The following is a 72,089-nucleotide window of genomic DNA, read 5'->3' as shown; positions in this document are numbered from 1 at the left end:
AGTTAATTTGACCTGCAATTGACAAGGAGAGAAAGTTTATGTAACACCCCAGGTGTTTGGCTTCCACATTTGCACTTGCATATCATGAACATGAGCATCATTCATCCATTCATGAGTTTATATTGCATGAAACATATTTTTGAAACATTGCAACATATTGTTATATTTCATGTGTGTTGTTTTTATGAAATGAATAGTGTGCAACACCCAAGTGCAACATGTGCAACTCACTTTAGTGAAACATGGTTAGTTAGTACTATGCAACAAAATCATGAAACATGTGAAACATGACTATGAAACAAAGGTAACATTTCATTGGTTTTTCCTTATTTCAGTACATGCAATGCTTGATTTTTGTGTGACCAATGTGTGGTGTGGCTAACAATCCTCTTAAGTAACTTAGTTATACTTAGAATGTCATTTGGAACATTGTTCATGTTGACCATATTGTCTAATTATGAATTCAAATAGTGGTTTGACTTGTTTTGACCCCTGAACTCTTTTGTTTGACTGTTTAAAAAGTACAACTTAGAGTGTTTGCATGTCTGAGCAACCTAAAGCAAAATTGTAGCAAATTTTATAAGGAACAAACTTTGTTTATAAGCCAAGTCATAAAAATGTGCACAACATGCTAAAAAAGGGCCCATAAGTCAGTGTTGAGGGCTGATTCAACACTTAGAAAATTTTCTAAGTCTGGATTGCAATTTCAGTTTGATTGAGCTGACTTTGGCTTGATGTAACTCATGATCCTTTGAGAATTAGCTGATGATTTCTAAAACATTGTTGTAGCCCTATCATAGCTCTACAACTTTCATGTATAGTGTTTCCATTGATTCTTCATGGTTTAGGAGATCAAGCTATGTCAATCCTTGCTGTCACGCTCGACCGGCAACGCTGAAACACAGCTATAGTGACTGGCCGGTTTCAGAAAACGAACGCCGCGTGGAGGCTACCCGTCGCCGGTCGCCTGACCGCGCAGGCCACGCACCGCGGCCGTCTTGGTGCCGCTGTCCACTACTTGAACCCGCGCCCATCTGCCCGACTTGCTCGCAAGTCCATTTCTCATTTTCCTTCGCTTCCCACCGCAGCCGAAGCGCAGCACTGCCCGCCATTGCTACCGAGCAAGCTCCGCCATCGCCTAGCTCACACGCCGCCATGAAATCGATGCCTCTAGCTAGCCCATAGCTCCGCCATGTCCTCCTCTACCTCGTCGACCTTCTAGCCGAGCCAGCCGAACCGTAGGTGAGGGCCATTGGCCATTTTTCCGACGCTGTCTCCATGGCCGTACCTCGCTAGAGCGGAGCTCACCGCGGCCAACCACCACTAGAGCCCTCTCGTCCTCCCTTTTCTTCTTGGTTAGCTTCATGGTGACTTCGTGAAGCTCGTACCGAGATCGAAAGAGGCATTGGGGGCTCGCCATCGTCACTAACCCGCAAACCCACACCGAAGCTCCGCTGTGTCGCCTTAGCCGTCGATGAGCTATCTCTGGTTAGCTCTAGGTCTGGCCGGTAGCATCATTCGACGCGGCTCATCACGTAGATCATGTAGGTGCCCTCGGTGTCATCGGAATCCCCGCCGTCGGTGAGCTATGCCACTGCCGCACCGTCGCAAGCGTCTCCCCTGTTCTAGTGTCGATGACAAGTGGGGTCGGCTGACACACGGGTCCCACGCGTCAGTGACTGTTTAGCTGTAGGATAGTTCAAATTTGCAGATTTGAATGCTGTTTTGTGAATTTTGTATCTCCAAATTGGTAGATCCAAATGGTGTGATTCCAATTTTGTTAGGATCATAGGGAAGTCTAGTATTTAGGAAAAATATGACATGAACACTTGAAGTGGAAATTTTGGATGAATTAAATAGGAACTTGAAATGTGTTTTTAAATGCATGCAAACTTGTTTAAATTATATCTTGAGTTTCTTTGCTCCAAAAATTATGAAATTTTGTGGGTAAGCTATTCTTGCTTAGTAGAATGTCTGATAAAAATTTTAGAGTCATTGCATGTATGGTTTTTGAGTTATAGATTTTCCTTTAATCGTTGATTGATAATTGTGTGGATTTTTGTAAATTATCTAGGAATCCTATGACGATGAAATTTTGTGGGGAGTATCCTAGTACCTAAGGGATGCTAGGAAAAATATAAAATTTGTTGCTTGACACTTTTCACTAAGGTTTCCTAATTATGTCATTTTAAGCCATTATGTCTTATCATTTTTGTATAGGCTGTTATACTTGCTCAAATAGTGTGAAATTTTTATAGTAGCCTACTTAGAGCATTTAGTACCTACTGTAATGTTTGTAGATTTAATGGTGTAGTTTTCATATATGTTTACCATTTCCCCTAATTAATTAAATAAATTAAGAAAGGTATTAAAAGAAATGATTTGGTGATGAACACCTTACTTCCTGGTGTTCTTGTGATATGTGTAATGAGTGAGCAAAGTTAGTTTTGTCCAATTATGTGTTTGCAACATAAGTTAATAATTATTTTGCTTACATTATGTCCTTCTGGATAGTTCTGGGGACTTTACAAAGTTCCCCATGATAGTTTGGTTTGCTGTGCATGTGGTGAATACAAAAGTTGAAGATAACTTATGTATCTATCTCCTATCAAAATTTGGTGGCATTTGGCCAAGTAGTTTAGGAACTATAGCTGTTCAAAGTTAGATTCCAGAGTTGCTTGTTCTCTGTCTTGTGAAGACAGGTTTCTGTTGATTAAAGAATTTGACCTAGTAAAGGTTGGAATCATGCTTTGAGGTCTGAAAATGAATTGTAGACAATTGCATAAGCTTTCCAAATTGGCTTGTTTCATGTCATTTGGAATTATAGATCTTCATTTATGGTCAATTTACCGTACCGCTATATAGTCTCTATTTTGCTGAAATACAAATGCTTGTGTGTATGCTTTGTTGCAATGTTCTCGTTAATTGTTTAGGGGCTAGCCTAACTTGAGAACATGCTTAGGTGCAGGTGCTAGGTCCTTAACTGAAGATGAGCAATTATACATTAGGTTGTATAAACTTGGTAAGTTAAAGTGATTTGAATAGAGCTTAAGTTGGAATATGCGGACTGCAGTGAGCATGTGCATTCCCCGAGCATCCCTGACTTCGTTCATGTGCATCCATGATAATTATCTTGCGCATTCATGCAATAGGTGTGCCAGAGGGAGTGACGCTACTGGAGTTCGAGGGAGCCAACCAGGAGGAGCCCGAGGTGCAGGAAATCAATGAAGCAGCAGCCGAGGAGGAGTTGCTCGAGTGCCCTGACCACCGTCCTTCCTCTTTCGTGAAAGGCAAGCCCCGGAGCATATTAAGCCTCCCATGTTTTTATAAATACATTGAGTATCTTTTATTCATTGATGATGCATTAAGTATAGGAATTGGTTGGAACCAATTGCTGCATTATATATCCATCCTTGTCCAGATATCGCACTAGAATCCTATTTAAGTTCAGGAACGGGTTAAATGCTTAGCCATGCTTAGTGCGGTAGAAGTTAGGTGATTTCCTGTCACCTGCGAGCTTAGGGATGAGGTGGATCACGGTTGGCTATATTTTCTATCGTGGAAAAGAACCATGTTAATAATGAATTAAGACCGGGCGGGGTCTTGTGTAGGTTTGAACATAGTGACTCCGTCTGTGTCATTTAAGGACCGATACACTATACATCCTCATGTCATGTTGAACGCAGCCTAACACTTAGCTGGCCGGATAAGTCATTCCGACCGTGAAGCCGAGTAGCTCAACTCAGGCCGAGATCCGTGGGGGTTGGATGCATTTTGGAGGTAGTAAGGATGTGCGGAGAGCCATTGGCTTAAGTTCAAGGGGAGTTAGGTGCTTAAAATCCTGCACTTCTTGGCAGAGTGGTTCTCTGAGAATGCAGGGCAGCCCGGACCCGTGTCTTTTCTTTTATTTTTCTCCTAAGTTGTACCAAAGGTGACTCGTTGCGACCCTAACGGGGGAAGCAGGGTTTGTGTTTAGGAATACCCCTCTAGCTGGATAGGAATCGATTCAAATCGCCGTCTCTCCCGGATAGTGAGAACTTGACTGAGCAGCGATAACGTAGATTCAATTAATTTAACGATATGGTTAAATGGATGATGATGATAATGTTGCCACAATTTATACCTGATATGGTTATTAATGTTTGCATCTTAATCAAATGATTGCTTAGCTCAGGTGCTAATCTAGATGACAGGTTAATGGCTAAAAGTCACTGCTAGTTCAGATTAAGAGTTGATCATTATTACTTATGCTTTTCCGCAAAAAGAAAGTGTCAGCCAGATCCACTAAATTAAGCTATGCATGATCCTTGGTGTCATTATTTTGGTTTCTGACATGTAAGTCTAGCTGAGTACATTCTCGTACTTAGGGTTTATTCCCTCTTGTTGCAGATGACCTTCTATATCAGGTATTCTGTAAGTATTGTCTCCACCCGATGGGTGACGAAGGCTAGATCGTGGGCATGATCTCTGTTTCTCTCATCTGAATGCTTTTGTGGGTTGTGATCAGCGAACCAGTATTTGTATTTGAACTCAGGTGTGTAAGTCAAACTATTTGTTTCCGCGTACTTTACAAGACTTGTTTTGTAATAACGATGACTCTGAGGTGTTGTAACCTATTTGCAAACCGTCTGTGAAATGTTGTAACGTACGATATGCTATGTTGAATTACTATGACCTTGGCTGTATGCAAGTTGGTTTGAAATCCTTCGAGGTTTTAGTTGACTACCAGGTTTATATGGGCTCAAGTGCGAGAATTTAATCGTTTCGGCGATTGTTTTTATACTTGTGCTTTTATAAATTGGTCGGTTCTATGACAGTTTATCAGTAATTTAAGGTGGAATATACCGGTTTTACCTAGACAGTTTCAAGTGTGCCACTACGGGAGCAGCCAGATGGGAGAATCGACTAAATTGCCGATACACGAAGAAATCGGCTGTTACAGACTATAAAGCTCGTGGGTCACGATTGATTTTATGTTGATAAGTACAATGCACACAGATATAAGTAAATTTGTTAGCTAGGTGGATATTACCAATGTAAAGCATTGAGATGATGAATCTAACGAGAAAGGATATAACATGCGAACAAATCGACTATCTAGTATAAATGGATCTACAAATGCTCTGAATCTAATATGTTACCATCAATAGTGAGGTTCGATTGAATCGATGGCAGCTATCATGATAATAACAAACTAAAATCAAAGAATCCATAAAACCGTTTATACATTGACAGGTTTTTTGAAAGACATGCTATATGTGTGAAAGCACAAATGAATCGGCTAAAAGAGCCGATTCAGGTAAAAAAAGGATCATAGCATGTGAACAATCGACTATTCGATACGAGCAGACCTATAAACTCCTCAAATCTAACCTATCATCTTTAACAGTGGGGTTCGACCGGATCGATGGCAGCCATAATAAAGATAATAGATTAAACCTTAAAAAAACAGATCTATTCATATTTAACAGGATCATAAAAACATACTATGAGCATTAAAGTGCAGGCGATCGGCTATTTAGCCGATGCAGGCATAGCAAACAACCAAGGTCATGCTTTGTTGAAAGCAAGTCTACCAACTAGCATCCTTCAATCTAGAGTGTCATCAGTGGGAATCGACCGGATCGTTACAGCCATAATAGCGATATGTAGACCAGATTTAACTAGCCAGTAAACGTCCTCAAGATCAGACATGCCTTAAACGCATACTATGCATGATCAAGATCAAAGTAGGACAGCTAATGAAACATAATTCATCATTTAAAGTAAGAACCATCATAATATGGCAAAATAAATGAGGGACTAAAAGGATGTGAGGCCGATCTAGTTCGATCTTGATCTGGCAGGTTGATGTTGCTGAAACTAATGACAATAAGAATATCAGCAAGATCGGTAACTTGATGAATCTACCCGAAGGATGCCACCCTTAGGTAGAGCCGATAACTTGACCTTAATCTAATTCGAGCAGTGGAGGTCGAACTTAACAGATGTAGGCATACTTGAACTAGATAAGAGTCAATAACTAGCTTATACTAGAGCTCGCAGTGGAGGTCGAACTTAACCGATGCAGCCTTACAAACAGAAGTATAAGCCATGACGGTACTTATAGACAAGCCAGAGGTCGGCCGGACCGATACAGCCCTGCTTGTTGAAGAATTTGCCAAGATCTACACTACTCCTACTCCTAAGGGTTGGCGTAAAGCCAAAAAAAGTAATTGGTATTGATTGATTGGATGTTCTTTTACAATAGCCGGGGTCCAATATTTATATCTGGAACCTAAGCATGAATCATACTCAAGTATGACTTATTACAACCTTTGGTAAAACATTCCTAACTTGAGATAACTTGGACCCTAATCTTTTCCTTTTTGCAGAGTCCGATATGTCTTTTTTGATGCCAACCGTAGCTCATCATCGTTATTTGCTGACATCATTCGAAGAGAGCCGATTCTAGTGCCACATCTAAATCAGCTGATGTTGATCCTTATGCAATGGATTCCTTGATGACACAATCTTGGAAGCTTCGAGTTCTCGTGTTCTTCTTCCCAAATTTTGGTGTAAACAGATGGAGATGGTCGGATCATGTCCCAAAGATGGAGGATTACTAACGTGATATAATACAAGTTACCCAGGCAAGCCCCGATGCATAACCCCTATTTTTCGAGCACTTATTATTCTGTTGTTTATGCATTAAGTTGCAGGAGTTGCTTGAAACCCACCTCCATAAATGTTCTATCCTATGAGTCCTACTAGTATGACATGAATTGTGTAGTATGCCATGCTATAGGACCTACGGTAGAAGTCGAGTGATGGACTGTCACTCGTGAGAGATAGGTCATGGCTATTCTGCTACTACTATCACATGGACTTGAGGCGCTGGATAATAATTGGAGACCGGGTGGGACCGTGGACTTTGGTTTGGATGTTGTTAGTTATAGCAATAGAACAAGGCTCTAGTTGCTTTAGTTCCGCCTATGTCGATTAAGGACCATACCATTGGTAGCGTTGTGGCAAGTTTGAAGGTACCAAACACATAATAGGGGCCTGAGTTATAGTTGACCATGAAGCTAAGTACTGTCTTACAACTAAGTTGCGCAAAACGTTCACCGAAGTGTTTCTCTGGCCATTCTAGCGGCTATTTTTGGGATGGGGAATGTCCATGGTAAAACTTATGAGGGGGAAACCCGTCATCGGTTTGCAGGGCAGGCCTCATAGGGTGGATTCCCCAGGGGTGGTCAGGTCATTTTGGGCCTTGGTTGTATAATGGGAACGACAGACTTGCACTTGCTCCTTCAAGAAGTACGGGCATGGGTTTGGGATTGCCTAGCTGGATGTACATCGATTGCAATCACCGCCCTCCTCGGGTATGGATACCACTTGTTGTATCACTGCCATCATAGTTAATGCAACTGGAACCTGGAGATGATGATATGGTTATTGCTGGATCATGAAATATGCTTTGGTTGCTTACCACATGCTTGAAAGCGGTTAAGGCACTTACCTAGAATGGCTAAGTAATAAACTTGATGTGACTGCTAAAACTTTGAATATAAGGATGCACTATTAGTAACACTTCTGTGCAAAACAACTAAACAGCTAGCCAAATAGCCCCGCATATACTTGAGAGTCGGGAGACTACTCCCACCTAGTCGGGTAAGTCTTGCGGAGTACATCGTGTACTCAGGGTTTTATTTCCCCCTATTGCAGGTAACAGGTGGCTGTTGGAGCTGAATGTTATGTGTGGATACCTCCTGGTGGGCTCAGCGAGGCTTCCTTTGTTGCCACGATTGTAGAAGTTTTACTCTTCCATTTCTACTTCTGCTTCAATATTCAAAATTGTTAACTTCTGCTGCTTTTGTAAAATGATCTTTTTCCGCTGCTTTCATGAAATCTATTTTAACTCTAATTTTATGTAATGTTGTGATGTATGAAATGGTTAATAAATGATGTAAGCTTTATTCACTTGTTTATGGTCCTGATGAAAACGTGGATTTTCGAGTCTTCCCGTAGGGTGTACTCAACAGACTACCGGGTTTAACTTGATCTCTGGTGTACTTAGTGTCAAATGGTTGACAAGTATACTTGGGATTAGGTTAAATTGAGCGGTTCTGCCACAGTTGCCGTTGGCTGAGCCTATCCCATTGGCCAAGCGTCTCTGGCCAGTGGAGGACACCACAGGCGCGTCTCCGGCGAGCAACGTAACCAATGCTGTAGTGGAGTAGGTGGGGCGAACGATGGAGATAGGGTGGTGCCGAGGACATCTTATGGGGAAGATGTGGTGGTCTGGTGAAGGAGAGGAAAGAAATAATAGGTGGGACTCACATGTTAGTGAGTAAGGAGTTGGAGAGTTGTAGAGCCATTTTGGGTCCATACGAAAATATGATGGTTTCCAGATGGGTCCATATAGTTTACGGGCATAGAAAGTGGTATATTTCAAGTTTGGGATTATAATTGTAATGGGACTAGCGATATTAGATGAAAAATAATAATATTTCTTAGAAACACTAAATTTATAATGGCATTGATTCTAATCTCTTCTCTACACCTAAAAAGACTCTAAAGTCATCATGTATCTGGTGATACCGAATTTTGATCCCTGCTCACACATCCGTGTCCGATACGAATCATGCCACTCAACGATCACATGTCCGTGTTCTATCCGGTTCCGATACGAAGACCAAATCCACATGTCCATGTCCAATAGGAAGTCCTTGTAACTCGTGCATCCGCGTCTGAACACTAAGATTCAATTCAAAAAACTATAACTCTGGTGCAATGCACGGGCATATATCTAGTTAACTCAAAAATTTAAAAGGGTCTACGTCCTCTACGGGAGATGAAAGTACATAGTTTGATGGAAACCAATTCTGTACAATAAGCGGGAGACGAAAGTACATAGTTTGATGGAAACCTATGATGTACAGCAAGCAGAAAAATCATCGAAAACAAATAAAAAATGTTGTGTATTCCAAGCAGAAAAAATCGTCCCAAGAACGAAAAGAAATTGCGAGGCGCACCTGTCATGCGCCTGATGCATTAACCATGTAGGTCCTGGTGGCTGCCAAATCTTTCTTGAACAATGTTTAGGTTCGCTGTGTGCACATACCATGCACCGTGCCTCCAGCACAAGAGCAACGGATAACTCGTGCTCTGAGTGTACCTTCATTTGCGGCACGCCTGGCATCGGCTCGGTCGCCCATTTCAGCTCGGTCGCGCATGCCTAGCCCTCCTGTGTGGGACTGAAGCGTATAGATGGGCAACGGCCCGGCCCGGCCTGGCTCGGCACGGTAACGGCCTGGCATAGCCTGATGGGGTTTGGGCCGATTAGGCACGTCGTGCCCTGTGGGCCGTGCCTAACAGGCATGCGGGCCTGATCTCCGGCCCAGGCATGGCCCTATGAGCCTTTTTTCGTGTTGGGTCAGTCTATCAGGCACGCCAGAATTTGTGGGCCGTGCCAGCCCATAGCCCGGTTCACATGAAACACCTCAAAGAACACATCTCCTCAAAGGCTCAAACATTTTCACACTTTGGCAACCAAGTAAGAAAAGATCACAGTAACTTTTGAACTCACAGTTTCACTTCCATACTTATGAACTTACAAGAACGACAGAACGACATCGATAATTCAACATAGATAACAAGTATCAACTCACAAGAACGACAGAACAATATAGATAACAGAAATTTAGATAACAGAATGAGCTGTTTATGCAATGCTGCCTCATTAAAAACATTTTTAGATAAAACTCACTCTTGTGAGAAACCCTAGAAAGGAAAAAAGAGTGCAGCCAGCTCTAAAGATTATATTAAGTTATTACAGACCATTGTTCAAATGCAAATGTTACACAAGTGAGTGAGTGACAAGTCCACTCTCAACTCACACAAAAGCATAGCAGCAGCAACTCCACCTTCATCTTCATCTTCATCAAGTACTCAAGTCTACTCTCAGTCACCAGCAGCAGCAGCTCCATCTTCATCTTCATCTAGTCCACTCTTAGTCTCACTCTCAGTCACCAGCAACAGCAGCTCCACCTTCATCTTCATCATGATACAAATTCTTGAATGCTTCTTCAAGCTCTTTCAGTCTGTTCGCTTGGTCATAAATGATCGTAAATTTTCAGCCAGAACAGTATTTTTCTCACACCAAACCAGCCAACAGTAATAATCCACGATCGTATACGATCATATCAGCACCAGCCGAACAAGCTATTTGTTATCAGCAGTTGCATGTTGTTCCCTCTTTTCTCCTAACTACTAGTCCTTCAAGCAGGTCAGCATCTCAACAGTTTCAGGTAACAAGCGCCAGCACCATTCTTCAATGGTCCTTACTAATAAGCTGAAACAAGATTCTGAAGAATAAGTATACATAGGAACTAACATAATATCTTTTGCCATTATAGATAGGATTGGATAGGTTAGTTTGTGATCATGCCACCAAAGAAATATGTTAAAATCATCCACATAAGAAGTGACATTGTCATTGTCTAAATAGACTAAGAGTTTAGAAGCAGCAGAGGTAGAAGAAGATAAAGTGATGGTAGGGGAAGGACCAACAACACTTGCACCTCCAAAGATTCTTCCCCAAGCCTATTTTCTCTTAACTGTATGGTTTGAAGGCTGTGTAACCCTTTGAGATCTAGCTACACCAAACTTCCTCTCATATTTGTTAAATAATTTATATAATTCAGTTTTCACATCAGCATAGTATGAAATGTACTGAGTACTAGTGCTTTCAGCAAGTAATTGGAGAACCCTATGGAAACCTCTCATCTTAGCTCTATAATCAAGAATGAATGCATATAAGTATACTAGAGGCATGTCCTGCCAGTATTGAAGGAATTTAAGCTTCATAGGATACACAATTTATCTAAGATTCTGGTCTCTTTCAGCAGCATGCAAATGTGATGCAATCTCCAAAACATGGTATAGTACAAGTGGACTGGTGGGATAATAAACATCAGATAAAACAACAATGTAGTCATAAAAGAGTACCAGGAACTCCAATATCTTCTCAGCAACATACCAGTGATTTGGAGACAACAATGTAGATCTATAATTTGAATTAATGAACACAGAAAAAACTACACTATATGGAACCAAGTGTTTCAGCATAAGATAAGTAGCATTCCATCTAACATCCATATCCAAGCCAAACTTTCTAGGTCTAACACCCTTAGTATTACAGTAGTTCTTGAACATAGCAATTATTTGATTAGAGGAATTCAAGAAATTAATTGTAGTTCTAAAATCTTCTAGGTAAGGTTTCAACCTCTTTAGTCTAGATTTAACAATCAGATTAATTATATGACAAGCACATCATTGATGCACAAGAGTATACTTACGTTTATTAGTATGTAAAGGCTCAAGTGAAGGATCAAAACCCAAATAACCAGCAAACATGGGTGTCAAAGTTTCCATAGCATTAACATTAGAAGAAGCATTATCTAAAGTGATAGCAAAAATCTTATCAATCAGACCAAACTCCTCAACCACAGTAGCAACTCTTTCAGTAATGTTTTCACCAAAATGTTTTAATTAATCAACCTAAGACCAATAACCTTTTTTTTGTAACTCCCAATCAACATTCACATAGTGAGCAACAACACTAATATAGTCCTCCTTAGCATTACCAGACCAAATGTCTGAAGTCAAAGCAATAGATGAAGCAGCAGACAACATAGAATTCTTAAGTACATCACGGCGTTCATTAAACAACTTACCAAGATCTCTAGTGGTGGTCCTTCTAGAAGACTTAACAAACCTAGGGTTATGAGCATGAACAATATAGTCCTCAAAGGCCTCTGTCTCGCCTATACTTAATGGAAGGTCAAGCCTAGCAATCAACCAGCACAACTCAGATCGAGCCACAACAGGATTAGAGTTCTAGTTATGCATAGAACCATCAGGATTAAAAGCAAGCCAAGGCTGAACCCTAGCAGCATGATCAACCTTTTTCCTACAAGATTTTTGGTGCCTAATCAAATGACTAGTACCAGCAGCAGATCTAGCACTCAAAACAGCCTTACACATTCTATAGATAGCAGTAGTTTGAATCTTGTTACCATTCACCTCCTCATAGATCTCCTCAAAATTAGCCCAGACAGCAGACTTGAGCTTACCCATAGAAGAAGAGGTTGGAGTACCGTTACCGTCTGTGCTGTTGGTGTTGGAGGCCACTGCCATCCCTGTCACCATCGCCGACGCCCCTGCATCACCACCATCTAGATTGATCAGAGTAGGGCCGCTACCGACATTGACACCGAACAACGCTGCAGCAGCGTCATGAACGTCGTTGTCGCACTCGGGGGACAGCCCTGCCACGATCAGGTCCTCATTGCCGATGACAGGATAGACAATATCATCATTCGCCATCTGGCCCTCGACCACGGACGACAGCTCTCTGGCCCCATTCCTCAACGGTGCGCATGGCCGCCTTACCCACTCTATGCCGTAGCTAGAGGACGAGGCATCAACAACCGACCTACAAAAGGAGAAGGTCAGAACTCAGAAGGATGAAAGGGTTAGGGTTAGGGTTAGGGTTAGCTCTTACCTATGCAACCGGAGCCCGGCGCCGGAGAAGACGAGGGCCACATAGAGGCAACGAGATAGGGAATGGATTAGTAAGGACGGTGAGTGCCGACGGAGGGAGTGACGGGGGTAGAAACTCACATGGTCACCGAGAGGACAAAGGAGAGAGAGGGAAAAGGGAGGGGATCAGCGAACTCAGGGTGAGGTGGAGGAGCGGCAGGGACGGTCGGAGATGAGCGAGAGCGAGAGTGTGAGCGACGGAGCGAGCGAGAGAGAGAGAGAGAGCGATGTGGCGGGGGAGGGGAGGGGATTTCTGAGTCAGGGTTTAGGGAGTGAGGGGTGCAGCCGCGGCGCCTGCATTTTATATGGAGCGGGGGGTGCAGCGGGGAGGGGAGGTGGGCTAGGCCAAATGCAGCTAGGAGCCGGGGGAGGGGAGGTGGGCAGTGGTGCGGCAGGGAGGGGAGGCGGGCCAGCACCGGGCGACGTTTCAGCGGCACGGTCCCCCACGTAAGGCACGTGAAACGAAGTGCTGACGTGTGTGTCTGTCCGGACGTCCGGGCACTGGCACTGCTGTTGATTTATATTCTTCTAACAGTAGACGGCGACATGCCACATGTTGTGTCCGATTATCTTCTGCAAGAATTGTGTACAAACAGTGGAAGCAAAGAACCGGTACAATCTTAGGCACAACACGTCGTGGATTGCGGATGCAACATGCTTCCTTTCCCCAGATGATTCCCGTCACGTCAGCCAGCCATGCGCAGGAAGTGTAGTTCTGACGCCGGCGAAGTTACTTGCGCGTGCACAGGTGCACGAACGCGGCGACGAGCAAAGCAGCCTTGAGCCTGACGCTCCTGGGGATACCGTAGCTTCCCCTGCCGACGGCGACGAGCCCCCTCATGAACGGCCAGAAGCAGAGCACCAGCCAGCCGCAGCACACGAGTTCCCCGACGCCCGGGCCGACGACACCGCCAGGCACGCCTTCCGCCGCACCGGCGGCGACCGCCCTCCACGCCCCGACGACGACGGCGACGACGCTCAGCATCGCGAGCGCCGTCGGCGGGACGAACACCGGCGACGAGTCGAAGGTGAACCGCCCCGGGTCGGCGTCCGCGCCGGTGTCGCCGCCATCGGACGAGCTCTGCTCCTTGCGTGTCACCTCGAACACCGTCTCCGAGAGGCCGAGCGTCTTGAGGACCACGGTGAGGAACGCGAGCAGCCAGGCGGAGGACGACACGATCCGCTGCATCCTGTGGTTGTTCCACCAGGCGCGCGTCGAGAGCCGGCAGTCCATGTACTCGCCCAGGTTATACATGTTGTAGGCCAGGAACAGCGCCAGCGGTATGACGAAACCTGGTTCTGACGCCTGCATCAGTGCATCCCATCACAAGAAGATAAATTTTCAGAAATTTGGATGAAGGTTTCACCTAAAATGATTCATGTACTGATGATAAAACATAGAAGGATTACCTTTGGCAAGAAGGAGCGATTTGCAATGAGGCAGTAAGGTGGTAGCAATGCATAGCACAGCTCAAAAGGTGCTCTGACAGGCCACACGTCGATGACTAGGTAGGCGACGCATTGCCGGAAATCGAGGCGCTTGAATGCGGCGAGAAGGAACGGGTTATGGCGGCTGAGGAGTATCTCCAGCCAGCCCGTCGCCCATCTCTTATACTGGGTGAGGCTGGCCGGCCCGCCGGTCGGTGCGCCCCCGAGGAACGCCGGCGGGTCGGGGTTCAGGATCGTCGACCTCCAGCCGGCGGCGTGGATGCGCTGCCCGGTCAGGATGTCCTCCGTCATGGACCCGTAGACCCATCCAACCTCCTGACCCCAGCTCGTGTCGGTCTCGTAGTTGCAGGCAGAAACTTGTTTCGCTGCTTCGATGCGACTCGTTAGATCATCTGCCACCACCACAGTTGACGCCTTGAACATGTCCCCAGAAATGGTGGTCCTCGCCGACTCGATCAGTTCATTCGATCTGCCAAACCTGTTCTGTAGCTCCTTGTAAGATGGTGAATCTGCATGCCAGAGTTTGTATTGTACAACCAGTCAAGGGCTTGGACTGAATCAGAATTCATCCGACACAGCCCAAAGTAGTTTTCCAAAGATCTCACCTTTGATGCCGGTGGTGCTGGAGTCTGGTGGCACGCCGTAGATGACTTTCCTACGGTGAAAGCAACCCGTCCCACAGTAAAATATGCCTTGAAGTCCGGCAACTCCGTGTACAACTTTCTACATAAACTCATCAGCACAGACGTCAAAGTTGTCGATATATTTATATCTATATCTATCTGTACTAACATAATAATAAAGAGGTAAAGTTTCAGTCTATTTTTTTGTCCGCCCATTCTTTTGATCTGTCTCCATCAAAGTACAGGACAATGGAGGGTTTTTATTCCGATCGGTCAAACAATAAACGTGCATAGGACACCACGATTCATTTGCATACTCATAAATACTTCTTCAACGTCGACTAAATCGACTAAGCGTGTCTCACCGAGTCTTCCACTGCGCCGCGCGTCGGGAAGATATAATTTTTGATCATCTACGTGCAAGAGATCCTGTTTTTATGCGGTTATTAATATGTGCTAGCGTATAGCCACCTACGTAACCCTACAATGGTATCAGAGCTGTGCTTGTGCTGTTTTTGTTCTAGATTATTTTAACACAATTGGCTGTAAAATAGATCATTTTAACGGATAGCATTATGTGTGTATCGGATTGCTTTACTCCATTTTGGTTCCAAATTATGTGACTGGCTAATTGGCCGTCTTTCCGACGGTGCGCAAGCGTCGCATGGCTGACCACGAGATTGTGAATTCGTGTAGCGAAGTGGTTGATATACAACATGTATGGCTAGAACTCCGTGTTTGTTAATTTGTTAGCAGCATGCGAAAATCCATTCTATCCGTCATCGGTTGGCGTAGCCAATTGCGTAGTTTTAAAAAATATATACCCATGACGTCGTTCTCGTAGAAACGTCTAACTCGTTTTGCGAAGAATGGCGTGATGGTATGGCCTCAAAATTATATCTGATGATTTGTGTGTAATATTTTGGTGCGGTCTGTGTGTTACCATTTTTTACAGCTGGGTTGAGGTTGTTCGTTTAATTTGGCTTGCGTGCCGTCCCGTGGAGTGCCCATGTGATGTAATTTATATTTTATTTTGCTATTAGCATGTAATAGACAAATTAAATTATGTAATCTGTCGACATGAGGCAAGATGACTCGGCGACTATACCACCTAGAAAAGGGCGTTGAAATTGGGATGCCTAGGAGTAGGCACCCTTACCCATTGCTGGCGATCGTCTGGAAGTGCTAATATTCGTTGGACGAAGAGAGGCCATACTAGCTATACAATAATCTGATTATCTGTGACGTTCATATTTATACATTGCCAGTGATGGGTACGAAAAATCCCTCATAAAAATTAAGTTTTTATGCCCTTCCAACAGCTGCACCTTTTGGGTCTTGTTAGTAGGTGATGGGTCTGCCAAAGCAGGGCATCATCTTCTACCTTGATCTATTGGGTGGTGTCAGACACCGTAGCATAGTGTTGGTTTACTCGACGAAACTATCAAGCCAGACTTAGGTTTTGGGGCACAACGTTGAAAGCCGAGATATATGATATCAATCAACGAACGAGAGTCGCATTGGATGCAATTGGCAAGTGTTCCATACTTAGTTCACTATGATGCTAGCGGTGATGCCAAAGCTCACTAGTTCCATAGGGAACGTGGGATCTTGTCCCACTATACAATATCGGTGGACGTTCGCAAAAAATATTGGGGTTTCTTTTATTAAAAATGTTTTAATGAAAGTAGTGCCAACCGTTGTATATCTTTGTTGTTGTAGAAAATGTCAAGCAACTCGAGCTTCAATTTGCGATTAATCCTAGATAAAGAAAAGCCAAATGGAGCTATTTTTTTATTGGAACCAGAACCTGAGAATTGTTCTCAGGCAGAAAAAAAAGAGTACATTCTTGTTATGCCCTACCCGGATGAGCCTCAAAATGCCGCGCACAATTCTAATGTGTATCGTGCTTATGTGAAGCACACTGATGACACTGTGGATGTGCAGTGCCTGATGCTTGTTTGTATGAACTCTGTGCTGCAGAAGCAATATGAGAGCACCAATCCGCACGATATGATCGTGGGGCTACGTGGCATGTTCGAAAATCCAACAATGTTTGATAGGTTTAACACCTCGAAAACCCTATTTGGTAGCAAGTTTGTTGAAGGCGCTCTGGTCAGCCCTCATGTAATCAACATGATTGGTTACATCGGGAGCTTACAGAGACTGGGTTTTCCCCTCTATGACGATCTCACTACCGATGTGATACTGCAGTCTACCAATTACTCCCTCCATTCTAAATTATAAGTCGCTTTGACTTTTTCGGTACATCCATTTTATTATGCATCTAGATATAATAATATGTCTAGATACATTGCAAAATGGATGAACCAAAAAAGTCAAAGCGACTTATAATTTGGAATGGAGGGAGTAGTTTTGAGCCATTTATTACGAACTTTCACATGAATGGCTTGAAGAAGATGCTGACCGAGTTACAAAGGATGCTGAACACGGCATGTGAGCCTTAGGAAGGCTCCTGGTCATGTGATGACTGTCCGGAAGGGTAAGAAGCAAAAGCGTCCAGCAAGGTTAAGAAACCTGCTGAAAGTGAGACTTCTGGGCAGGCAACTAAGGTCAAAGAAAAGAATAAAAATGCTGGCCCCCTTTGATGATGTTTGTTTCCACTGCGGTGTGAAAGGACATTGGTTGAGGAATTGTAAGAAGTACATGGAAGAGAAGAAAAGAATAGAGGTGTGACCTCCACTCATGGTATTGATGTTATTGAAATTAATCTTGCAACACGTTCTAATAATGCATGGGTATTTGATATTGGTGCAATGATTCACACTTGCAAATCGTTGCAGGGACTGAAAATAATTAGATGCTTTGCAAGAGACAACGTGGATGTGCGTGTCGGGAATGGAGCAAAGGTTGCTGCGTTGGTGTAGGGTCGAGACGGCAAACTAAATGGGGGTGAATATTCCTTTCTAAAAATTAATCACCCCGGCTAACCGTAATAAATGCGGAATTAAAACTAACGGTCTACCTAAGACTACACCCCTCTATCTAAGTTCACAAACACCTTATAAAGATGCTAAATAGGCAACAAATGTGCCGGGCTAGCTAGAGCTCACCTAATCATTTCTAGTAGCAAGGTCACACAAACCTATATATGCAACTAGTACTCAAGCAACCGAGGGAGCTCCTACACAATCTAGTAGGCAAAAGTACAAAGCTCCAAAGCTCACTAGCAATGCTCAATAACAAGACTACACAAGTCAAATTAGAGAGCGCAAATTACTTAGCTACACAAACTAAGCAATATAACTAACAAAGCTACTCAAGCCAAATTAGTTATGCAAGGGAGCTACTTCTATGCTACACAAGCAAGAAGGTAACTAGCAAAGCTACACAAGCAAACTAATTACAAGAGAAACTACACTAGCACAATATATGAAATGTTAATATAAGATTGTGTATGGGGATCACAAACCAACGGAAAGTTGATGACACGGTGATTTTTATCCTGAGGTTCACATGCTTGCCAACATGCTAGCCCTCATTGAGACAAGCTCCAAGGTTGCCGCCGGACCTCTTGCTAGTGGTGACCCGCAAGTCACACTCTCCCATGTGGAGTGCTTACCACAAGCTCTAGCACTTGATCTGGCCTAACCACTTGTCGCCCTTCGTGTCTCCCTCTACTAGAGTTGCTCTTCTCGGCTCCCGCTGGGTGAGCAAATACCCCTCACAATCTTCTCCAGAGCACCACATAAGCTTCCTTACGTGCTTCGATGGAGATCAAACCATCAAGCCATCTAGGAGGTGGCAACATCCAAGAGTTACAAGCACCATCGGCTTGCAACTCGATCACCTAGTGCCACTCGATACAAACTCACGATGCAATCGCACTAGAATCACACTCACACTCAATCGGATGATCACTATTAAGCGTATGTGAGTTAGAGGGCTTCCAAGCACACCTACACAAGCCACCAAGGCTTAAGGGTGTTCAATAACTAGCCCAAGGTCGACCAAGTGCTTGGTTAAATAGCCCAAGGCTCAAAAGAGCCGTTACCCAAACTCTGCCTACGCAGGGTCCTGACCAGACCCTCAGACAGCGACCGGACTCTCCCTGTTCATAGGGTCCGGTCCACCAGATCTCGCCACCTGTCACTGCTTCAAATGCCAACCGTTGGAACTCATCGGTCACCTGCGCGCGCGCCTGACAGCATGCACCGGACTAGCAGAGCCAGAGTCCGGTCACATCAAAGCCGCGCAATAGTAGGATCAGACTCGCCTGCTCAAACCAGACTAGACTCATGGAGACCACGGTCCGGTTGTTTTTAGAGAGCTCCCAGAACACCTGAAATTGATTGGACTGGGTCCAGTCGAGCCGACCAGACTCAGCGCCATAGTCCGATCCTTCTCCACCTATCACATCGCCACCGCACCGCGCTGCTAAACAACCGAACCCAACGATAAGGGTCCCATCGCCCTTCACGCCAGAGTCCAAAGAAGAGACCGTGCACCCTTCGCCTAGGGTTGAGTCCCGAACGGACTCGCCCCTTTAGGGTTCAGTCCTGGCCGAGCCGGGGTCTGGTCCCCTATTTTGCCTCCTTTTTTTTCTCCAACCACTTCTCCTTTGCAAATGTGCCAACACCACCAAGTGTACACCACCATGTGCAAGTGTGTTAGCATTTCACAAACATTTTTCCAAAGGATTAGTCACTCATTTCTCCACGCCACTCGATCCTAGCAACGATGTAAAGTTAGATCACTCGAGTGGCACTAGATGACCGATATGCAAACAAGTTTGCCCCTCTTGATAGTACGACCATCTATCCTAAATCTGGTCATAAACTTGTCTACACACCTATAACCGGTGAAATGAAATGCCCTATGGTTATACCTTTGCCTTGTGATTCCATTCCATCTCCTCCAATGTTGATGCAACACATGCACCAACTATATCACAAATTATATGATCCACTTCATATCATCATGAGACCATATTAGTTCATCGATCTTGACTTCACTTGCTCTTCACTGTTGCTTCAGTCCATTGGCGCCAAGTCTTGCTCAAGCTTCTCACCACAACGTGGTCCATCGCTCCAAAGCCTCTAACTTGTCCTTCATGCTTGCAACCGGTCCATCAAGCCAAGTCTTGTCTTGATCTTCTCCACCTTAGTCACATGACTCAATGTCATGTGTCATGTGTAGTGAGCTCCTTCATCACATGTATGAGCCTTGCAACAAGTCCAAGCCATTTTCTCCTTCATGGCATGTGTTGCTCACACAAGTGTACCTATGGACTAATCACCTATGTATCTCATATTAAACACAATTAGTCCACCTAGGTTGTCACTCAATTACCAAAACCAAACAAGTACCCTTCAGTTGGCCGTCGGCACTTATTCATTGTCGCTACCTTCTGGATTAGTGCTAGAACTTAATAATTGTTATTTTGTTCTTGCATTGAACAATAACATTATTTCTGACTCATGTTTAGAGGACGATGGTTTTGAATTTGTAATAAAGAACAAGTGTTGTTCTATTTTTATGAATGGCATTTACTATGCGAGATGTCCCATTGTGAACGGGCTTTATGTTCTTAATCTTGAGGAAGCTAAAATCAATAATGTTAATGCTAATAGAGTTCGCAAACACAATTCTAATCCTACTTACTTGTGGCATTGTTGCTTAGGCCATATAGGCAAGAAGCACATAGAGAGGTTCCATAAGGATGGTCTTCTTGATTCTTTTGATTATGAATCAATTGAGACATGTGAGTCATGCCTACTTGGAAAGATGACTAAAACTCCTTTTGTTGAACAAAGTGAGAGAGCAAGCAAGCTATTAGGCCTAGTACATACAGATGTATGTGGCCCAATGAACTCAACTGCGAGAGGTGGCTTTCATTACTTTATTACCTTTACCAATGACTTGAGTAGATACGGCTATATCTATTTGATGAGGGAAAAGGTAGAATCCTTTGAAAAGTTCAAAGAGTTCCAGAATGAAGTGCAAAATCATACTGGCAAGACAATTAAATTCCTACGATCAGATCGTGGTGGGGAATATTTAAGCCATGAGTTTAGTGACCATCTAAAGAATTGTGGAATTGTTCCGCAACTGACTCTACCCAGAATGCCACAATGGAATGGTGTGTCCGAGCAGAGAAACCGAACCTTGTTGGACATGGTGAGGTCAATGATGAGTCAAACTGATCTTCCATTGTACTTTTGGGGGTATGCGCTAGAGACAGCTATGGTTATACTAAACCATGTACCATCTAAATCTGTGGAGAAGACACCATATGAGATATGGACTAAGAAACATCTTCGTTTGTCATTCTTGAAGATTTGGGGCTGCGATGCCTATGTTAAGCATTTGACGCCAACAAAGCTGGAGCCCAGATCTGATAAGTGTAGCTTTGTGGGATATCCTAGGGAACCCAAAGGATATTATTTCTATAACCGTCAAGAGAACAAAGTGTTTGTTGCTCAGAATGTGGTCTTTCTTGAGAAAGAGTTTCTCTCAAAAGAAGTTAGTGGGAGCATAGTGCGACTCTAAGAGGTTCGAGAAACACAAGAAAATGTTCCAATTTCCACTAATGAGGAGGTGCAGCAAGATGAGCCATCGATGGCCGCTGACCAACATGCTAAACCCCAACTACGAAGATCAATACAGACACTCCATGCACCTAAAAAGTACACGTTACTAACTATTGGGCAACGTGACATCTTGTTGTTGGACAATGAAGAGCCTAACTCTTACACGGAGGCGGTAATGGGACCGAAGTCCAAGAGATGGCTTGAAGCCATGAGATTTGAAATGGAGTCCATGAGAGATAATCGGGTTTGGAACCAAGTTGATCCACCCGATGGCATGAGGGCCATTGAGTGTAAATGGATTTTCAAGAAAAAGACAGACGCAGATGGAAATGTTCACATCTATAAAGCAAGACTGGTAGCAAAAGGTTTTCATCAAATTCATGGTGTTGATTATGATGAAACATTTTCACCTGTCGCTATGCTAAAGTCTGTCTGGATCCTTCTAGCAATTGCCCCGTATTACGACTATGAGATTTGGCAAATGGACGTCAAAATGGCTTTCCTTAATGGAAACCTATGTGAGGATGTGTACATGACACAGCCTGAAGGTTTTGTCGACCAACAAAATGCTAGAAAAGTTTGTAGACTCATGAAGTCTATATATGGGCTAAAGCAAGCATCCTAGAGCTGGAATCTTTGTTTTGATGAGGAAGTCAAATTGTTTGGTTTCTCAAAAAATGACAAACCATGTGTTTACAATAAAGTTAGTGGGAGCGCACTCGTGTTTCTAGTCTTGTATGTGTCAGTGTTTGATGACTGGCAACTCATCACGGGGCTACCTAGGACGATGGGTGGTGGGCTTCGGCGTATGCAAAACTCAATGATAAACACAGAGACAACGATTTTACTGGTTCAGGCCACTAGATAGCATAATACCCTATGTCCAGTTAGGCATGAGGCCTTGCATTGGATTGATTTGCATGATGTGTTGGTACATCTATTGTCTCCTAGTTATATGAGGCTACCGATCTAGGGAGCTCTGCCCTCTATTATATGGTCCAAGAGGCAAGTCTCCTAGTTGGTTATAGTGTAAGAGTACTAGTAGGATTACAGGGTAGCAATGTTACTAGGGTTACATGTGGGGAATCCTTGTCAGATTAGATCTTCTCTCTTCCTTGTGGGGTACCTGGGGACTATGTCCCATGGTATGTGGATGGCATACTACTGATCGGGAATAATATTCCACTAATGGAGGATGTTAAGGCCTTGCTGAGAAAAAGTTTCTCTATGAAGGACCTTGGAGAAGCATCCTACATTTTGGGTATAAAGATCTACAGTGATAGGTCTAAGCGCTTAATTGGATTAAGTCAAAGCATGAACATTGACAAGGTGTTGAATAGGTTCAACATGAATGAGTCCGAAAGGGGATTCATACCTATGTCATATGGTGTAACCTTGAGCAATACTTAGTGTGCCTCGTCACCTGATGAGCAAGAAAGGATGAGTAGAGTGCCTTATGCTTCGGCAATAGGCTCTATTATGTACGCCATGATATGCCATGTGCCCAAATGTTTCATATGCTCTAAGTGTTACGAGTAGGTACCAATCAAACCCAGGTGATGCTCATTGGACAGCAGTTCAAAATATCCTTAAGTACTTATGAAGAACTAAGGATTAGTTCCTAGTCTATGGAGGTTCGAAAGAGCTCGTTGTAAATGGTTACACTGATGCTAGCTTTCAAACCGACAAGGACGATAGCCAATCATAGTTAGGATATGTCATTTGCCTCAATGGTGCGGCAATGAGTTGGAAAAGTTCCAAGCAAGAGACGATCGTAGATTCAGCAACAGAAGCCGAGTATATCATGGCTTCGAAAGCTGCAAAGGAAGTTGTATGGATCAAAAAATTTGTTTCTAAGTTGGGTGTGGTCCCTAGCAACTCATGTCTGATAGATCTCTATTGTGACAATAATGGTGCTATTGCACAAGCAAAGGAGCCAAGGCCTCACCAAAAAAATCCAAGCACTACGGCGCTATCACCTGATCCGAGAGATCGTTAATCGAGGAGATGTGAAGATATGCAAGGTGCACACCGACCTAAACATGGCAGACCCATTTACCAAGCTGCTACCACAAGCAAAGCATGAGGCACACATAAGAGCGATGGCCATAATATGCTGGCAAGATTAACTCTAATGTGAGTGGGAGGCTTATGATGATGTATACCTTAATGGTTGTCATAGGTTGACAACATCATGGCAACCTTTGAAATTTGCATGTTTTAATGAGATGTTCCATGGCATTTATCATTATATGCGATTAACGAATGTGTGATTCGTTAGTGAAACTCCTTGATTTAAATTGAAGACGTACTAAATGAGATCCCAAGTTCTATCCATCATGTGGGACTATGACGCAGAGATAAGTTGGTACATGTGTTGGGTGGATGATCATGTTTCATGGGTCATAGTGATATTGGATATCACACCAACAATGTAGACATGTGTTGGGAACACAGTGTCGGATTGACCCACTACGATACACTGCGAATATGTGTTATCGGTTTGCTTATAAAAGACACACATACTAACATCCTTTGACCTAAGATCGACGTAGAGTCCCGGATTGTGTAAGTCATACTTTGGGGTTCCAAACACTACTCTGTAACTAGGTAGTCATAAAAGTAGCTTTTGGTTATGATCTATAGCAAGTTGCAGGGTGTGTCGAGTCAATATGGGATCTGCCCCTCCTATACCAAGGAGAGAATCCTCTGGGTCCTCTCGATGTGTGTAGGATCTAAAAGTGCATGGCCATGCCTAACTAATGGTTAGCAGATGAAAATAAGTTTTGCACAGAGCGAACAAATGGCTGAGAATCAAGGGTAGCACTTCGCTCACCTTGTACTAGGCAAGTGTTGTGTGGCAGAAGGACTTAGTAATGGAGAATGTTAAAAGGTTGTCCAAGATATGATCTTCGTGAATCTTTGGGAGTTAGTATGCTTTGCTAGAGGCCAATGCTAACTATTGAGTAGAAATGGTTTACGGGTCATGACCATTGGTTGCATGAACCTATGGGGTCACACACTTAAGGAGAAAGAAATCAAAGGACAAATGGATCAATTGGATTGAATTCTGAATATTGCAACACATGGCCACAATGTGTTGGATTGTTTTGCTCCAGCAATATCCTGCAATGTGATCGCATAGACGAAATCAGATGGTAGCACACGAGACACAAGGATTTATACTGGTCCGGGCCATGATGCGCGCTAAACCCTACTCTAGTGGTGCGACATCTCTTGTATTCATATGTTCAATTACAGGGGTTGTTGCTCCTAGCTACGAGGTAGATGGAATTGGTGGAAGATTGGATCCCAAGCCCAAGGTCCCTACCCTCCTTTATATAGGCAGGAGAGGTAGGGTTATACAGAGGGCAATCGGGCTAACAGATTGTTTCCTAGTTTATTATGATAGATTGATCCTTGCTATCATCCAGATACACCTGCCTTGGTTTGCCTTGAGCTCCATGTTGGTTGATCATGTCAGCCCTCGTGGGCCTCCTTCTTGACGGCTGCTGGGCCGATAGCTTGGTGGTAGTAATATATACGAGCGGTGCAGGTACCCCTAGGCCATATCTCTAACATAATGGTTGGTTGACTCTTGAGAAAGTGGGAGATTGTTGGATAAATGCCCAATAGTCAGGCCCAACTAGCCCATGCTTGGCCCATTAGCAATTCTATAAATGCTAATGACCTAGCTAGAGGGTTATTAACCTAACCGCCTTCAACCACCGTGCATGCCACCGCTTCTCTGTGCCTAGTGCATGGATGAATAGGAGAGGTTGTGGATGATGAGACCATGCTAAGGGAATCAACATTCACCATTTGTTCTAAGCATCCATTGAAGGTGAAAGCTAAACTTGATTCCAAATCATTTAAGTTTCCACCTACAAGGCTATTACTTAGTTTATATGATTATAGATTGAAGCACCTCTCTTGGAGTTATGGCCAGATTAGTGGAGACTGCTCTGGAGGCCAACAATCATGTGAGACCACTTCGGGAATCTATCTCGTGGTGGCCTTTCATACTGCCTATCTTCAGACTCTCCATTTCATTTTCACACCCAACTAAGAGGGTTGTTCCTAGTATAAATATCCCCTGCCTCTAAGCTATTAAAAACATTTTTGATCATTTGAAAAACTACATGATATTGCAGCCGAGCTGTTGAGTGCCTTACTCAAACCTTTGTTCTTCCTTGTTCTTCTTGGTCCTGTAAAGACATCCCTCTGGGTTCCCCTAGTTCGTGTTCTACGGTTTCAGTACGGCTGCACCATTTTGTGTGGATTAGTTCTGGATTGTGGTTCTATGGTTGTTCAGAGATCGAGTCAAAGTCTTTGCAGTTTCGGTGCCTCTCTCCCCATCGCTTGGTCGCATCCAACCTTTGTTAGGTATAAAGATAGTTATTCCGCTGTTCGCAGCAAGTTATCTGTGATTTGTGACCTACTATCGTGAAGATCGGGCCATTCCCTTGTCGATTCATATTAGTACTTATCAACTAGTATCAAAGCTTTCATTATCACGGCAGATCTCACCATCATCCACATATTTACTTTTGATTTATCCATCGTTTGCTACCATTTTTGTTCATCACCTAAAGTCCACTGAAAAAGCCACAAAAGAAATCCTATAGCCTTTTTGCGGTACTGCTACCTTTGTGTTGTTTTGTTCATCAAGTTGCTAGTCATCATCTTCATATATGTTGTGTTGTGTTTCATTTGTTATCCACACCCCTGTTAATATAAAAAAACTAAAAAAAGAAGAAAGAAGAAAGAAAGATTAAAAAAAAGAGAAAGTTAAAAAAATTGAAAGTAGGGGCTTTGTTGTGGGTCGTATAATTGCAAATTTTAGTTTACATATTCAAGTTGGTGGTAATCTCCATAGCAACAACTTCATATCTTTTGAACACATCAAACCACGTGGGTTGCAGTACCATAGCCTCCCTTGAATAGCCACCTATAGCTCCACCAAAATCTGAAACCGGGACGTTCGACTCATAATCCTTGTGACCTCTCAATCACATCTATGCAACTGCTGCACTAGCACGCTCACTGTCCTTGAGAACAGGCAAGAGCATTGGTAAGTAAGAGGAGAGGTTGTGAGATTCCATAAATTTACCTATTCCACTTTTTCTTGCATAAGTGCTAACATGTCAGGATCCAATTTGAGTGTTCGTGGTGGTCGATATGGAGAAAAAGAACCACCAGTCTCATGTGCTGAGTTACGCCAACTACAAAACTCACTAGTGGAGGCCATGGAGAGGATGTTCGATGAACGTCTTCTTATGGTGCTCGGCTGGGCTCCACAACAACATAGCCCGACCAACTCTCATGGTGGTCTATTTGGACATAGTGGACAACATGGAGGAGGTGCTCACGGGCGTAGTTTTCGCTCCCGTGTGCTCATTGATGATGAAGATTATTGTACGTCCACCAAAAGAAAAATTCAGCAAGGGGCACGCGGAAGGTCCTATGGACAGCAAAACCCATGTGAGAAAGAGTGCCACCAACCAAAATTGAGTGTGAGAGTTCAAAAGGAAAAGATGAGAGATTCCACCATATGTGAGGAGAGCCACAAAATTCTGTGTGAGAGAGATACACAAAAATTGAGCAAAAAAGAGGAAGAATCATCTGAGGAATTATTTACTACTAACATGATAATACCTTCTTCTAGTCTTGTTCCTTGTGTGATGCAGGTTCATGAAGAAAAAGATGTGGTGAAGTATGACACGTATGCATATGTTGCTTCCCAAGGCATTGAAGTGATTGTGCAACAAAACCTATGTGAGAATGAGAGCCACGTAGCCAAACTGAGAGAGAGTGAAAACAAAAGAGAGTTGTGTGATTCCACCCACTATGAGATTGAGAGTATCAACAAGGAGAGGGTGAGAGATACACCACAAAAAAATAGAGAGTTAGAATGCAAGTCATGTGAGGATACTTTTGAAACTAACACCCTCATCTCTACTTCTAGTGTTGTCTTTCCAAATGTGTAGGTTTGCAATGAGAATAAGGAAGAGATGGCTGCTCATGACATCACCATACTTGTTGAGAGAAGTGAGAAGGTAGCCATTCATCAAAACTAATTGTGTGCTACCCAAAACATGAACCATGACGAGGAAAGTGGTACGATTTCAGAAGCGTAATCCATGATACTTGCACTACCACCAAGTCTAAAAGGTAATGAAAATAATTCAGATCTGAGTTTGCAAAATAAAATGGTGAGCAATTGTGATGAAACACATGGTTCAAATGGGATTGACCATACACAAAATATTTGCACTGATTTGATAGATTCACATGTTCATCATTGTGCTGAAATTTTGCAAGTTGATAACCAATGTTCAGTCATACATGATCTTTTCTATAGTTTGATATGGTTCATATACATGATATTTTGCACTCATATATCTGATACTTTGCATGCAAATAAATTTGATAATGTGCAAATGAACACTTATGATGAATTCTTTGCAAAAATATCTCATCCTTCATGTGTGGGCTATGTCATGTTTGATAAATGTGTTGAGATCAATAATATACTCGAGAATGTTTTTCGTATATCATCCATGAAATCTTTGAATATTACCTATAGTTGCAAGTTTACATTCAATTTGATTGGACATCAAGCTGCAAGTAAATTCTATATTTGTGCTATTTGTATAACATGTGACAAGCTTGCTGATTTGAAGTTAAAAATACTTTGCAACAATTTTTGTGAGCCATATTTTTCTGAATTTGAGATGAAAAGATTATTTAGTGACTTCTATACAGAACCAAAATTGTTGTTCCCTTGTTGATATGTTATATCGAAAGAAAGAAATCTTGTGCAAACATGTTCCATTCATTCACCCGAATTTTTTTCATCGTCATCTAGAACCATTGAGTTCGATAGGTACTTCTCTGACCCATGCAATAAGAATCTCAAGAATGTTTCATTCTTATCTTTTCATATATGTGATCTTGCAAAGATAAAACATGATAACATGAATCAAATGAATGGGTTGGAGGAAAATTTTGTGCTCCCATCTGTGAAGCTATTTGAAGGTTCTCCAATGCTGAAAGAAAATTTCTTACTTACAAAATGGATTAATGTGAATATGAATTATAAAGAGGCAAATGGACAAAATGAAATAAAAGATTATTGGAATTGTCATGTACATCCACCCTCTGTTTTGTCTAATGTTTTCAGGTAAACAAAAGTCAGGGATGACTTTTCTTAAAGGGAGGGAGGATGATGAGACCGTGCTAAGGCAATCAATATTCACCATTTGGGGTTCTAAGCATCCATTGAAGGTGAAAGCTAAACTTGATTCCAAATTATTTAGGTTTCCACCTACAAGGCTACTGCTTGGTTTATATGATTATAGATAGAAGCACCTCGCTGTGATGGAAGAAGAACATTGTGATGTTATCACAACACTACAAATTGATGGCCTGGCACAACACTTTGGATCAGAAGAGTTAGAGTTGAGGACGACTCCTTTTCTAGAGGGGAATGATGACGAGGACATGCTAGCTCAACATGTGTTGAAACATGAAGAAAGCTCACTATCTAGCACAAGTGATTATATTCAGGGGACACCTACACGAAGTTGTGCCAAAAAGATAAAAGAGCAGGTGAATTCATTCCTAACTGATTGTAATTTTAACACTTCTGAGAATGTTATACTACCTAAATGTCCTATCTTCATGATACTTAGGTTTACACATGAAGACGTGGAAGGTACATGGCCGAAGGATCAAGACACAGTGCTACAAAATAGCTCCATCAGAAAAGTAATACAGACGGATGACTGGACCTAGGAAAAAGTAATGCGGATGACAAGTAACACGGACGGACGACCGGACACAGGAAAAAGTGACGCAGAAAGTCAATAGTCTGCCAGGGGCAGAATTTGGTATAACTTCCCATGCAAAACTGTACCAATCTACAAAGTTTCATGGTGCATGCTACACATGGCTGGAAAGCTCTGGGAGTCTACTTTCACACCCAATAAACGGTTCGTCATTTAGACTTCCCAACAAGGAGTTATGGCCAGATTAGTGGAGACTGCTCTGGAGGCCAACAATCACATGAGACCACTTCGGGAATCTATCTCATGGTGGCCTTTCACACTGCCTATCTTCAGACTCTCCATTTCGTTTTCACACACAACTAGGACGGTTGTTCCTAGTATAAATATCCCCTGCCTCTAAGCTATTAAAAACCTTTTTAATCATTTAAAAAACTACATGATATTGCAACCGAGCTGCCGAGTGCCTTACTCAAACCTTTGTTCTTCCTTGTTCTTCTTGGTCTTGTGAAGAGATCCCTCTGGGTTCCCCTAGTTTGTGTTCTACGGTTTCAGTACGGCTGCACCGTTTTGTGTGGATTAGTTCCGGATTGTGGTTCTGTGGTCATTCAGAGATCGAGTCGAAGTCTTCACGGTTTTGGTGCCTCTCTCCCCATCGCTTGATCGCATCCAACCTTTGTCAGGTATAAAGATAGTTATCCCGCTGTTCGCAGTAAGTTATCTATTATTTGTGACCTACTGTCGTGAAGATCGGGCCATCCCCTTGCCGATTTATATCGGTACTTATCAGTAGAGAGGGCACCTGTGCCGTACCAGTTCATCTGTTGCAGTCCGCATGCATTGATGAGTGCTAGCATGCTACGTTGCTGCCGTTCTCCTCTCCGCACATGTGGACGTCCATAGAGGTGCCACTGAGATGCGCACTACGTCAAGCAGTACGACTACTTCCTCGATGTCGACTAAGTCGACTACGCGCTTTCCGCCAAGTCTTTCGCTGCGCCGCGCGTTTGGAAGATATAATCTTTGATCATCTACATGCAAGAGTTTCTATTTTTATGCGGTTATTAATATGTGCTAGCGTGTAGCCACTGCATAACCCTAAAAGATGTTCTTCTGCTTTAGCCTTGTAGCTTAAAGCTGAGTCCTGCCTCACTGTCACCGGTAGAGTGGTACTCGAGTGTTTTGACCGAAAGTGGCACTCGAGTGTTGTTGGTAGCTTCCTGTTTTTAGATGACCAGGTGTCCCAAAAATGCATTCTTGGAAGTTCATGTGGCCATATACTAGAGATGGGTACCTGAGTGCCCCTACCTATCACTGAGTAGTAGATAAAAATAGTTAGCCTAGATGAAAATTGATTACCATTTTAGGAACCTACATCACATTTCACTGGATAGTGACTCTTCTGGATACAATTCCATTAGATTAGGTGGTCCTTGTGTTGAATTTTAAAGCTTCCGCAAGAATAATTTGCCTTGGTGTACATTGGGACACTGACACTTTCTCTTCATATTTCTAGAAATGTAGTACATCTAATGCTTCTGCTATTGTCATTTTATTTGCAGCCTAGACCAAGCTATGCTACTAATAAGAGATATTTGAAGAGCTATTGGAGCTCAAGCTGCTAGCTTACTGTGTTTGGAGAAAAACAGAGAGGTGCTATTTTCTGAACTAACGAGTGGAATAAGGGATTTGATGGAGTAAATTGGTTTGCTTCTATGGATTGGAAGAACCGAAGAAGCCACGGAAGAGGAGATGGAGATAAACTATAGTTCCGAGGTGGCTGTGTTGTGGCAAATGTGGCTTATGGCAGTGTCAGGAACCCTGTTCCCGTCCGAAGGCAAGAGCGCGGGAAGACAAGCCAAGAAGAAGGCCAGAGAAGATACGGGCTCTTGTCATGGGCCAAGCGAAGGAACGACGAAGCCCACAAGAGATAGGAAGCCCAATCCGAAGTACATCGGGTCCAGCTGGGTGACATGATTGGCTGGCTTGGAGAGGGGTTAAGAGCAGAGGAGGAGAGCAGGGGGAAGAAGAGAAGAGAGGTCGGCCAGCTGCGTCCGGATCGGAGTGGCGGCGGTGAGCAGGAGCTTGCCGGCCGATGTAACTTGTATTCGTGTTAAACTCTTCCTCGATCGCTACTCTTACCACTATATCATGAACTATACATCTCTGAGTTTGAGTGAGATATCGATATAGTTCACAGACAGGTGCAATGGAAGAGAGAACAAAGAAATATTTGCCCAATTTTGTATCGCTAAAGTTAAAATTTGCGGAACGTTTATGAACCGTGCTCTTAAAAATGATTAGATAATATGAACATAGTTTCTATTACTCAGTTTTTGATAGGGCATATTTCCTAGTATATGTAAGCTAAATAATAACGTCAATTAGACAGAGTACTCCTATGCTATGATAGTGATCTGTACGACTGTACGTACCTCGAACATAACCTGGTTCTGGTTCCCGAAAGGATCGTCCTTGAGGCCGCCGTAGAACTTCTGCGGCGCCTGAACGAAGCCGCTGTGGAGCTCGTCGTCGAATCCGAGGAGGAGGCACATGGCGTGGAGGGCCACCTGCGGGTTGTTCGCGAACATGTCGCAGTCCACGTTCAGCATGATGGGAGCGTTGGTCACCACCGCGGACACCCTCGTCTGCACAGCACAGGTCACATGCCACAAGGGACGAATGTTCAGGTTCTGGAGACACCGGCCTCACCACTCAATCACTCGTTAGTGAGCTTATCCTGATGATGCCATGCCATGGCGTTGCCACCCATGGATGGCAATATGCGGCACGCCTCTAGAGAGCCTGAACTTCCTGTAATTCTTGCTACTGGACTGCCGTTAGATGGGACTAAACACCGACGACGACGTACCAGGACGTTCATGGCCCCAGCCTTGAAGTGATGGTGCTGTGTGGGTCTCTTTTCCCTGGAGACGTATATGAGGCTTGGGATTGCATCGTCTGCCTCCTGATTGCTCTCGCTCTTGCTGTTGATCTTGCTGCTGTTGTCCCACAGGACCTGAACACTTGCGGCAGCAGAAGAACGTGTCCATGTTTGTTAGCAAGAAAACAAAGCCATGAAATGGGAACTCGTTTCACGAGTGTAGTATTTTGCCATGATGAGGCGTGATCAGTTGGTTTCTACCTTCATTATGGTCGGGTGGTTCCTGCGCTCAGCGCCCACGAACTCGGCGAACAAGCCGTCGCCGTGCCGGACTAGAGAGTCCTCTTCGGCGTTCTCAATCCGGCGGACCAACTCCTCATACGCGTTCTACATGCAACACGATGTTAGTGACTGCAGAAAAAAAAACAGTAGCTAGCTTTAGCTTTACCTTCACGAGTGTCCAAGCGCGCAAGAACTTGGCGTCGTCGGCGGCCCCACCACGCTCCGCCGCGCCGCCGGAGGAGAAATACACGAAGGGGGCCCTGACCTTGACGCTGTGCTTCTTGCAGAAGGGCACCCAGAGCTTGGCGAACTCGGCGGCCTCGCGCAGCGCGTAGCAGGTCACCGCCGAGCACCCGTCGTCGGAGACGTAGCACGAGAGCTTCCCCGCGGGATAGTCCAGCGCCAGCAGCGACAGCACCGTGGTCACCATCACCACCGGCGGCTCCAGCCTCGGGTCCGCTGTCGTCACGAACATGTCCACCGCCGGCAGCTCGTCGGTGCTGCTGACGACAAATAAAACATTATTAAACGCATCAGATTGAGTTGACGAAGCAAAAAAAAGCTACGTACTGGAAACCTAGCTTAGTCTTGCCACCACCACCACTCACCGTTGGGCTAGGCGTTCAGGGTGCGTGTCGAAGCGGACCGGGTTCCACTTGGCGTTCATGTTGATGAGCCACACCACCGTGAACCACGCCTCGCAGATGAGCGCGGCGAGCCAGCACCACGCCGCGCCGCCGCCGCTGGCCACCATCAGCGAGGACACACGGTGAGCGAGGAGGGCCAGGAGCAGGAAGAGAACGGCGAGGTCGGCCAGCTTCCATGCCGTGCGGGGGAGCGGGACCCTCTCCTGCAGCTGCAGCTTCGTCTTGGCGCTCGCCATGGACGACGGACTCTTGCTGGTCACTCTGAGCACTCTCAGCAGTAGGACATGAGAACCACGAGATAACACATTCTGAACCACACTACCGGAGATGCTTCTTTGCCGAGTGTTCTAGACTTTACCGAGTGTTTTTTATTGGACACTCGACAAAGAGGCTGATTGCCGAGTGCTAGAGAAAAAGCACTCGGTAAACAACTGGCACTCGGCAAAGAGGTTGTTTGCCAAGTGCCGAGCACTCGGCAAACAATAACACTTGGCAAAGAGGTGGTTTGTCGAGTGTCAGGGTAAAACACTCGGCAAAGGCCCGCCTCCATTAACGGCTGGCAGGCGCCGTTAATCCTTTGCCGAGTGTCTTATCCTGACACTCGACAAAGAGGCTCCTTTGCCAAGTGTCATTTTTTTTACACTCGGTGAACCATATTTTTTTTTTCACTTTTCACCTCCAAACTTTTTCTGCAGTCCTCATACAATACCTGATACTCCATGTTCCAATGTGGCACATTTCTCAGACTTTTTCTATATTTCTTTAATTTATTTCATTTAATTGAATTCTTTTGGATAATTCAAATTATAACTGCTAGTCATTCGAATAATAAAAAAAATGAATGGAAAAATGATATTCATGTTATTTAGTATAATGTGAGGCCGTATCCAGGAACAGACCACCAATTTCGAACATCTTATTCACGAAACATGACCACGAACTTGCGGTCGAGTTGTTTTTAAATTCTATAAAAAGCAAACGAAGTCCGAAAATTATGAAACTTGTCAAGATGTCATGATATCAAGATTTTTGGACTTTGTTTGCTTTTTATAGAATTTAAAAACAACTCGACCGCAAGTTTGTGGTCATGTTTCGTGAACAAGATGTTCGAAATTGATGGTCTGTTCTTGATACGGCCTCACATTATACTAAATAACATGAATATCATTTTTTATTTATTTTTTTCATTATTCGAATGACTAACAGTTATAATTTAAATTATCCAAAAAAATTCAACTAAATAAAATAAATTAAATAAATGTAGAAAAAGTCCGAGAAATGTGCCACATTGGAACATGGAGTACCAGGTATTGTATGAGGACTGCAGAAAAAGTTTGGAGGTCAAAAGTGAAAAAAAATATGGTTTGTCGAGTGTCAAAAAATGACACTCGGCAAAGGAGCCTCTTTGCCGAGTGTCAGGACGGCTGGCACTCGACAAAGATTTTTAAAATTTTTTAATAAACCCCTCTTTACCGAGTACCAGACCGGTTGGTACTCGGCAAAGAATTTTAAAAAATTAAAAAATACTTTGCCGAATGCCAGATTGGAGACACTCGGCAAAGAATTTTTTTTTAAAAAAAAACTCTTTGCCGAGTGCCAGGCCAAGTGGCACTCGGCAAAGAATTAAAAAAAATAAAAAAAACCTTTGCCGAGTGCCAGCCGGTTGGGCCGGCCCACACACACCACACACACGCACGCGCCAGCACCGTCGCCGCCCCCACCCGTGCCAGCGCCGCCCCTGCCCCCCGTGCCGCGCCCGCGCCGCCCCCCACCGGAGGAGGAGGAGAAAGAGAGGAGGAGGAGAGGAGGAGAGGAGGAAGAAGGAGGGAGAATAGGAGGCCGCCGAAGCAACGGCGCCTTCGCATCCGGCCATCTCGGTCGCCATTCTGCAGTGTTGAGCCCCTATGCCGTCTCCGCCTGATGGATGTGGATGCATGAATAGATTAAGATGTCCTGGTTAGGGTGCCTTCGTGGACGCTGGTTATGGTGTATAGTTGCAAATCTGAGGTTTAGCATGGATGGATTGTGGATGCATGGATTGATGTTTGTCATAAATTAATATAGCTTATGGAATATATTAATAATGGGATACAGATTCTGAATTTGTAATCCTTGATCCTTGCTTATCCTGATTACGTTGCTAGGTGTTCCTACATAATCTTGTGCATGTCGGCTATCGTGTCGTTCATATATATGTGCATATCGGCCATCGTGCCTTTGGTTTTCTAGCAGGTTTTGGAAACCTCATCGTGCAGGGGAGGTGCTGCCGAAATTTTGTATTGATAGTTTTATGTTTCTTTTTTTTTGCAGAGAAGAGCTCGTCGGAGCGAAGCTGGAGTACCTTAGCGACCCCGATCGCCTTCCTCGCCGCTACGGGTCTGCCTGCACCGCGTCGCCTCACCACTGCACTGACCCGCCACGGCCCCGCTAGCCTGACTCCACCGCCACCCTAGGTATAACCCCTCTTTTCGTATCATGGTCGTAGATCACGTAACCCAGTTAGGCGTCTCCCATTAGAAAGAGATACAGTTGGAAATATGCATATATTTTCATATCTAAAACCGTATCTATTTCAAATTGTCCACGTTTTTGGACAGCCCGCGGATGCGTAGGTGGGGTTAGTTTTCATGGTCTGCTCCGATCCGAGATAGAGTTTCGGCATCATCTCCCTTTTGTTCTCCGGATACACACTCTCCCTAGCAGGACATGTATTTGGAGAACAGCGGGTAGGTGCTACCGAAATTCTGTCTCGGATAGGAGTAGAGCATGGAAACTAACCTCATCTATGGATCCTCGTGTAGGATTAGGACCTATCCTCACCTATTAGATAGTATGAACATCATGTAGATGCAATTGATGTTTATATTACTCGTCGCTATATATGTTAGAGGATAGAGGACCGTGAGTGGATGTACACGGGCCGCGCAAGTCATGGTCAGGTCACCAATGAATGGATCAACAAGACCGATGCTTTTTTGAAATGGGCATTTGGTGTGGCTGCTAAAGGAGCGAGTAAAATTTGTTGTCCCTGCAGCAAATGTGCAAACAGGAAAAGACAAACGAAGAAGGTCATGGGGGAACATCTTTGGAAGAATGGATTTATGGTAGACTATACCCGGTGGGTCTACCATGGTGAAGCCGATCGTATGAGAGAGGAGGTGGCGAGACCACGCGTCGAGGATTATGATGCTGATGTCAGGGTAGCAGACATGTTAAATGACTATCACGAGGCATAGTTCGCTGAAGGACGTACAGAGGAGGAGTCAGAGGCAACTGCAAAGGCGTTCTATGATATGTTTGCCGCGGCACAAAAAACCCTTCACGGCAAGACAAAGGTTTCTCAACTGGATGCCATTGGACGCATAATGGCGTTGAAGTCCCAGTATAGCCTGAGTCGAGACGCCTTCGATAGTATGTTGACAGTTATTGGCAGCCTGCTTTCAGAGGGTCACCTTCTGCCAAAGAGCATGCACGAGTCACAGAAACTCCTTCGTGCACTTAAGATGCCGTATGAGCAGATACATGCTTGCCCGAAGGGGTGCGTCCTATTTAGGAAAGAATACGTGGAAGCAAAGTACTGTTCAAAGTATAAATCCTCTAGGTTCTTGGAGGTAGATTCTGGTGATGGCCAGAAGAGGCAGCTTGATATTCCTATGACAATCCTACGGCACCTTCCGTTCATACCGAGGATCCAACGGCTATACATGACCGAGGAATCCACGAAACAGATGATATGGCACAAAAATGGCAAACGATACAATCCTGACAGGATGGTACATGAATCCGATGGTGAAGCATGGACCCACTTTGATGGCATTCATCATGAGAAAGCTAAAGAGGCTCGTAATGTACGTGTTGCGCTGACAACAGATGGGTTCAATCCTTATGGAATAATGGCTGCCCCATACACATGTTGGCCCGTGTTCGTTATCCCCCTCAATCTCCCCCCGGCGTATGCTTTTAACGACAGAATGTATTCTTGTCGTTGATAATTCCTGGACACCTGGGGAATAATATGGGTGTGTTCATGGAGCCTGTGATTGATGAATTGGTCCGTTCTTGGGAGGAAGGGGTATGGACATACGACCGAGCTACAAAGAAAAACTTCAAAATGCATGTTTGGGACCACTACTCCCTGCACGACTTCCTAGCGTATGGGATATTCTATGTATGGTGTGTTCACAGGAAGTTCCCATGCCCAGTATGCAAGGAAGGTCCGAGGTTCATTTGGTTGCAGAAGGGTGGCAAGTATTCATCGTTCGACAAACATCAACAATTCCTCCCTCTTGACCATGCATTCAGACGAGACATCAAGAACTTTACAAAAGGTGTTGTAGTGACAGACCCTACACCACCGATAATGACTGGTGCCGCGGTTTCTGAACAGATAGATGGCATCGTGGTAAATCTAGAAGGTGGTTTTGTGGGATATGGAGAGCAATATATGTGGACTCATAAGTCAGGCTTGACTCGGCTCCCCTATTTTGATGACCTTCTCCTTCTACACAACATTGATGTAATGCACACCAAAAAGAATGTCGCCGAGGCACTTTAGGCAACAATCATGGATATTCCTGACAAGTCAAAGGACAACGTTAAGGCTAGAGTGGATCTGGCAACGTTATGCGATAGACCAAACCAACATATGAAGCCTCCTAGTCGTGGCAAGACATGGAGAAGGCCTAAGGTAGATTTTGTCTTGAGCAAGCCCCAAAGGAGAGAAGTACTAGAATGGATCCAGACGTTAATGTTCCCTGATGGGTATACAGCTAATCTAAGGAGGGGAGTGAACTTATCTACTATGCGAGTCTTAGGAATGAAGAGTCATGACTACCACATATGGATTGAGCGGCTTCTTCCGGTGATGGTTCAAGGTTATGTCCCTGAGCATGTCTGGCTAGTGCTGGCAAAGTTGAGCTATTTCTTTCGCCAGCTTTGTGCCAAGGAGTTATCTCGGACCATGATTGCTGACTTGGAAAGAATGGCACCTGTGTTGCTTTGTAAGTTGGAGAAGATCTTTCCACCTGGCTTCTTCAATCCGATGCAGCACTTGATTTTGCACCTCTCGTATGAGGCACGAATGGGGGGCCCGTGTAGAGCCGTTGGTGCTATCCAATCGAGAGATGTCTAAAGGTTCTTTGAAAGAAATGTAGAAATAAATGCAAAATCGAGGCTTCCATTGCAGAGGCATACATTTTGGAGGAGGTGGCGAACTTCACAACAACATACTATGGTGACAACCTCCCTAGCGTGCATAATCCACCCCCTCATTACAATGCTGACGAAAATGAATCGAACCTCAGCCTTTTCCGAGGGCAACTCAGAAGCGCAAGTGCATCGACCCCCAAGACCTTGAATCATGAAGAGTGGCGCCATATCATGCTATACATGTTGACCAACCTTGATGAAGTGGCGCCGTACATGCAGTAAGTTCTCAACGAACTTGTTAAATACATCGTCACTATTCTGCATCCAACCCCTTATTTCTCGTTGGTATAGGGAATTTCTTCATGAATTCTGGTGTCAATCAAGGGATCCTACCGTGTAGCAACTAGATACCCTTCTTAGACAGGGTGCGGGAAATAGAATGTCCGATTTCATTTCTTGGTTCAAATGGAAGGTACCGTCTAATTTAGCTCGTACTTAGTTTAACATTCTAAGTTACTCGTACGTGCGAATAATATAACAATGTATCCTGCTTGAGCTTGCAGGGCCAGAGGGATGCGTCTATGCGTGCCAAGTTGAGACAGGTTGCCGATGGCTTTGCCTATAGGGTCAGGTCATTTTCTGGTTATGACGTGAATGGATATCGCTTTCGCACAACAAGCTACGAGCAGAGTCAGCCCAATCGAAGAACCACAAGTTCCAGAGTTTTTACGCCCGGCGTTGATGAGGTCGAGTATTATGGAAGAATTGAAGAAATATACAAATTCAAGTTTCATGGTTCCAAACCTTTTAATCCCGTCATATTCAAATGCCATTGGTTTGATCCTGAAGCAACGAGACGGACATATTGTAATCTTGGTCTAGTCGAAATTCGATAGGATTCCATCTTACCAGGAGACGATGTCTATATTGTGGCCCAACAGGCCACGCAAGTTTATTATCTCCCATATGCGTGTCAAACCAAAAGGCATCTTAAGGTTTGGGATATTGTGCACAGGGTATCGCCACACGGTAAAGTGCCTGTCCCAAATGATAAAGATTACAACTTAGATCCAAACACATATGATAGAGAGTTCTTTCAAGAAGAGGGACTAGAATGGAGGTTTGAGATAGACTTAACTGAAGCGATCGGAATGGAAGTAGACAATGAAACAGTTATTGAAGAGGACGCTAGAGATGAGGTGCAAAATGTGAAGGACTTACAAATGCTTGAGCGATTAATGGCAACATTGCTCATTCAGATAGAGTTGGTTATTTCAACATGATTGATAGTGATGATGAGACTTATGATGCAGCTAATCCCGATCATGAAGATTATTTCTAATACATATAATACTATTTTATTTTGTAATTATATTTTGTTTATTTTGCATATCTTTCTAAGTACTTCTTATTTATTTGTGCTTATTGGTTTACTCTTTTTAATTGTAGGTGATTGAACAAAGATGGTGGGCGGTGGGATGAGGAAGCTAATGTCCTTGTACTGAAGGATAAGCACCGCTGCACTGGGGGAGAGTAGGAGGAGGAGCAGCTGCAGGAGGGAGCCGTCGCCTGCCACCCCGTCGCGTGAGGAGGAGGAGGAGGAGAAGGTGCCCTAGGAGGACGCCGAGGAGGCGCAGGAGGACACGCAGGAGGATGAGGAGGAGGAGGCGACAGCAAAGGGTTCTGCTTCCTCTAGTTCGTCAAGCGTCTACTTGTGAGGTCCCGTGAGCCTCCCTCAGCGACTGATACCTCGTGAGAGACACCTGCTGATTCGACCCGAGGGGAAAAAGTAAGTAACTTTAGATGTTATCACTACTTTATATGATATGTTGAAAATCAAAATAGAAACTAATAATTTTTCTTAATCACTTGGGCAGGAACTGGACGATTGTGGCGAGTGGAGGTGCTCACACACGCCAAGTCAATGGCATCCTCGGTCTTCTGTGCAAGGAGCACTTCCCTGGCCTGGTTGAGTATGCAGGAGTGACGGGGCCAGCCTACTCGTTTGACCACTACGCTGCCACCCACGATGTTGTAGATCGGACCCCCAGGGTATCCAACAACAAGGCGGAGCGGGTGAAGCAAGAGCTGTGGGTAAGTCATCCTCGCACTACATTGCTCAATACATCGCATTCATTGGACATTCTTGAAACAATGAATGGATATATCGTGTTTGTATGCATGATTTCTTTAGATGCTAGGACGGACATGAGGCCAGGGCGGATGTAGTGGCTACCAAATGCTGCAAAAAACTCGTCGTGGACATGCATTATGAGGCGCGCATCTAGGCCGTCGTAACTTACCACGGGACCGTCCTTGGAATGAAGGTCACCAAAAGGGACGCAAGGAGCATGACACTGACCTAGGACCAGTACCTGTAGGTAAATACAGAACATTAATACTAATTCCTTTTGAGATTAAGTAGGCTTAATTTCATCTTCTGATATGTCATGTACTTGGTGGCCTGTAGATGATTCCTTATTGGTGCGCCACGCATCCCCAGTGCTGGGAATAGATGGTGGACAAGTGGTGCTCACACGAGTGGGAGGAGACGCACAACTTGTGCCGGGAGCGGCGTTTGATGATGCTAGGTGTAGCACACCATCAAGGTAGCCATAGTCTTAGCGGATACGCAGAATATGGGTACGCGAATTCATTTATTTATTCTAATGCTCAATTCTGCACAATTTCTAATCATCTTGCTGTTTTCTTGCAGTCAGCCTCACATGGTGGCCAGCCTTGCTCCATCTTCAAGGCATTTGCTATGGCCCACAAGGGCAAGGCGACGTTCGAATTCGACTACAACCCAGAGGACGGGTCCGAGGCATACAACAATGCGACCGTCCACAATCGCCTCAGTGAGTACACAACAATGGTAAGGGAGGTCCATGGGCCACAGTACGTTCTGAGCATTGAAGACCATGATGGAGAAGTCGTCATGAGGGTGGGAGGAGGCAAGAAGCATGTGCGGTACTGGATTGGTGACGGCGCAATCGACTCAGCCGCTACTCCTAGTCTCTCCTAGATTCGAGCAAGCAGCACGAGCAGGAGCCCGGCCATACGATCTCGGCAGGACACTTCACACCACCGGGTGGAGGCACTCAAGATTATTCCTGGTTTATTCGTCGTTCATTGGTTTTTTCATACCTTTCCTTTGCATTATTGTAACATTGGGGTGAATATATTGTAGGCCTAGCTGAAACAAAAGAGGAAGATACGGGAGCAGATGCAGGCAAAAATGGAGAGGGTGGAGGCTAAGCGGGAGGCCAAGCAACGGAGGATGGCGGAGATTCTTCAGTACATGCAAAGTCTTGGCGCCGCTACGGGTGTAGTTCCGCCACCTTCGCTATTCACTCCACCTCCACCTCCAACTCCTCACTATTCTACTCCTATGAGTATAAATGTTTTAGTTTGTATGTTCATACTTACGGTCAAATCTAGTGGAGTATGAAAGTTTTATTCATGTATGGTATATATTTATCTTGTCTCACACATCCAATCTCTTCTTTTTTGTGCAGAATCAATCGGCGGCATCGAACGATCCTCATGCTTCAGCGAATCCTTCACCAAATTAGTGATGATACTTGTGGTTGTTAATGGTACTTCTATTTGCAATTGTGGTTGACGATGATGGAGCACTTGGATTGCTTGTGAACTTATTTGTGATATATTGTGAGACATGTGACGTTTGTGATATATATGTGGTGTTGATGATATATATGTGCTATTGATGATATATATGTGATGTTTGTTATATATATCTTCTGTTTGTTTGGATGGGATGTAAAAAACAAATAAAAAATGCTGTTTTTAGTCACTTTGCCGAGTGCAATGGCCATGACACTCGGCAAAGTGACTACCTGGGAACTATCTGGAGACATGTTTTGCCGAGTGCAATGGCCATTGCACTCAACAAACATCACAGATTTGCGGAGTGCCACGAGCCAGGCACTCGGCAAAGGTGGCTTGTTTATCGAGTGTCTTGTCGGTGGCACTCGGCAAAGTGGCCACCTTTGCCGAGTGTCTAAGTCAACGGCGTTCGGCAAAGCGGGTACCTTTGCCGAGTGCTTGACCTTGACACTCGGCAAAGCCGTCGTCACGGTGGCGCTCGCCGTCACGGCCACTTTTCTTTGCCAAGTGTCGGATTGGCACTCGGCAAAGCCTTTGCCGAGTGCCCGATAAAGTGCACTCGGCAAAGAGGTCTTTGCCAATAAACTGTTTACCGAGCACCCTTTGCCGAGTATAACACTCGGCAAAGGCTTTGTCGAGTGTATATCGGCATTTACCGAGTGTCTCAGACACTCGACAAAGAAGCCGTCTCCGGTAGTGCCAGTTGGTACTGGTGATCATATATAGATAGACGACACACGCTCGCAGCCAAGGTACAGTGTCTAGTTTCGCCTGGCACATTACGGTAGATTCTCCAATCTACAACATATTTGGTTTATCTTTTCCTTTTTCGATTAGAGTGATTATTAGCAGGCACATTTCTGAATACTGGAAAACTCCGAGTAAATGCCGATAACAGTAAAAGTTCAAACTATCGATTTCACTCCACATCACATATATGTGTCCTGTTCGTTTGGGTTTGTTTGGCTGATAAGTCATGGCTGAAAGTACTGTCGGCTAATTTAGTGTGAGAGAAAAATAATATTCGTTGCACGACCAAGTGAACATGGATAGTATAACCGTAGCCTCTTGGCTTCATCGTACAGACACAGACAGGCGCTTCACCACACCACAAACAGCACGATCGTTGAAGATTCACCCAAATCCATTCAACATCATCAGCAATTCAGCATTCAAATTCACAAATAAAAAACTGAGAACTGCTCCGATGCTCTCTTTTTCTTCACTTGGAGCAACTTCAACGGTGACACCTAAGATGAAGTACATATATAGTGTATAAATAAATTATGATTCAAGGTCTTTGAATCGGTAATTACCGACGGTAAATTATCGGCTAAATACGGCAATCTTCGAAAACGGTTGAAAGAGGGCAAAATCATTTTTGCTTTTGTTTCCGATTATTTTTATCATTATTGTTTTCTTTTTTTCAATTATCGCTACCATTTTCGTTTAGGCATGAAAATCGGAAAAAACTAAAAAACAATTTTCAAAAATTGGAAATTATCGTTTTTGTTTTCATCCATAGCTGGGTGCGTCCGGCCGGACGGCGATTACTGGCCGCTCCTTTCTGTTTGTCCGTTTGCCACAATACTCTGTGACGGGCGGACAGGGCGTCATCCTCCTCCATGCGCCTGCAAGCGACGTCCAACGGCCAATATGTATTCCCTAGCTGGATTAGAACTCCCGCCGCTTCTTCTCGAAGACTGGACTCCTTCACACAAAGTATATAGCTTCCCGTAAATGGATGTGCACATGGGTACTTTTTTACGGGATGACTAGCGCCAGGCCCACGTCTGGACGCCCGCGCTCGCACCAGCACTCTACATCTTGCGCTCGCAAAAAAAAAAAAAAAAAAAACAGTACGCCCCTAGCCGCCTGCGCCTGGGTTTCACATGCCCATGCGGGGCCGCGCTACCATGCCGCGCGTGGGGACCGCTTATGTCCCCTTCGTTTCTCACGCGCATTGCAACATGTGCAACACTTGCAATATAGTTGAAGATAAATGAAACACTTGAAACATGCTTCTGAAACACTTGCAAAAACATATGAAAAATACTTGAAAACCATTGCAAACATATGCAATATCTAGATAAAACACTTGCAACATATGTGTGAAACGTATTAAACATCTTGATAAACACACTTGCAACAATACATTCAAAAACACGGATGAAACATTGTAAACAGGCCTTTGCAACATACGTATACAACTATTGAAACATATGCAACATTCTGATATACTTTTGCAACATTCATACAAAAACATCTGAATCACTTGCAACATACGTTTTCAATACGTCGCAACATCTCCTTTTGCTTATGAAATGGAGGCTTGCCGGCATGTGTAGTTCACCGGAGGCAACCACGCCGTCGCCACCATCGACCAGCGCCAACATCGACCAGATGGACTCTGCCTACTACAAGGCCGGCGGGGACCCCTTCGTGTAGGACACGCAGCCCCCTACAACCCCTGCAGCCGGCGCCATAGTCTCCACCACCATCGGATCTCTCGTCACGCAGTGGATTTGGTGGAAGGAGCAACGAGGCAGAGTGGGGTAGAGGCGAGCGGCCACCCCACCGGGCTGATCGAGCGCAGCGCGCGGAGGTGGCCGCGCTTTGGGCCACGTCGAGAGAGAGGTAGAGAGAGGAAGGAGAGGCTGGGGCGGAGATGCGGACGGTGCGGAGCCAGCGGCGTCGACCGGCGGTGTGGGAGCGGTGGTGTCGCCTGCGGCGGCCGCGGATACGGAGCGGAGTGCGCGTCCATGTTTCTTTTCTTTCTTTTTTTGTGATGCAGGCGAGCGGTGCCACGCGATGTAGGTGAGCAGCGCGATCGGGTTGGTCGGTCCAGACGGACGGACGCCCGGGTCTAATCATTATTGTTTTTTATGTATAGGAAGAGAGCTTTTTCGATAACTAGCAAATATACTCCTGCGGCATTGTTGAACAAGAAATTCAGCTGGTTGCGTGGTTATCTTAATGACTTGCGGCCTAGACAATTATTTGACAATCACATCATGCATTTCATGCGTGGTTATTCCAATTCGTTTTAGGATTGGACTCGCCATACCATGCCCAAACACTTTGTTAGCGTTTGGTTCGGTCCCATGTAACATAATCCATTTATGCTGTTAAATGTTTGGTTTAAATCGTGTTTTTAAGGGTATGGTTTAAATCGTGTTTGTTTCTGTGTCCGTCACAATCACATCCCGTGTAATAATCAGATATCATAGTATACAAAACGGATACCCCTCGCATCCTTGCGTAATCAGGTAGCACGGGACCGGATAGTCCAACACGACACCCCGCACCCATCGTCTTCAATTCGTCGTTTCCTTCTCAGCTCGAGAGGCGTTTCATGGCGACCCCCGTCCATAGCGCCACAGTCCGTCCGTCCCTCCCACACCCCGTCTTCGTAGCCACTCATCACGAGCGCACAGAGGAAGCCCACGCACCCAGCAAGGACGGCGATAGCGAGGCTCTAGTGCCCCGTTTGTCTCCAAGGACGTGCAGATCTGCGGTGGCTGGTGGTGCCGATCACGATCTTACAGCTCTACAGGGCTTAGTGCTTCTGTTGCTCAGTGCCAGACTGCTGGGAGCTCCCGCACCGGCCGGACAGCTTGCCACCAGGCAGCTTTTGATTTTTCGTTTACGTTACTAAAGAAAGGTACTGGAGGAATCATCACACACATGTCGTGAGAGTATCTTTCATATATATAGTCATGTACAGGGAGAATACAACGGTCGTAAAAGTGAAGTACAATTTGTGGTACAAGAATCTAGACTATGCAATTATCCTAATATCCGCCCGTAGTCGTAGCAGTAGGGATCACGAAATCGCCTTTGGAAGTGCATCTCAGCCCATAAGTGGGTTTTGACGTATTGATGACAATATAATTAAGGATCTAATGAGATTTGTACGTGTTTCCTAGATGATTAATTGATTCCCGTCACCAGGGGCGGATCCAGGATAAGCTCCTCGAGGAGGCTAAATAATAAAGATTAAGGCTAGAGTTAAAAAAATAATAATGATTTAGAGGTTAATAATGCTCAGCATCGTGAGCTCTGTCGGCGGGACGAACACCGGCGACGAATCAAAGGTGAACCGCCCCGGGTCGGCGTCGTCGTCCGCGCCGCCGTCGGACTGCTCCTTGCGTGTCACCTCGAACACCGTCTCCGACAGGCCCAGCGTCTTGAGGACCACGGTGAGGACCGCGAGCAGCCAGGCGGACGACGACACGATCTGCTGCATCCTGTGGTTGTTCCACCAGGCGCGCACCGACAGCCGGCAGTCCGTGTACTCGCCCAGGTTGTACGCGTTGTACGCCAGGAACATCGCCAGCGGGATGACGAAACCCGGCTCTGACGCCTGCATCATAATTCACAATTCACAACAAGATGAGAATTCCAGGGAAGGCTTCACCAGAAATAAATTGTACATTGTACTGATGGTAGAAAGATCGATTTTACCGTACCTTTGGCAGGAAGGAGTGGTTTGCGATGATGCAGTAAGGTCCGAGCAACGCGTAGCACAGCTCAAAGGGTGCCCTGATGGCCCACACGTCGATGACTAGGTAGGCGACGCACTGCCGGAAATCGAGGTGCTTGAACGCGGCGAGAAGGAATGGGTTATGGCGGCTGAGGAGTATCTCCAGCACGCCCGTGGCCCACCTCTTGTACTGGGTGAGGCTGCCCGGTCCGCCGGTGGGCGCGCCGCCGAGGAATGCCGGCGGGTCGGGGTCCAACAACGCCGTCCTCCAGCCGGCGCCGTGGATTCGCTGCCCGGTCAGGATGTCCTCGGTCATCGCCCCGTACACCCAGCCAACCTGCAATGGAAAGAACATGCATGTATGACCACGCTGTTGCAGCAAAACCTACAAGAAGATGCTGTGAAGTGAAGGACATCAGTAGTAGAATGTATGGATACCTCCGTTAGATTGATCTCAATCCTAAACTGGGCTCAACGGCTCTGTTAGGCCTTTGATCCGCTTCCTGATCGGGGGCGTCCAGCCCACTATGGCTGGAGGACCCCTGTCACACTGCGCAATAAATAGAGGTGGGAGCCGGCGGCTTAAGTCACGAGGTTCGCCTGAGCTGAGCTCCCCACCGACAGTTAAACCCTAATCCGATCAGAGAGGGGCGCAGCCAGTGATAGGAAGCCACCAGCCGCGCTGCCCGCTCCATCGATGTCGACGTCTTCATCGCCCTCTTCACCAACCGTCGCTGCCCGTGCGCAGACTACACCAACGAACGTGATGGCGTCCTCTGAATCCTCCCCCTCTGCGGTGTCAGGTTCGACAGCCCTTGTCCATCATCTCTGTGTCCATGTCTCTCAGTCTAGAACGTGCCCTAGGTTTTGGTTCATTCAATAAAAACTAGTCCCTCTGATCGACACCTAGATCGATCTTATGAATTCAACAATGGTATCAGAGTCGGTTTGCTAGGTGTAGATCACGGCAGGGTCTAGAATCATACTAGAAAAGAAAAGAATTAAATTAGATCCCGTCGGATCTGAGCAGACTAGGGTTTTCCCTAACCCTAACCCTAACTGGGTGAAAGAAAGAAGGGAAGGAGGGCTCGGCTTCAAGTCTAAACCGAACCCTAAACCCGCAATCAACTGGGGAAGAAGAATAGTGCCCATTCCAAAACCCTAACCCTAATTTTTGACCCCATCCCTAATCGGTTGAATCCGAGCACACAAACAGAGAAGCAAATCCGAAGGGGAAGGGGAGGCCTACCTCGCCGCTGTGTAGCGCTACTGCCTCGTCGGCGCGCGGGGAAAAGAAGGCCAAGCCGGGGGCGCTGCTCGCCGGGCTCTGGCCAAAGGGGCGCCGCAGCTAGGCCGCTCGACAGCGGCACACTCACCCGCTAGGGAGCGCGCTTGCCAGCAAGGGGGGCGGCGATGGCGCCGAGTCGTCTGCTCGCTCATGCTCGCTCTCGCTCGGGCTCCACGTGACTGAGAGAGAGAAGGGGAGGAGTAGAATGGGAGTTAGGGTTTCGGCCGACGTAGCCGGTCGGGCCTTTTTTGTTCGGGCGAGACGGCCGAGCGACCGTCGGATGTGATCAGACGACTCAGATCGAGCACGCCGTTTCATGGCCCAGGTAGGCACGCGCGGCCGTGGCACTTTGCTGGCCCAGGCCCACGTTGCGGCCTGGGTCCGGCCGGGCGCCGCGCAGAGGTGGTGGGCCGAGCCGAATTGCCAGCTTCGGGCCTAGTAACTGTAAAGAGGGAGCCCAATTTTCCTTTTTTCTTTTTCAGTAAAATTGAAAAATGGAAAATGGCTCAAAAGAAATCAGAAAAACGAATTTTCCTGTGGGTAAAATTCAAGAAAATGAGTTTATTTTTTCCGCTATGTATTTAAAGTTGTTATTTTTATTATTAAATTCGAACCAACGGGAGAATTTAATTTTAAAAAATGGATATGTTTTTAGTTGATTATAATATTGTTATTATTCTAACCAGCGTTGATTAATGACAATATTATGATATTATTTATGAGTTTTGTCATGTATTAATTCTATTTCTGCCCAACGGTGATGTAGAATTAGTGTAGAGGACAATTATATGTTTTAATTTTGACCAACGTTAGAACTAAGGTATGCAATTGTTATTATTATGTTTATGTTCTCACTCCATATGAATTGTGTTTTCAGGCGGATACAACTTAATGGGTTGTATCAAAGAGATCCCCACTCTCAAAGGTGATAACTACATAGAGTAAAAGAAAAAGATTGACCTGGTCTTCATATTGGCTGAGGTAGACTGGGTAGTCACCTCACTGTGTCCTACTGAGCCTGTGGCACCGGTGAGGGAGACAAACGAGGCTGATACCGCTTGGGCAACAAGAGAGAGGGATTTTGCATCCCAAATGATGTCCTATGACCTTAAGCATAGAAAGTGGGTCACTGCCAACAAAAAATATTTAGCTATGATAAAGAACACGATTGAGCCTGCAATTATGGGCTCAATCCCAGAGTGTGTCACCGTCACCGAGTACCTCGATAGAATAAAGAGTCAGTTCACTGGCTCTTCAAAGACATATACTACCCAGCTGATAAAGCAGTTGGTAACAGAGATGTACTCTAGAAATGGTGGCATAAGAGAGCACATACTAAGGATGAGCAATTTGACATCTAAGCTAAAACCAATAGATCTGGCTCTCAAGGAAAAGTTCCTTATCCATCTGATTTTTGCTTCCTTGCCAAAGGAGTTTGACACTTTTATTGTCAACTACAATATATAGCCCGAGAAGTGGAACATGGAGAGGCTCATGGCTATGTGTGTGCAAGAGGAGAGAATAAAAGCTGCCAATGGTGGCACTATCAATTATTTGAAAGACAACAAGAAAAAGAATACTAATTCTAACTCCTCAAAGCCAAAGGGAAAGGGTCCCATGCTACATCAGCCTCAGTAGAATAAGTTCACAGTAGAGAAAGACCAGTGTCTCTATTGCAAGAAGATGGAACATTATAAGAAAGATTGTCCCGACTACTTAAAGATGATCATGGTAAAGAAAGGTGAGAACATTATTATGTTCATAAATGAATCCCTGTATGTACAGTATTCGAAATCTACTTGGTGGATTGACTTAGGTGCAACTATTCATGTTGCTAATTCCTTACAGGGATTCCATTTGACGAGGACTACGCAAAGAAGTGAAAGACACGTTAAAGTTGCAAATGGAGTCCGAGCAGATGTTGAAGTCGTTGGCGATCTTTCTCTAGATCTTGCTGATGGCTTCACACTTTTACTTAGAGATGTTCTTTATGTTCCCTCTCTACAGAGAAACCTGATTAGTGTTTTATGCTTGGACAATAATGGATATGATTGCTATTTTGGAAATGGCAAATGTAAGATAACATTTAATAATGCATGTGTTCGTCTTGCTATCTTACAAAATGAGCTTTATTTGTTATCACTACGTGATGATGTGAATGTTGTATGCGATAATGGAAACGTTGTATGCGACAATGAGAATGTATCCTCGTTAGAAAACAAAAGAGAGCTCATGATGCGTTGTTGAAATTATGACACTGTCGTTTAGGCCATATTTCGAGGGGGAGAATAGAAAGACTAGTTGAGAATGATATTCTTCCTCCATTAGAGCTCTTAGATTTAGAACAATGCAGATAATGCATAAAAGGAAAGTATGTAAAGAAAATTAAGAAAGATGTCAAACGAAGCACAGAAATGTTATAGATTATTCACACAGACATTTGTGGTCCGTTTCCTGTAAAGAGTGTGGATGGTTATGATTCGTTCATAACATTCACAGATGATTACTCCCATTATGGCTACATTTATCCAATCAAAGAAAGAACTGAAGCATTGGATAAATTTAAGATATTTAAGGCAGAAGTTGAAAACCAACACAACTTAAAGATTAAGATAATCAGGTCCGACTATGGGGGGAGTACTATGGTCGGCATACCCCATATGGCCAAGTTCCTGAACCTTTTGCAAGGTTCTTATAGGAGAATGGCATTGTAGCCCAGTATTCTACACCGGGCGAACCTCAGCAGAATGGAGTAGCTGAAAGACACAATCGTACCCTAATGGATATGGTGTGTAGTATAATAAGTTACTCCACCTTACCGTTGAGCCTATGAATGGAGACGTTAAAAACCGCCATTCAAATTCTCAATAGAGTACCAAGTAAGTCGATGCCCAAAACACCGTATGAGTTGTGGACAGGAAGAGTACCGTCACTAAACCACTTACATATGTGGGGGAGTCCTGCTAAGGCTAAAGTATTTAACCTAAATATTGAGAATCTAGATCCCAAAATAGTAAGTTGTCATTTCATTGGCTATCCAGAAAAGTCAAAAGGTTTTTATTTCTACTGTCCAGACAGATATACAAAGTTTGTGGAAACGAGACACGCTGTCTTCCTAGAGGATGAAATGATGAGGGGGAGCATGGTAGCTCGAGAAATTAACCTTGAAGAGAAGCGGGTGTATGCGCCCACTCCAATGATTGATGAGTCATTTTTCTCACTACCTATAGTCGCTGCACCAAAAGTGCAAGATACTATGGTGCTAGCACATGTTATTATTCTGCATGTGGCAACAATGAATGACGATGATGAACATATTCTTCAGGATCCTGTAGAACCTATTGCCACACATAAGGGGGAGCAACAACAGCCTCAAACAGAAGATGTGCCAAATGTGGAGGCCCCTAGAAGGTCTCAAAGAGTTAGAAAATCAGCTATTCCTGCTGACTATGAAGTATACAACACTGAAAAATTTCAAATAGGGGATGATCCCAACTCATTTGAAGAAACCATGAGAAGTGATCATTCATCAAAGTGGCTTGAGGCCGTGGAAGATGAAATGAAATCAATGAATGCCAATAAAGTTTGGAACTTAGAAATAATTTCTAAAGAAGCCAAAAAAGTAGGGTGTAAATAGGTCTACAAAACAGTAGGTTGTAAACAATAGGTAGTAAAGAAAGTCTTGTGTTATTTGCAAGGAACAAAAGGCCTCGTGATGACGTATAGAAGATCAGATTCACTCCATATAGTGGGATATTCAGATTCTGATTATGCGGGAGATGATAGAAAATCCACGTCTGGATATGTATTCATTCTCACAGAAGGAGCTATTTAATGGAAAAGCTCAAAGGAAACTGTCACTGCATCGTCTACAATGTATACCGAGTTTGTAGCGTGTTATGAGGCAATGGGGCAGGTGAACTGGCTAAAGAAGTTCATACCCGGTTTGAAGGTGGTTGACGACATCTATAGACCACTTAAGTTATACTGTAATAATAATCCGACAGTACAGTATGCTCACAACAATAAGTCAAATGGTGCTGCCAAACACATTGATATAAAGTATTACGTTGTGAAAGGTAAAGTTCGGGATCATGTCATAAGTCTTGAGCATATAAGTACCGAAAAGATGCTCGCAGATCCGCTTACAAAAGGCTTACCACCCAACGTGTTCAGAGAACATATAGCCGACATGTGTTTAAGGGAAAACCTATAATTCCTGGACAAAAGAAGGCCTAAAGTTAAGTATCTATTTCAGAACAGAGTGGTGTGTTGTAGCTGTTAAATCTATCGGCAATTGACCGTGACGATAAAACATGCTTTACGCGCTAATCTGTAATGGAATGAACAAAAGTAAATGATATGAAATTGAAAGATGGTAGGAGATCAAGTGGGAGATTGTTAGATTGATCTCAATCCCAAATTAGGCCCAATGGCCCAATTGAGTCTTTGATTCACGCCCTGATTAGGGGCGCCCAGCCCACTATGGCTGGAGGGTCCCTGTCACACTACACAATAAATAAAGGTAGGGGCCAGCGGCTCAAGTCACGAGGTTCGCCTGAGCCGAGCTCCCCACCGACACCTAAACCCTAATCCAATCAGAGAGGGGCACAGCCACTGACGGGTAGCCACCAGCTGCGTCGCCCGCTCCATCGACGTCGACGTCTTCATCGCCCTCTTCACCGACCGTCGCTGCCCATGCGCAGACTACACCGACGAACATGATGGTGTCCTCTGAACCCTCCCCCTCTGCGGTGTCAGGTTCGACAGCCCTTGTCCATCCTTTCTGTGTTCATATCTCTCAGTCTAAAACGTGTCCTAGTTTTGGTTCATTCAATAGCGAGTAGTCCCTCTGATCGACACCTAGATCGATCCTATGAATTCAACAACCTCCTGACCCCATCTCGTGCCAGCCTCGTAGGTGCAGGCCGAAACTTGTTTCGCCACTTCGACGCGACTCGTTAAGTCGTCTGCCACCACCATTGGCGCCTTGAACATGTCCCCAGAAATGATGCTCCTCGGCGACTCGATCAGTTCTTTCGAGCTGCCAAACTTCTTCTGCAGCTCCTTGTAAGATGGTGAATCTGCCAGAGTATGTAGTAGTTAAATGCGTGGAACTGAATCAGAATACACCGGGGAGCAGTCATGGTTTTCGACAGGTTTTCCCCCCAGATTTTCACCTTTGATGCCGATGGTGGTGGTGTAGTCTGGTGGCACGCCGTAGATGACTTTCCTACGGTGAAAGCACCCTGTCCCGCCGTAAAATATGCCTTGAAGTCCGGCAACTCCAAGCCCAACTTTCTACGTAAGCTCACAGCACAGACGACAAAATTGTGGATATAGATAAGCTAATAACGTCAATCGCTTGTTGTTTTGAGTAGTACTTATATATATAATAATAACAAACACTACAGTGTTACTCTTAGTGATCGAGTACTACTACACATCATATGATAATGATAGTGTGATCTGTACGACTGTAGTACCTCGTATATAACCTGCATCTGGTTGCCGAGAGGATCGTCCTTGAGGCCGCCGTAGAACTTCTGCGGCGCCTGAACGAAGCCGCTGTGGAGTTCGTCGCCATAGATCTTGTTTAGGAGTAATGGAGTACTAATGAATTTGGTTTTGTCGAGGAAGACTTGATTTTCATCGAGATGCGCCAAGCGTGCATAATTAAATTTACAAATGAAGGAGATTGGAGCTCTGAACTTGTGCCAAAAAAAAAAAAAGATTGATCAACTTGTGCTTGGAATAAGGTCCTGGGATACATTAATTTACAATTTGATTAGGGCTCACTGCACAAGGTGGTAGTATCAAATATGCCAACCACCAAAACTTGTATCTAAAAACTACAACTTGTCTGCCCACTTGTACAACATGATCAAGGTCATTAAATTAGGAATAACCGACACTATGAGGCCTTGGGGACCTATATTATTTGACAATGTTAAAAGTAGTTAGACTAAGTTTGTTAATGGAAAGACACAAGCTAAGTCAAATTGTAACAGTCATTAGTTGTCTTTTTATTTGTCTATAAAGAATTTATTATTATTTTTTGTGCTATATTTCTTTTGTTCCAGTTTTGTATATTGATATTCTTTAGCTTTTGTATTTGGATTTTTTTTAGCCTTCCGAGTATCTATTGCTTTGTCCTTTTATGTGATTTTATTTTAATCTAAAGGTTCGAAGACTCAAATATATTGGAATTGTTTTCAATAATTGTTTTTGTCAATATTGAAAAAAAACATGCAATAATTTTATAAGATATGTTCCACAATTTAGGAAACTCTTTGCTTGACAGATTGAACTTTTCTGAAATCCGTAATTGAAGGGATTACATAGGGAGTATTTGATTAACTAAAAAGACGAAAGAAAATCGAACGAATACTGAGGCTTACAAGTTAGAACCACTATTTTTTTGAGTGCAAGTTAGAACCACTATTATTATATAGTTAATTATAAACAAAACTAGGTAACCCAGCCATGGCGCATGGTTTTCCAAGTACCAATCCCTCACTTGATGAGCCGTAATGGGCCGCACAAAAACTGCGAGAGCACCTTAATGCTCGCATGAACAAACCCCAGCAGGTTCCCTAACGTATACAGCAGTAGAAGTTTGTTGTAGAGCCTACTCCTAAACCAGATCTACAGTAGACATCAAGTCGTGGACTCGTGGTCCTATGTTGTTTACAAGGACTTTTTTCATGTAAGATGTGTGTTTTTTTTCTGGTCCTCTGTCGGGGAATCTAACCATGAGGCCATGTGTGTCTAGTCAGAAATAATGAATTTGGTTTGTTGAGGAAGGCTTGACTTACATCGAGATCTGGTTTAGGGCGTGCCCAACGGCGGGCTAAATCATCAGCACTTAATCTATTTTATACCACGTGGATGACAGAGGAGGCATGCTCGCAAGGACTTCAACAACTTTAATGCTCGGACGGACGAGAGAGAGTAACCACTTGTATTTTTTTTTTCTTTTTAGGTCCTGTTTGGTTTCTACGTACCCTCCTAAAATTTCTATCACATCGAATGCTTAGACACATGCATTGAGTATTAAATATAGATTAATTACGAAACTAATTACATAACTTACGACTAATTTACGAGACGAATCTTTTAAGCCTAATTAGTCCATAATTTGACAACATGGTGCTACAGTAAACATGTGCTAATGATAGATTAATTAGGCTTAAAAAAATTGTCTCGCAAATTAGCCTCCATCTATGTAATTGGTTTTGTAATTAATCTACATTTAATACTCTTTATTAATATCTAAACATTTGATGTGACATGAATTTTAGGAGCGACTAAAGAACCAAACACCTCCTTATACTCCTTTAGCTTAGGAGTGTACTTCATCCGTACTCAAAAAATAAAGTCGTTTTAAACAGCGACACGGTCTTCAAAGTATTACTTAGACTCCTTGATTTTATAAAAATATTTATCAAAAAGTGATATATGTATATTTTTATGAAAATATTTTTCAAGACAAATCTATTTATATGGTTTTCACATTTCTAAACTCAACAACTTAAAAGTTATTCATGATTTATATTTCTAATGTTTGACTCAAGCCTTATCTAAAACGGCTTTATTTTTTAGTACGAAAAGTTGGCTTTGTTGTGGACGACTTGACTTGCATCGAGATGCGCCAGGCGTGCATGATTCAAAAAAAGTAGATTGGATCTCTGAACTTGTGCCAAAAAAAATTGATCAACTTGTGCTTGGAGTAAGGCCCTGACATATTAATTTACAGTTCGATTAGGGCTCACTGCACAAGAAGGTGGTATCGAGTATGCCAACCACTTTAACTTGTATCTAAAAATTATGATTTGTCTGCCACTTGTACAACTTGATCGAGGTTATTAAATTAGGAATAACTGACGCTATGACGCCTTTGGGGTCCTATATTATTTGGCATTGTTATAAGAAGTTAGACCGAGATTGTTAAATAAAGATGTGAAAAGCCACAAGCTAAGAAACAACATTACTCCTAAACTTCAGGTTCAGGACTCAGGAGGCACCTCAAACCTCATCACTCATCAGAAAGTCTGAACTTGCTGTATGCTTTCTACTGGTCTGCCGTTAGACCGAAGACGTACTGATGATGTAAGTACCAGGACATTCATGGCCCCGGCCTTGAAGTGGTGGTGCTGTGTGGAGCTCCGTAAAAAAGGCACATATCCATCACCTCACTAAGACTTCTGTTGCATAGACAGATAGATGCAGATGAAACCGAAGACAGTCATTTTTTTATGAAAGCTGTAAACAAATCTGTTCGTGATGGCATATCAAGCCATAATAAAGCTTTCTTGGACACATTCCCAACACCATGAAAGAGGTATTTCATGGGTTCCCAGTTGATCAGATTGTGCCGGCTTATTACAACATTCCACATCCATCAACTCAAAGGACTAGTCAAGCCGGTACCAGCCATCAAGAAGCAGCGCCAACTGGTAATGATGATGTCCAGGTAGTTTAGAGTTCATCTGAGCAAGATCAATGTGTTACTACGAATCAGACACAGTATAATCCTGGATCATCAGTACAGCATGTGCAACAGCCGGCGGGGCAAGGTCCGAACCAGATGATTAATTTTGGCACATCAGGCCACATGCTGTCGCCAGCTTAAAAAATAGCACCATCAATTCAAAGAATCCATAGAGATATAGATCCTCATGTTCATAATAAGAGACTTTAAGCAGCAAACCAGCAAAGGACCCAGCAGATAGAAATTCCACAGGGGTATCATTATGGCATAGATTATAACATCTTTAACATGATTCTGAATCTAGGGTATCAAGGCACACGGGATTTCAATCCACAGACGGGTCAACAGGTGCAGAGAAATCTAAATTCAAGTGCTGATGAGTTGTTGCTGAGAGTGACCGATATGATGAAGAATCAGTTCGATCTGAAGCTGAAAGGGCTGACCTTCTCGTACAAACGCCCATATCCAGAATGGTATGATTTGATCGCTTTTTCTATAAATTATAGGCTCCTAGAGTTTGCTAAGTTCACTGGCCAAGATAGCACAAGCACCATTGAATATGTCAGTCGGTATCTTACATAGTTGGGCGAAGCATCCGTTGAAGAGGTCCATCGAGTTCGTTTCTTCTCCTTGTCCCTGTCAGGGCCAGTCTTCACTTGGTTTTCATCACTGCCAGTTAACTTCATTGCCAATTGGGTTGACCTAGAGAAGAAGTTTCATACATATTTTTATACTGGGATAGGAGAAAAGAAGATTACCGATTTAACAACTATAAGGCAGAAAAGAAGATCATCGATTTGACAACTAGAAGTTTCTTCAGAGGTTTTGAGAAACTAGAAATTTGTGCTTCTCGTTAAACTTGGCTAATGATCAGTTAGCTGCTTTGGCCATTCAAGGAATGTTGCCAACATGGAAAGAGAAGCTGCTAGGATAAGAGTTTGATAACTTAGGTCAATTGGCTCAACGAGTGGCAGCGCTCAATAGCCAATTCCAGAGTATGCGCAAAGATACCCGATTCCAGAAAAGCACCACAATGGCTGAAGTTTATAATCCATATTCAGTCGATGACAGCTACGAAGACGATGAGGAAGAAGAGGTTGCCACGTCCGAATGAAATTGGAGCAAAAAGACAGTAATGGTGCCAAATCCTTAGGGAAGAGGAGTCGATGAGAGCTATGACTTTGACGTCACAAAATTAGACAAGCTCTTCGATTTCTTACTCGAGAAGGGACATATCAAGTTGCCCGATAATCATGTTATGTTGCCCCCTGATCAGTTGAAAAATAAGAAGTTCTGCAAGTTTCACAAGGCTACATCTCATTCTACTAATGAATGCAGAGTTTTCCGGCAGCATATACAGAGGGCTATTTAGCAAGGGAGGCTCAAATTTGATACGCCTCAGAAGATAAAAGTTGATGATAATCCGTTCCCAGGAGATCAAAATATGGTCGATGCTAGGCTGCTCAAAGGAAAGACTAAGGTCTTGACATAAACCATATCAAGAGAAACTAGAACAGTCGATCCTGAGATGCAGATATCGGTAGACGAATACAGAGAAATTAAAAGGCATCGCGACAAGCAAAAGAGCCGATATGAGCAGGGAGAAACGTCAAAAAATGGGGCGATAAAGCCACGGGTTACATCTTGAATTTTGTTGAATAAGTGGCAGCGACAGAAGGAAAAAGGATTATCAGCGTTGGTTAGAAGAGCAAGAATACCGGCGTCAACAGGAAGAAGAAAGGTATGAAAGAAAACAAGTCGAATCACATTGGAATTGTCCTTTCTTTAGACATTGCTGGAACAAAGGTTTGAAGTTGCCTACTAGAAATAACTGTCCAGAATGCAACGAGCAATATTGGGAGTTCAGGCAATCTCAGGCCAATCGCCGGTCTATCCATGCTCAAGATGAGTATCATCATGATAACATGGATCGGCGCTTAAAAAATAGAAGTGTTCATGATCGGCTTGGAAAGCGAGTTGTTGATCAAAACTGGGCTGATTATGAAGAGAAGAGTAATGAAGAGGAATGTGTTTGGCAGGAAGGCCAATGGTGTCTAGGAGGTTTGACAAAAAGTCAGAAAAGAAGGGTGCAACGCCTAAGGAATAAAGAGTTAGAACAGGCTCAGGCATCCGGTAAACCTCATGTGTGGCGTGCTAAGCAAACAACCGATAGAAGGCAACCATCGACTAATATTCAAATGGCTTTCCTTTTGCCATCATAATTTAGAGCTCCAGCAGATCAAGAAGTCTACTCAGATTTTGATGAATCGGAGTATGATGAGATAGTCGCCAAGTTGACAATTATACAACAAGCTATATTTGATAAACCAGTCAAGCATCGGCACTTAAAGGCTTTATATGTAAAATGTTTTATTGATGGGAAGCCAATGAATAAGATATTGGTGGATGGAGGTGCTTCCATCAATCTTATGCCTTACACCACTTTTCGTAAACTTGGCAAGGGACTAGGAGATCTGATTGAGACTGACATGATGCTTAAAGACTTTGGAGGTAATACATCTAAAACCCAGGGAGCAATGAACATCGAACTGACAATTAGGAGTAAGACTCTACCCACCATGTTCTTCGTCATTGATGGAAAAGGGTCATACAGTTTACTCCTTGGTCGTGACTAGATTCATGCAAACTGTTGTGTACCATCAACCATGCATCAATGTTTAATTCAATGTCATGGAGATGATATTGAGATGGTTCGCGCTAATGAGTCTGTGAGTATCGCAATAGCCGATCCAGTCTTTTGGGAGCTAGAAGATTTCGAATGCTTTTCTGGCATGTTATGGGAAGGAGGCTTCATTAGAATCAATAATGAAAGTCAACAGCCGATCTAAGCAGACGGCTTTGAAAAATTGTTTTAATAGATAATCCAATAGATGGTACAGATGGCAAACTAGGACATGGCTTCACGTCAGCCGATGAATTAGAAGAGGTGGATATTGGTTCTGGAGATAGGCCTAGGCCGATGTATGTAAGTGCCAAGTTGGATCCCGAGTATAAGCAAGAGTTAGTAAGTTTATTAAAGAAATTTAAAGATTGTTTTGCTCAGGAGTATTATGAGATGCTCGGTCTAGATCGATCGATTGTTGAGCATCAATTGCCAATCAAACCTGGATATCGACCGTTTAAACAAGCTCCGAGGAGATTCAACCCAAACGTGCTTAGTGATAAAAAAAGAGACTGAAAGGTTACTGGAAGCAAAGTTTATCAGACCGTGCCGATATGCAGAGTGGATATCGAATGTCGTCCTTGTGTAAAAGAAGACTGAAAAGTTAAGAGTTTGCATCGATTTTAGAGATCTAAACAAGGCCACACCCATGGATGGTTATCCGATGCCGATAGCCAATATGTTGGTAGACGCAGCAGTCGGACACAAGGTTATTAGCTTCATGGATGGCAATGCAGGATATAATCAATTTTTCATGGCTAAGGAATATATAGCAAAAACCGCTTTCAGGTGCCCTGGCGCAATTAGTTTATTGGAGTGGGTTGTAATGACCTTTGGTCTGAAGAATGCCGATGTAAGTTATTAGAGGGCGATGAATTATATTTTTGATAAGTTGATCGGTAGGATTGTTGAAATCTACATTGATGATGTGATGATTAAATCCAAGGGGTACAAAGAACATCTAGCTGATTTGCGGGAGACCCTGGAATGCACAAGAAAACATGGTCTGAAGATGAATCCTAATAAGTGTGCTTTTGGAGTATTAGCTGGACAATTCTTGGGTTTCATGGTCCACGAGAGAGGAATCAAAGTTGGTCAAAAGAGTGTAAAAGCAATTGATGAGGCAGTACCCCCGATTACTAAAACAGAGTTACAATCTTTACTTGGTAAGATTAATTTTATTAGGAGATTTATTTCAAATTTGTCAGGAAAGTTCTACCGTTTTCTCCCTTGTTAAAATTGAAAAATGATCAAGAATTTAAGTAGGGTGACTTACAACAAAAGGCATTGGAGGAGATAAAAGAATATATGAAATGTCCACCTGTACTGGTCCCTCCTTAGCAAGGTAAACCTTTTAAGTTGTACATATCGGTTAATGAGAAAACAATTGGATTGGCCTTGATGCAAGAGTTCGAAGGAAAAGAGCGAGTTGTTTTCTATCTAAGTAGAAGACTCCTGGATCCAGAGACAAGATATTCTCCCACCAAAAAGTTATGCTTGTGCTTATATTTCTCTTGCACTAAGTTGCAACACTACTTATTATCAGCCGAGTGTATGGTTGTTTCCAAGGCTAATGTGGTCAAGCACATGTTATCAATGCCAATACTGAATGGGAGAATGGGGAAGTGGATTCTCGTGTTATCGGAATTTGACTTGAGGTATGAATCGGCTAAAGCAGTCAAAGGGCGGGTAATGGCCGATTTAGTTACCCAGCATCATAAGCCAATTGTTGGCTATGTGGAGCCAGTTCCATGGGCGTTGTTCTTTGATGGGTCATCATGGAAGCAAGGTGGTGGCATTGGCATTGCTATTATTTCACGTCGGGGGGCAAGTTTCGAGTTTGCCTTTCCAACTGAACCGATGATTACCAACAACCAAGTAGAATATGAGACTATTCTTAAGGGACTTCAACTTCTTCATGAAGTAAAGGCCAAAGCAATTGAAATATTTGGAGATTCACAGTTGATTATTAATCAGTTGATCGGCCTATATGAGTGCAAAGAAGATACTCTGTGGCGATATTATGATGAGTGCCAAAGGTTGCTTAAGGAATTTCCTCGTGTTACTTTTCAACATATTTTGAGAGCACAGAATCAAGAGGCCAATCGTTTAGCCCAAAGTGCTTTAGGTTATCGAGTGTTTCAAGAAGTCTTGTGTAATGAAACCTCAAATAGTGATTGGAGATTTGAAATAGCCGACTACCTTAGGAATCCATCACAGAAAGTTACCAGAAAGCTAAGGTACAAATCGACTAAGTATGTTTTACTAGATGATCAGTTATACTATAAAATAGTCGATGGGGTATTGCTCAAATGCTTAAATCAAGAGGAAGCTAAGTTGTTGATGGGTAAGGTGCATGAAGGGATATGTGGAGCTCATCAATCGGCTTATAAGATAAAATGGGTTATTCGTAGAACTGGATATTTCTGGCCAACAATATTGGAAGACTGTTTTAAGTATTACAAGGGGTGCCAGGATTGTCAACATTTTGGTAATGTCTAGAAATCACCTGCATCGGCTATGAACCCAATAATTAAACCATGGCCGTTTCGAGGTTAGGGAATTGATTTAATTGGCTAGATATTTCCACCCTCGAGCAAAGGACATAAGTTCATATTGGTAGCAACAGATTACTTCACTAAGTGGGTTGAGGCGATTCCTTTGAAGACGGTAACCTCAAAGAACATGGTTGATTTCGTCAAGGAGCATATTGTGTATTATTTTGGGATTCCTCAAACTATTACTATCAATCAAGGGACCATGTTCACATTAGAAGAGTTTGGGGAGGTTGCTACCAGTATGGGAATTAAGTTGGTAAATTCTTCTTCTTACTATGCTCAGGCTAATGGCTAGGCGGAAGCGTCCAATTAGATTATGATTATGCTAATCAAGAAAAAGATTTGAGGAACAACCAAGGAAGTGACATTCAATGCTTTGTGAAGCACTATGGGCATATAGGATGGCCTGCCATGGATCGATTAAAATGTCACCTTATGAACTCGTGTATGGCCATAATGTAGTCCTTCCTTGGGAAGTTCTAACTAGATTGAGGCGTGTTACGTTGCAAAATAATTTATCAGCCAAAGTCTACAAGAATCTTATGATACATGACTTAGAGGACTTGAGTTACCATCGACTACGTGCTCTTGAGAATATCAAGGCCAATAAACTGAGGGTTGCAAAATATTACAATAAAAAGGTCAAGAGCAAGCAATTTTCTGAAGGAGACTTGGTCTAGAAAGTGAAATTGTTGATTGGGTCAAAAGACAGCAAGTTCGGCAAATGGTCACCTAATTGGGAAGGACCTTATTGGATTAAACATTGTGCGCTTGGCAATGCTTATATTCTGGAAACGCTAAAAGGAGAGGAAGAACTTAGCAGAGCAATTAATGGGAAATATCTAAAGAAATATTATCCTAGCGTTTGGATTAATACTTGACAGCCGATTTGTTTGGTTGACGGCTCTAATAGACGATACCAGAAGGGTATCGCCTTCAGTACAAAAATAAACACGAAGGTGTAGAAGCCGGTACGATATGTATCGCCTATAAGAACAAAGCAGACACGGATAGATTGATGCATGGAATTTGAAGTACAAAGCGAAAGAAAAATCGCTTAAGATGAAGAAATTGTTTGCTGATATCACCTATTACAAACTACCGGCCGAAAAATAGTTTGTTTACTATATCATCGACCTAGGAAGTAAGGGCTACAGAGTTGGCGGCATCGAAGAAATCCTCGACCAGGCGCTCGTGAACCCCAGGGTGTGCCACAGCTAGAAAACCGCGGGGAAGAAATTGAAGCTTGTGGCCAGAACAAACTTGCATAGCGGCCAACGCCATGGCAGCACCATGACGAACTCCATGCAGAGCGACCTCCCTGACACGGTTTGGGACGTCATGTAGGAGAACCACCGGAATGGCGCCTCTTGCTGTTCTCCATAACCTCGAACCTATGAGAAAGCAGAATTGCCCAAAAGATGCGGAGGGTTTGAGACAAAGCAAGTTGTTTTTTGATCCACAACCGTGGTTCATATATATAGCCTGGGGAGGTTAGAAGATAGACTTCACCAGGGTTATGGAATTAAAGTCAGATATGAAAACGGATAGGCACTCCAGAGATTCGGGGACGGATCACGAAGGGATAATAGATTCAGACTTATTGCTTCCCATAATTACAAAATATTATGGGATAGATATGAAAGGTTTACATTGACCAACGATCAACCCACCAAGGCTTCTTTGGATTGAAGAGAGTTCAGATCCCCACGAGGCTGCAAATCATCATGAACCGAGTCACATTGGCCCATCGATAAAGTTACATCAGGAGAAGGGAAAGGCCGCCTACTTAATAGTTGCCCAATTGATTTCTCGGTGACTGGGAAATAATGGGAAAGAAAGCCACCTACCAAAGATGCCCATTTCTCAGTGGCTGGAAAAACTATGGGGAAGAAGTCTATGGTTTTCCCAACAGGCATTTGATGAAGCGGACAAGGGGAAGGTGTCCACACATTTTAGCCCTTGCAAACACTAGAATAGCTCTACCATCATGGAGAGAAGACTCAGGTGATATCACAAGAATTCTTCTAACCACAGTGGTTGATCCTCTTGCTCGACAAGGTGCAAAGATGGGCGACACAATCACCCTATGCACAAGAATTCTTCTAATTGCTCAAGATCTTCATAGCAAAGACCATGGAGGGTCCGGTGGAGCCAAAGGCACTCGAGAAAGTAGACAGAAGAGAAACATAGCTGAGTTGTTGAATTGCTCTCACCAGAGGCGGGTAGACATTTTATAGTCGGCCTAGAAAGATGGATCCAAGCACCCGTGAAGCAATGATGCTCTCACAAAAGTTTTGAAGCATAGGCTCATAAGCTAGCAAAGATGGTGACAAATAGTAGACCCCAGATCAAGATTCTCTACACGTGACTGTGGACCTATTGGGGGTATAGATACGATAATTTTGGAATAAAATTACTTTTATCCCAAAATTGAGGGGCATGTGTTTACACCAAAATTTGGAAGGAGAATTATAGGAACTCGAAAGCTCCCAAGATCAAGTCATCAAGGAATCGATTGCATAAATGTTGGTATCAGCTGATTCGATTGCAGTACTGGAATCGGCTCTCTTCAGATAGCGCCAGCAGATAACGATAAAAGCTACGATCGGCGTCAAGAAAAAACATATTGGACTCTACAAAAAGGTAAAGCTTAGGGTCCAAGTTATCTTAAATTAAGAATATTTTCTCTTAGGCCAGAATTGTAATGAGTCATGCTCAAGTAGGATTCAATTTTAGATTCTAGGTATAAATACTAAACCCTGGCTATTGTAAAGGACAACAATCAATCAAATACAAGTCATTTACTTTTTTCGGCTCTGATCACCCCTTAGGAGTAGGAGTAGAGTAGATCTCAGCGAGTTCTTCAGCGAGCAGGGTTGCATCGGTCTGGCCGACCTCTGGCTCATCTGTAAGTACCGTCATGGCTTATACTTCTATTCATACGGCTGCATCGATCTGGTCGACCTCCACTGCGACTCTGGTATAAGCTAGTTATCGACTCTTGTCTAGTTCAAGTACGACTGCATCGATCTGGTCGACCTCCACTGCTCAAACTAGATTAAGGTCAAGTTATTGGCTCTATCTAAGGGTGGTGTTCTTTGGATAGATTCATTAAGTTATCGATATTGCTTATTGCTTTCATTATTTATTTAATTATAGCAATATCACTTTGCCCGATTGGGATTGATCTAGATCGGCTTTATATCCTGTTTAACCTATCGTTTATTAATCTAAACTGATCTAATCTGTACCTGAAATGATGAGTTATGTTTTATCAGCTGTTTTATGTCAATCTCGATTGTGCATAGTGTGCGGTTAAGGCATGTCGGGTCTTGAATAGATCTATCGGCTAACGAAAACCATTTCATGGCTCATTATCATGGTCTGTGTGATTCTACCTCACAACCCACTGTTAGCACCGTAGAGCGGGGACCGCTATTTGGTAGATCTGTTCCTAATAGGGCATGACCTCAACTGTGCGCTATGCCTGAATCGGTTGTTTTACCCGATATTGAGTGCTTTTCACACATATAGTTCATGCCACGAGACCATCGAAGTAAGGGAAGGTTGAAAGATATGTTGGCCCCATGATCTTATTATTGTATTATGGCCTGCATGATTCTGCCTCATGCCCAACTGATATTAGTAATAAGTTAGGGTCATTGAATCTATTGTTTCTATGTCCTGCATGATTCTGCCTCATGCCCCACTGGTCATAGCGATAGATGAGATCTAATATGTTCATTAGATTTATCTCTATTAAATGGTTAAATGATGATGAACTATTACTAAATATAAAAAGGGATTCGATTACTTACAGTCATTGGCTTAGCATAAACTGATTAGTGTTGATATCCTATTGCCATTGACTAATATTCATCTAAATAACGATATTCATCCTGAATGATAACCGATTTTTCTTCCATAATTCCATGAGCTTTAACTGGTTTATTCTTATGAGTATGCTAGAATCGGCTATTTAGTCGATCTCTTTCCACATCGGCTCTCAGAGCCGCACATTCGGAACTATCTAGCAAAGCCGACATGTTTCTCCTTAAATTACTGATTATTTTTTTCTCCTTGTCAATTGTAGGGTCAAATTGACTAGCATATCTCAGGAGGAGTACGCAGGATCGATCATCCCTGCGTTGAAGCCAGGTGGATCTCCAGCTCCATCGAGTAGACCCTTCTGGCTTGCTCGTGTGCCAGGCACGAGACATGTTTTCGTGCCGACAGAAAGCGAAAGCACAGTGCAAAAGGAAAGAGTGCCGATAAGAAGAGGTGGAAGAAAATGTCAATCCTATGGGAACTGCCTTACTAGAAAGACATAGCGGTCCACCACAACATCGATCTCATTCACGTGAAAACAAATTCTATGGGAGTTTGCTTGGGGCACTCATGAATGACAAATGGAAAACCAAGGACCATGCAAAAGAAAGAGCTGACCTAGAGGAATTGGACATAAGGCCCAAGCTCCATCCTGATGGTACCAGTGCCTAGCCACCTCTATCTACCATAAACTTGACCCAAGAAGAGAAGCAGGAATTGTGCAACTTCTTTCATAGTGTCAAACTTCCCTCTGGATATGCAGCCAACATCCGAAAGCTTGTGCCTATAAGAGAAAACAAGATGCTTCCCATGAAGGCTCATGATTGCGATGTCATGCTCACAATGATGCTTGCAGTTGGTATCTAGAACATATTGCTAGAAAAAACCCAAATGGCAATCATGAGCCTCTACTCCTTCTTTAATGCAATCTCTCAGAAGGTCATTGATGAACAATCACTAGAAGATCTTGAAAAGAACATGATTGAGTTGATGTGTCTCCTTGAGGCTTACTTGCCACCAACTTTCTTTGACATATCCGTCCATCTCATTGTACATTTGGTCAAGCAGATCAGGTATCTTGGATCGATGTTCCTCCACCACATGTATCCATATGTGAGGTTTATGAGCACTCTGAATAGGAGTGCCAAGAGTCAGGTCCATCCTGAGGGAAGCATGGCGTAGTGCTATTCTACTGAGGAGGTGGTCGACTGGTGCCTTGGTTACATGGACCCCACCAATCCAATTGACATCTCCAAGTCTCACCATGAGGGAAGGTTAGCGGGTAGAGGGTGTGTTGGGGAGAAGCACATTACTCCAGGGAGAGATGCCTATGAATGAGCCCACTTTCTAGTGTTGCAGCACATAGCAGAGGTGGAACCTTACATCGAAGAGTATATGGAGATGTTGAGGCAACAAAACCCGCACTGGGGCAAAGCTTGGTTAGTGAGGGCACATATGAGTGGGTTCAACATCTAGTTCAGAGATTGACTTGCCAGTTCAACCTCTTGCACAGATGAAAGGCTTCAAAAGCTAGTAAAGGGGCCTTTCTTCACAGTCACAACCTATCAAGGCTATGACATAAATGGATATACCTTTTACACCATTGATCAAGACAAGAAGAGTGTGTACTAGAACAGTGTTGTTCGTGTAGATGCATTTGATAGCAAGATGCAAAAGACAGCGTACTATGGTTAGATTGAAGAGATATGGGAACTCTTGTATGTAGGCTTCAAGGTGCCCATTTTTCGGTGTCTATGGGTTTAGGGAAGTCAGGGTGTCATGAAAGACACTTATGGCTTCACTATGGTTGAACTCGACCAAGTTGGGTACAAGGACGAGCCATTTGTAGTCGCAAGTTAGGTTTCCCAAGTCTTCTATGTGCGTGACACTAGAAACAAGAAACGACAAGTGGTTCTCCCTAGGAAAATGCGGGTTGTCAGACTTGAAAATCCAGTGGACGAGGAGGAGTTCAATCAATCTAATGAAGTGCCTCCATTGGATACTTCCATCCTCCCTATGATTTTGGTGAGCGAGCTAACTCCATACCTAAGAGATGGCCGTAAAGAGGTTGCCTTCGTGGCAAAAAAGTCAACGAAAATGGCAAGTACGCAAAAAAGATGCTCATGTGAGTTTTTGAACAATGTGCGATCTCATTTTTTAGTTAACAATATATATCTGTCATCGCTCTTACTTACAATGTGATGTCACTTTCAGGAATTTAGGAAGGGATTCTGGCTAATGAGAGAAGTTCATGTCATTAGGGATGTGATGAGGACATGACACCCATGCATATGACCATGTTTGGTGTATGGTATGGAGGGGTAGGAGGCCAGCAAGGGTGTCCAAGTCAAGGAGGTCCGAGGCTAATTCGGTTCGAGTCCCCGAGGTAGAGGCCCAAAGCAACTCAAGTTCGAGTCTGTCTCGGGTTCTAGGACTAGTCTGCCTTAAATTGGTCACCCAGGATGCATCCAGACTCTATTTTCGATGATCCACATATGGATGGAAAGCTAATTGGATAAGGAAGCCAACCCAATTGGTTTCACGTCCAAAGACCTTCAGAACTAACAAGAATATTTGAAATAATTCAGCATCCAGAATCTGCCAGGGCGCTGCAACACCGTCTTTTGGTCTGTTGGACCATGTATCGTGTTTGGGCCCATTAGGGGGCGCGTCCAATGGGGGTGATGCCCAAGACTCTATAAATAGCAGCCGTTGCTCTCCTTAGGGTTTGGGGTTTTGTTTAGTTCTTGATTTCCTCATGAAACAAACATCATTTTGCTACAACTGTGCCGCCAAGGCTGCTTACTGTGAACCAGGGCCCCAGTTCTTGATCTTGTTCGCCTGTGGGGATTAGTCCTTTCGAATAAAGACTTAAACTCTTTCTCGTTATCTTAAGCCTCATATTTATTTGCAATTTCAGATTGCGTTCATCCTGTTCTTGCTTGTGTTCTCGATTCACTTGCAGGACAGCCTTCTCGGCGAGGTCAATCGCGTTCACGTGGTTGATAACCAACGGAGCAGTGGTGTAATGGTTGCGGGGGTCCAAATCAATCTTGGTTCAAAGCCTAGACCGTGAACGTCGAGTCTCCACCAATCGACGCTATCATATCTTTCGAAAGATCGGGCCTAGTCTACATTAAGTGGTATCAGAGCCCTTATTGCCCGTTAGGTATACCTTTGTTTCCCCCTTTAGATTGTTACTGTTTTTGCATTACCTATAGTCCACAAAAAGCAAAAAAATATACATCATCACATATTCCCTACCCTATAGCCTCATTGTGCCGTGCAATTTCGTATCTGTTTCGTGTTGTTGAGTTTGTGCCCTAGGTCAAGTTCTTGTTGCTGGTTTTAGATCATTTTTTAGTCCAGTTTGTGTTTTCTCCTTTGTTTTTCATCATAATCCGTGAACATCTCCAAGTCTTGTTGGGTTTCCTTTGTATTCATCAAACCTTAGTCCATGTCATCTTATTTGTTACATTTGTCTTCACTATTTCCATCAAATCCTTGCTGCCGTGACCAATTTTGCGCACATTGTTCCCGTTTTGTCCTCTAATTCAGAGTCCGTTCTTAAAACTGGTCTAGTTTTCGCATACGAACTCGGATTTCGACGTTCCATATATCAAAATCAATCAGAAATTTTTTTTGGATCCGTCCATCCCCAGATTTGCTGGGGTCAGAGATTTTTATTTTGATTAAAAAGTGGTCACAAGATCCTCTTTTCATGGTCACAAGGTCTTTGTCGATTTCGAGCACGTCTTCTGGAAATTCCACAGGCCACGTCTTTCACTTGTTTAAGCTCATATTTTCTGTGGTTACTTCTTTTGTGCTCCTAAGTGAAGAAAAAATATCAAAAAATAAAAAGAAAAAGTCAAAGAATCCCAAAAAAACAATGACAACCCAAAAATAGAGAAAAAAGGGTAAAAGTGGAACAATATCTAGAGGAGCACATAGAGAGCGCCATTTGAGCTGTATTTGCGTGTGTTGATTTCTACCTTGTTCCTAATCATATTCTTGCTACTCACATCACTTGATACATCTGGTACTTGGAACATGAGTAGGCCAGCAACTAAGACAAGTACTTGGGATACTTATTCAGCTTTGCTATTCAGTTGCGAATTTTGCTATTCCTTGCTACTATATTGTGCCTGTCCAAGTTCCACTTTCTTCTAACCAAGTACAGGTTCGCCTTGCAACTGTTACACTCAAGCTACAACGGTATCACAGTCACCAACGGATTGCACCGCCTGTTGCTTTGGTAAGAACACTTGTAAGACCATGGTAAGACGCTTGAGAGTTGAGTGCCTTGTTTTTCCTTATCCACAACCTAAGTAGTTGGTAGGGATAATACTTTTGTGTTGTCTTTTGCTATCTTCTAACAATGATAGGTTGTTCGTATCCACCAATCGACGCTATCATACCTTTCGGAAGATCAGGCCTAGTCTACATCAGGATGTAAATTGTAGAATGAGAGATGTAAATTATACTAGATAAGTTCATGTCATCTAGTCTAGGATGTTAAGCCCACAACTCCTTGTAATGTGTATGGTACCATGTGGATGTATGCTGAAATTTGCTTATCAAGACACAAATATATAGCTAATTAACATGTAGGTGTCCATACATATCCCAGCAGCATCCATTCACTGCTATGGTCATAACAGCAACACACATAACATATATATACATAGATAGCTCTCTTCTCCTCCTTCTTAGCCAGCATCTTCTTCAACTCATGAGCATCCAGTACATGAGCATCTAGTAAGCACACAACACATACGTGAATTAAACCAGCAGCATCCAGTGGCTGCTATGGTCATCACAGCAACACAAATATGCACCACATATAACATATATATACATAGATAGCTAATTAATTTAAGGTGTCCATACATGATCATCATTCAGCACATAGATGAACCGATGTCCATACAACATATATCACCACACAATACATATATTAGCTAAGTTAATTAGGTAACTTAAGGTCATCACTATTTCAATGGCATGATCACTTTGGCTTCTTAGCTAGGACGTCGTCCACCTCCTTGGTTAGGCCCTCCAACTTCTGAGACAGCCACCAGCTAGGCACCCATGGTGTCCACCATCTCTTTAGCAAGTCCCTTCTCCTCCTTCTCAGCTAGCATCTTCTTCAACTCTTGTGTGTCCATAGCTTGATTGTTCAGCAACTCCTTGATGTCGTCAAGCGTCCAGTGAATATCCAAGAGCCTTTCCTGTAATGGTTTCAAAACCACTGCCTACATGGCCTCATGCATGGTAGCTAGAGGGACCACAAAAGATGGAGACTACATATATGCATAGAAATAGTTATTAAACAGTAAATTCTCGACAATGCTATTTTTTGAACTAAGATAACTGAAGCCTAAACTATTTTCTGAGTAAACATGAAACACTGATAACTTTGATCAAATCCTCAAGTACAGTGACAATTGACTCAAGCAAGTTCACTTATCAACCAAACACGATTCTAGGTCCACCAAACACATTTCCAGCCCCACAATGACCATGGGAGCATCACTCAAAACCAGCAACTAGGGATGAAAATGGTACGGATATTTTCCGACCGTATTCGAAACCAAATCCGTTTAGAGGGGTTGAGATCTGTCCGTATCCGAGTCCAGATATCCAACATCCGATACCGTATCCGTATCCAAATACTCAAATCGCATATTTATTATGTCGATATCCAATCGTATCCTATTCGACTTAGTTGACACTATCCATATTCGAATCCGAATCCGGACAGAAATATGAAAACAAATGTAATATCGGTGATATTCGTCCGTATCCAATCCATTTTCATCCCTACCAGCATCCAGTAATTCCTCACCAAAATGCAGGAAACATATGCCAAACACTAACTTACAGTTAACTGAAACAAATTCAAACAAATTTAAACACAAACATAGGCATATATATACAAAGGCTATCTGATGAGATGTCCACATCTAGCACGACCACTGGCTCCTCCATCTTCATGGCCTTCCTCCTCACCTCCGCCAGCTTCACCGCCGCTGACCTCACTGCCGGTGAGGAAGAGGGCCCCGCCGCCAAGGAAGAGTGGATGCCCTTGTTCTTCAATGCCACTGATGAGGCGGGCATGGCCTTCTTCCCAGAAGCCATCCCATACCTCTTCTTGAACCCCGGTGGGCGCACCGGGACATCCTCCACCTCCACCTTCACCGCCACTAGAGTCGAGGGTGCGGCTATGGAGGAAGGGGCAAACTGCCTAGTCCCTGCGTCCCTTCGGCAGTGGCGCCTCTCAAGCCTTGTCATCTCCAAGGGAGGCGGTGGCGGAGAGGAGGCGAGAGGTGTGGAGTGCGGCAGTGGTGAGTGAGGCAAATGTATGGAGGCACAGAGCATGGAGTGTGAGGGTGGCGAAGTGTGCGAGGCAATGTGATGGGGTGGCAGCAATTATTTTATTTTGAGGGTAGCAGTAGTTATATGGAAGGGACGGTGCCGGTTCGGATCTGAATATGAAGGGAAGCAGTAGTACAGACACACCTTGACTACACGCGTTGGAAGTTACAACTACTCCAGACGCGCCTTAAATACATGCATCTGTAGTAATTAATTATTGATGACGCGTGTTTCCAACACATGCGTGCAATAGTTAAATTGATAATTTCAAACTCAAATCTTCGAATACAATTTTAGTGCAATAAATGATCTAATATAGAAATGTTGTAAACATAAAAGTTATAGAACTTTTATTTTGTAAAACTTTTCATGTGACTTTATTTGTACAATTCAAAATTTGAATTTCAAAAAATGGGAAGTTCAAACAAGATTTTCAAACACCAAATAATGTTAGATGAAAAAGTCATGAACATAAAAGTTGTATATCTCAACAAGATCTACAACTTTTATTTTGGAAAACTTTTCATGTGAGTCTGTTTGAACCATTCAAAATTTGAATATAAAAAAAGGCAAATTCAAACAACATTCTGAAACACCAAATGAATTCATATGAAAAAGTCATGAACATGAAAGTTGGACAACTCATCAAGATATACAACTTTTATTTTGGTCAATTCTTCATCTGAGAAAGTGAGAGTAACATTGTTCATAAATTTTACATATCTCTCATATGGTTTCATAAACTATAAGAGAGATATGTAGATTTTATGAACATT

At 43.6% G+C, this 72,089-nt stretch overlaps 2 protein-coding genes and 1 pseudogene across 3 annotated transcripts; 1 reads left to right on the top strand and 2 right to left on the bottom strand.

The window, feature by feature from the left end:
* Window positions 1-13,135: 13,135 nt before the first annotated feature.
* On the bottom strand, window positions 13,136-33,084 carry LOC136494955 (cellulose synthase-like protein H1). 2 transcript variants are annotated; one of them, XM_066491125.1, is made up of 8 exons: window positions 32,779-33,084; window positions 32,337-32,673; window positions 32,150-32,275; window positions 31,877-32,023; window positions 31,440-31,652; window positions 14,643-14,760; window positions 13,999-14,546; window positions 13,136-13,894 (listed from the first exon to the last, which is right to left on the bottom strand). In XM_066491125.1, exons 1-8 carry the CDS (start codon window positions 33,051-33,053, stop codon window positions 13,319-13,321), a joined length of 2,340 nt encoding a protein of 779 aa, XP_066347222.1. In that variant the 5' UTR covers window positions 33,054-33,084; the 3' UTR covers window positions 13,136-13,318. The 2 variants fall into 2 exon arrangements, with proteins under 2 accessions (XP_066347222.1, XP_066347223.1); XM_066491126.1 differs by having other exon boundaries at window positions 32,337-32,670.
* Window positions 33,085-34,112: 1,028 nt separating this feature from the next.
* Window positions 34,113-41,540, top strand: LOC136491850 (uncharacterized; annotated as a pseudogene).
* Window positions 41,541-45,625: 4,085 nt separating this feature from the next.
* On the bottom strand, window positions 45,626-71,229 carry LOC136491849 (cellulose synthase-like protein H2). Its single transcript, XM_066488067.1, has 9 exons — window positions 70,948-71,229; window positions 70,820-70,825; window positions 70,025-70,166; window positions 69,620-69,690; window positions 52,856-52,960; window positions 52,550-52,670; window positions 52,260-52,453; window positions 46,068-46,418; window positions 45,626-45,961 (listed from the first exon to the last, which is right to left on the bottom strand). The coding sequence occupies exons 1-9, from the start codon at window positions 71,227-71,229 to the stop codon at window positions 45,626-45,628; spliced, it is 1,608 nt and encodes a 535-aa protein (XP_066344164.1).
* Between the last annotated feature and the right edge of the window lie 860 nt (window positions 71,230-72,089).

The sequence above is a fragment of the Miscanthus floridulus genome, chromosome 11, assembly GCF_019320115.1.
Source record: "Miscanthus floridulus cultivar M001 chromosome 11, ASM1932011v1, whole genome shotgun sequence".
NCBI lineage: Eukaryota > Viridiplantae > Streptophyta > Magnoliopsida > Poales > Poaceae > Miscanthus > Miscanthus floridulus.
This window is presented reverse-complemented; position numbering and strand designations above follow the sequence as displayed.

Coding starts and splice junctions, on each gene's coding strand:
- LOC136494955 (XM_066491125.1), bottom strand. CDS start 33,053: ATGGCGAGCGCCAAGACGAAGCTGCAGCTGCAGGAGAGGGTCCCGCTC. Junction 31,653..31,876: donor CTGGGGCCATGAACGTCCTG/GTACGTCGTCGT, acceptor TGTGCTGTGCAG/ACGAGGGTGTCCGCGGTGGT. Junction 14,547..14,642: donor CAGCACCACCGGCATCAAAG/GTGAGATCTTTG, acceptor TCTGGCATGCAG/ATTCACCATCTTACAAGGAG.
- LOC136491849 (XM_066488067.1), bottom strand. CDS start 71,229: ATGACAAGGCTTGAGAGGCGCCACTGCCGAAGGGACGCAGGGACTAGG. Junction 52,671..52,855: donor AGATGCAGGTTATATACGAG/GTACTACAGTCG, acceptor GAGCTTACGTAG/AAAGTTGGGCTTGGAGTTGC. Junction 52,454..52,549: donor CACCACCATCGGCATCAAAG/GTGAAAATCTGG, acceptor ATACTCTGGCAG/ATTCACCATCTTACAAGGAG.